At 46.2% G+C, this 72,089-nt stretch overlaps 1 protein-coding gene and 1 pseudogene across 1 annotated transcript; one reads left to right on the top strand and one right to left on the bottom strand.

Moving 5' to 3' along the window:
• Positions 1–32,286: 32,286 nt before the first annotated feature.
• Positions 32,287–52,449, top strand: LOC125523995 (stromal cell-derived factor 2-like protein). The gene is made up of 6 exons (XM_087535865.1): positions 32,287–32,733; positions 32,883–33,023; positions 50,940–51,080; positions 51,807–51,856; positions 51,942–52,071; positions 52,180–52,449. Exons 1-6 carry the CDS (start codon positions 32,626–32,628, stop codon positions 52,261–52,263), a joined length of 654 nt encoding a protein of 217 aa, XP_087391991.1. The 5' UTR covers positions 32,287–32,625; the 3' UTR covers positions 52,264–52,449.
• On the bottom strand, positions 37,779–41,847 carry LOC147960104 (uncharacterized; annotated as a pseudogene).
• Positions 52,450–72,089: the final 19,640 nt, after the last annotated feature.

Genomic DNA, 72,089 nt, shown 5'->3' with positions numbered 1-72,089 from the left:
TTGCTAAGATTAGTAACTCGAAACAGGAGTTGCAGAATAAACAAAGACTAGTTAAGGGTGAAGTGACGATGTGTGTTCGAAGTGGTTCCAAGATTGATATGATCATCATCGCACACTCCCTATACTTTTGGGATTAGTGTTGAACCTAAATAAGTGTTATTTGGTGTTTGCGTTGAGCATGAATATGATTTGATCATGTTTATTGTAATACGGTTATTCATTTAAGTAAGAGAATAAATTGTTGTTCTGTTTACATGAATAAAACCTTATATGGTTACACACCCAATGAAAATAGTTCATTGGATCTCGATCGTAGTAATACACATAATCATAATATTGAAACCAAAAGATGCAAAGTTAATAATGATAGTGCAACTTATTTGTGGCACTGCTGTTTAGGTCATATTGGTGTAAAGCGCATGAAGAAACTCCATGCTAATGGGCTTTTGTAATCACTTGATTATGAATCAGTTGATGCTTGCGAACCATGCCTCATGGGCAAGATGACTAAAACGCCGTTCTCCGGAACTATGGAGCAAGCAACTGACTTATTGGAAATAATACATACTGATGTATGAGATCCGATGAGTGTTAAGGCTCGTGGCGGGTATCATTATTTTCTGACCTTCACAGATGATTTGAGCAGATATGGGTATATCTACTTAATGAAACACAAGTCTGAAATATTTGAAAAGTTCAAAGAATTTCAGAGTGAAGTGGAGAATCATCGTAACAAGAAAATAAAAGTTTCTATGATATGATCGCACAGGTAAAATATTTGAGTTACGAGTCTGGCCTTCAGTTAAAACAATGTGAAATAGTTTCACTACTCACGCCACCTGGAACACCACAGCATAATGGTGTGTCCGAACATCATAACCGTACTTTATTAGATATGGTGCGATCTATGATGTCTCTTACCGATCTACCACTATCATTTTGGGGTTATGCATTAAAGACAGTTGCATTCACGTTTAAAAGGGCACCATCTAAGTCCGTTGAGATGACACAATCTGAACTGTGGTTTGGCAAGAAACCAAAGTTGTCGTTTCTTAAAGTTTGGGATTGTGATGCTTATATGAAAAAGTTTCATCCTGATAAGCTCAAACCCAAATCGAAGAAATATGTCTTCATAGGATACCCAAAGGAGACTATTGGGTACACCTTCTATCATAGATCCGAAGGCAAGACATTCATTGCTAAGAATGGATCCTTTCTAGAGAAGGAGTTTCTCTTGAAAGAAGTGAGTGGGAGGAAAGTAGAACTTGATAAGGTAATTGTACCTTCTCCCTTATTGAAAAGTAGTTCATCACAAGAAATATGTTCCTGTGACTACTACACCAATTAGTGAGGAAGACTAATGATGATGATCATGTAACTTCAGATCAAGTTAATACCGAATCTCGTAGGTAAACCAGAGTGAGATCCGCACCAAAGTGGTACGGTAATCCTGTTCTGGAAGTCATGTTACTAGACCATGACGAACTTGCGAACTATGAGGAAGCGATGATGAGCCTAGATTCCGTGAAATGGCTTGAGGCCATGAAATCTGAGATGAGATCCATGTATGAGAACAAAGTATGGACTTTGATTGACTTGCCCAATGATCGGCGAGCCATTGAGATTAAATGGATCTTCAAGAGGAAGACGGACGCTGATAGTAGTGTTACTATCTACAAAGCTAGAATTGTTGCAAAAAGGTTTTTGACAAGTTCAAGGTGTTGACTATGATGAGAGTTTCTCACTCGTATCTATGCTTAAGTCTGTACGAATCATGTTAGCAATTGCCGCATTTTATGAAATCCAGCAAATGGATGTCAAAACTGCATTCCTGAATGGATTTCTGGAAGAAGAGTTGTATATGATGCAGCTGGAAGGTTTTGTCGATCCAAAAGGAGCTAACAAAGTGTGCAAGCTCCAGCGATCCATTTATGGACTGGTGCAAGCCTCTCGGAGTTGGAATAAACGCTTTGATAGTATGATCAAAGCATATAGTTTTATACAGACTTGTGGTGAAGCCTGTATTTACAAGAAAGTGAGTGGGAACACTACAGCATTTCTGATAAGTATATGTGAATGACATATTGTTGATCGGAAATAATGTAGAATTATTCTGCAAAGCATAAAGGAGTGTTTTTAAAGAAGTTTTTCAAAGAAAGACCTCGGTGAAGCTGCTTACATATTAAGCATCAAAATCTATAGAGATAGATCAAGACGCTTGATAAGTTTTTTCAATGAGTACATACCTTGACAATATTTTGAAGTAGTTCAAAAATGGAACAGTCAAAGAAAGAGTTCTTGGCTGTGTTACAAGGTATGAAATTGAGTAAGACTCAAAGCCCGACCACGGCAGAAGATAGAAAGAGAATGAAAGTCATTCCCTATGCCTCAGCCATAGGTTCTATAAAGTATGCCATGATGTGTACCAGATCTATTGTATACCCTACACTGTGTTAAGCAAGGGAGTACAATAGTGATCTAAGAGTAGATCACTGGACATTGGTCAAAATTATCCTTAGTGGAATAAGGAAATATTTCTCGATTATGGAGGTGACAAAAGGTTCATCGTAAAAAGTTACGTCGATGCAAGTTTTGACACAGATCTGGATGACTCTAAATCTCGATCTAGATACATATTGAAAGTGGGAGCAATTAGCTAGAGTAGCTCCGTGCAGAGCATTGTAGACATAGAATTCACAAAATACTTACGGATCTGTATGTGACAGACCCGTTGACTAAAATTATCTCACAAGCAAAACATGATCACACCTTAGTACTCTTTGGGTGTTAATCACATAAATGATGTGAACTAGATTATTGACTCTAGTAAACCCTTTGGGTATAGGTCACATGACGATGTGAACTATGGGTGTTAATCACATGGTGATGTGAACTCTTAGTGTTGAATCACATGGCAATGTGAACTAGATTATTGACTCTAGTGCAAGTGGGAGACTGAAGGAAATATGCCCTAGAGGCAATAATAAAGTTATTATTTATTTCCTTATATCATGATAAATGTTTATTATTCATGCTAGAATTGTATTAACCGGAAACATAATACATGTGTGAATACATAGACAAACGGAGTGTCACTAGTATGCCTCTACTTGACTAGCTCGTTAATCAAAGATGGTTATGTTTCCTAACCATGAACAAAGAGTTGTTATTTGATTAACGGGATCACATCATTAGGTGAATGATCTGATTGACATGACCCATTCCATTAGCTTAGCACCCGATCGTTTAGTATGTTGCTATTGCTTTCTTCATAACTTATACATGTTCCTATGACTATGAGATTATGCAACTCCCGTTTGCCGGAGGAACACTTCATGTGCTACCAAACGTCACAACGTAAATGGGTGATTATAAAGGTACTCTACAGGTGTCTCCAAAGGTACATGTTGGGTTGGCGTATTTCGAGATTAGGATTTGTCACTTCGATTGTCGGAGAGGTATCTCTGGGCCCTCTCGGTAATGCACATCACATAAGCCTTGCAAGCATTGCAACTAATGAGTTAGTTGCGAGATGATGTATTACGGAACGAGTAAAGAGACTTGCCGGTAACGAGATTGAACTAGGTATTGAGATACCGACGATCGAATCTCGGGCAAGTAACATACCGATGACAAAGGGAACAACGTATGTTGTTATGCGGTCTGATCGATAAAGATCTTCGTAGAATATGTAGGAGCCAATATGAGCATCCAGGTTCCGCTATTGGTTATTGACCGGAGACGTGTCTCGGTCATGTCTACATTGTTCTCGAACCCGTAGGGTCCGCACGCTTAAGGTTTCGATGACAGTTATATTATGAGTTTATGAGTTTTGATGTACCGAAGTTAGTTCGGAGTCCCGTATGTGATCACGGACATGATGAGGAGTCTCGAAATGGTCGAGACATAAAGATTGATATATTGGACGGCTATATTCGGACACCGGAAGTGTTCCGGGTGATTTCGGAGAAAATCGGAGAGCCGGAGGGTTACCGGAACCCCCCCGGGAGAAGTAATGGGCCATATGGGCCTTAGTGGAGAGAGAGAGGGGCAGCCAAAGGTAGGCCGCGCGCCTCCTCCCCCTGGTCCGAATTGGACTAGGAGAGGGGGGGGCGGCGCCCCCCTTTCCTTCTCCCTCCCCACTTCTTTCCCCCTCCTAGTAGGAGTCCTACTCCTACTAGGAGGAGGACTCCTCCTTGGCGCGCCATAGGGGCCGGCCGGCCTCCTTCCCTTGATCCTTTATATACGGGGGCAGGGGGCACCCCTAGACACACAAGTTGATCCACGTGATCATATTCTTAGCCGTGTGCGGTGCCCCCTTCCACCATAATCCTCGATAATATTGTAGCGATGCTTAGGCGAAGCCCTGCGACGATTGTACATCAAGATCGTCACCACGCCGTCGTGCTGACGGAACTCTTCCCCGACACTTTGCTGGATCGGAGTCCGGGGATCATCATTGAGCTGAACGTGTGCTAAAACTCGGAGGTGCCGTAGTTTCGGAGCTTGATCGGTCGAGCCGTGAAGACGTATGACTACATCAACCGCGTGGTGCTAACGCTTCCGCTGTCGGTCTACAAGGGTACGTAGATCACACTCTCCCCTCTCGTTGCTATGCATCACCATGATCTTGCGTGTGCGTAGGAATTTTTTTGAAATTACTACGTTCCCCAACAATTGGTGCACAAGTTCGGCGAAGAGATGGCGATACAAGTGCAATATGGATGGTAGATATAGGTTTTTGTAATCTGAAAATACAAAAACAGCAAGGTAACTAATGATAAAAGTGAGCAAAAACGGTATTGCAATGCTTCGAAACAAGGCCTGGGGTTTATACTTTCACTAGTTCAAGTTCTCTCAACAATAATAACATAATTGGATCATATAACTATCCCTCAAGATGCAACAAAGAGTCACTCCAAAGTCACTAATAGCGGAGAACAAACGAAGAGATTATTTTAGGGTATGAAACCACCTCAAAGTTATTCTTTCCGATCAATCCATTGGGCTATTCCTATAAGTGTCACAAACAGCCCTAGAGTTCATAGTAAAATAACACCTTAAGACACAAATCAACCAAAACCCTAATGTCACATAGATACTCCAATGTCACCTCAAGTATCCGCGGGTATGATTATACGATATGCATCACACAATCTCAGATTCATCTATTCAACCAACACAAAGAACATCAAAGAGTGCCCCAAAGTTTCTACCGAGACTCAAGATGAAAACGTGTGCCAACCCCTATGCATAAGTTCGCAAGGTCACAGAACTCGCAAGTTGATCACCAAAACATACATCAAGTGGATCACGTGAATATCCCATTGTCACCTCAGATAAGCACATGCAAGACATACATCAAGTGTTCTCAAATCCTTAAGGACTCAATCCGATAAGATAACTTCAAAGGGAAAACTCAATTCATCACAAGGAGATAGTGGGGGAGAAACATCATAAGATCCAACTATAATAGCAAAGCTCACGGTACATCAAGATCGTGCCATATCAAGAACACGAGAGAGAGGGAGAGAGGGAGAGAGAGAGATCAAAAACATATCTACTAGTACATACCCTCAGCCCCGAGGGTGAACTACTCCCTCCTGGTCATGGAGAGCACCGAGATGATGAAGATGGCCAGCGGTGATGGATCCCCCCTCCGACAGGGTGCCGGAACAGGGTCCCGATTGGTTTTTGGTGGCTATAGAGGCTTGCGGCGGCGGAACTCCCGATCTAGGTTATTTCCTGGAGGTTTATATATTTATAGGAATTTTTGGCGTCCGTCTCACGTCAGGGGTGGTCTCCGAGTCGTCCACGAGACAGGGGGACGTGCCCAGGGGGGCAGGGCACGCCCTCCACCCTCACGGATGGCTCGGGACTCTTCTGGCCCAACTCTTTTACTCCGGGGGCTTCTTTTGGTCCATAAAAAATCATCAAAAATTGGCACGTAAATTGGACTCTGTTTGGTATTCCTTTTCTGTAAAACTCAAAAACAAGGAAAAAACAGAAACTGGCACCGGGCTCTAGGTTAATAGGTTAGTCCCAAAAATCATATAAAATAGCATATAAATGCATATAAAACATCCTAGATGGATAATATAATAGCATGGAACAATCAAAAATTATAGATACGTTGGAGACGTATCAAGCATCCCCAAGCTTAATTCCTGCTCGTCCTCGAGTAGGTAAATGATAAAAACAGAATTTTTGATGTGGAATGCTACCTAACATAATTATCAATGTAATTTTCTTTATTGTGGCATGAATATTCAGATCCAAAAGATTTAAGACAAAAGTTTAATATTGACATAAAAATAATAATACTTCAAGCATACCAACAAAGTAATTATGTCTTCTCAAAATAACATGTCCAAAGAAATTTCATACCTACAAAATCATATAGTTTGGTTATGCTCCATCTTCGTCACACAAAGTATTCAAATCATGCACAAAGTATTCTCAAACTTTTTCAACTTTCACGCAATACATGAGCGTGAGCCATGGACATAGCACTATAGGTGGAATAGAGTGGTCGTTGTGGAGAAGACAAAAAGGAGGAAGATGGTCTCACATCAACTAGGCATACTAGAAGAACGCTCGTGCGTTGCAACGGGGCCACATTAACTTTAAGAGTTCAGTATTAACTTTAAGAGATGTAGAGGTTAATTGTTTCCTTTGTTTGGAGATTGATTACCATCCGTGAGTTAAGCTGGGTACTAAAGAAGAATCTGATTGTGATACGTGAATTGGTTGTAGCCTTGTACATTTGGTTTTGGTATTTGAAGATTGATTACCATCCGTTAGTTGGGTTACCAAAGAAGAAATCAATCACTATATGTGAATTCATTGTGTTACCAAATAAATGTTGGGTTTGTCCGGCCAGTGGGAGGGGGGCAAATAAAAAGCCGACAAAAAACCGACGAAACTGGGAGGTGGGATCGTTACTGCGGGGGAATTGGGAGGTCGGAGGGAGGATGAAAAAAAACAGGGGAGGTGGGACGAAAATTAACCACGAAGACTACCAACTGAGACATTAGGAGTAGAGATCAATGGGCTATGGAGATGCCCATCAATAGATATCAATGTGAGTGAGTAGGGATTGCCATGCAATGGATGCACTAGAGCTATAAATGTATGAAAGCTCAACAAAAGAAACTAAGTGGGTGTGCATCCAACTTGCTTGCTCACGAAGACCTAGGGCATTTGAGGAAGCCCATCGTTGGAATATACAAGCCAAGTTCTATAATGAAAATTTCCCAATAGTATATGAAAGTGACAAATAAGAGACTCTCTGTCATGAAGATCATGGTGCTACTTTGAAGCGCAAGTGTGGAAAAAGGATAGTAGCATTGTCCCTTCTCTCTTTTTCTCTCTTTTTTTGTTTGGCTTCTTTGGCCTCTTTTTCTCTTTTTTCTTCCCTTTTTTTGTTTCCTCACATGGGACAATGCTCTAATAATGATGATCATCACACTTCTATTTATTTACAACTCAAAGATTACAACTCGATACTTAGAACAAAAATATGACTCTATATGGCGCCTCCGGCGGTGTACCAGGATGTGCAATGAATCAAGAGTGAACTATATGAAAAATTATGAATGGTGGCTTTGCCACAAATACGATGTCAACCACATGATCATGCAAGGCAATATGACAATGATGGAGCGTGTCATAATAAACGGAACGGTGGAAGGTTGCATGGCAATATATCTCGGAATGGCTATGGAAATGCCATAATAGGTAGGTATGGTGGTTGTTTTGAGGAAGGTAAATGGTGGGTTTATGGTACCGGCGAAAGTTGCGCGGTACTAGAGAGGCTAGCAATGGTGGAAGGGTGAGAGTGCGTATAATCCGTGAACTCAATATGTCATAAAGAACTCACATACTTATTGCAAAAATCTACAAGTCATCAAAACCAAGCACTACGCGCATGCTCCTAGGGGGATAGATTGGTAGCAAAAGACCATCGCTCGTCCCCGACCGCCACTCATAAGGAAGACAATCAAAGAAACACCTCATGCTTCAAATTTGTTACACAATGGTTACCATACATGCATGCTACGGGACTCACAAACCTTAATACAAGTATTTCTCAAATTCACAACTACTCACTAGCATGACACTAATATCACCATCTTCATATCTCAAAACAACCATAAGGAATCAGACTTCTCATAGTATTCAATGCACTTTATATGAAAGTTTTTATTATACCCATCTTGGATGCCCATCATATTAGGACTAAATTTATAACCAAAGCAAATTACCATGTTGTTCTAAAGACTCTCAGAATAATATAAGTGAATCACTAGAGCAAACAGCAGACTACTCCAAAAGATATAAGTGAAGATCAATGAGTAGTTGAATAATTATGTAACTATGTGAAGACTCCTTCTCATAAATAAAATTTCAGATCTGAAGTACTTTATTCAAACAGCAAGCAAATCCTAATAAAATAAATTGATGCTCCAAGCAAAACACATATCATGTGGTGAATAAAAATATAGCTCCAAGTAAAGTTACCGATGAATGAAGACGAAAGAGGGGATGTCATTCGGGGCATCCTCAAGATTAGGCTATTGGTTGTCCTTGAATATTACCTTGGGGTGCCTTGGGCATCCCCAAGTTTAGGCTCTTGTCACTCCTTATTCCATAGTCCATCGAATCTTTACCCAAAACTTGAAAACTTCACAACACAAAACTTAACAGAAAACTCGTAAGCTCCGTTAGTATAAGAAAATAAATCACCACTTAGGTACTGTTGTGAACTCATTCTAAATTCATATTGGTGTAATATCTACTGTATTCCAACTTCTCTATGGTTCATACCCTCCGATACTACTAATAGATTCATCAAAATAAGCAAACAGCACAATGAAAACAGAATCTGTCAAAAACAGAACAGTCTATAGTAATCTGGAGGTTTTGAATACTTATGTAACTCCAAAAATTCTTAAAAATTAGGACGACCAGGATAAAAATTATATTGATCTATTGCAGTTGGAATTGGTATTTTATCGCTCTGGTAAAAAATGATAATTATTTTCGTAAGCGCATACTTTCTGTTTTTATCAGCAAGATCAAACAACAATCATCCAAGAAGATCCTAAAGGCTCTACTTGGCACAAACACTAATTAAAGCATAAAACCACAACTAACCAGAGGCTAGGTAGATTATTTATTACTAAACAGGAGCAAAAGGCAAAGAACAAAAATAAAATTGGGTTGCCTCCCAACAAGCGCTATCGTTTAACGCCCCTAGCTAGGCATGATGATTTCAATGATGCTCACATAAAACATATGAATTGAAACATAAAGAGAGCATCATGAAGAATATGAATAACACATTTAAGTCTAACCCACTTCCTATGCATAGGGATTTTGTGAGCAAACAACTTATGAGAACAAGAATCAACTTGCATAGAAAGGTAAAACAAGCATAGCTTCTAGATTTTCAACACATAGAGAGGAAACTTGATATTATTGCAACTCCTACAAGCATATATTCCTCCCTCATAATAATTTTCAGTAGCATCATGAACGAATTCAACAATATAATCATCACATAAATCATTCTTTTCATGATCTACCAGCATATAAATTTTATTACTCTCCACATAAGCAAATCTATTTATTCATGAATACTAGTGGGAGAAAACTCAACAAAATAACTATCATGTGAGGCATAATCCAATTGAAAGTTAAAATCATGATGACAAGTTTCATCGATATCATTATTCTTTATAGCATACGTGTCATCACAATAATCATCATATATAGGAGGGATGCTTTCATCATAATAAATTTGCTCATCAAAACTTGGGGGACAAAAAATACCATCTTCATCAAACATAGCATCCCCAAACTTGTGGCTTTGCATATAATTAGCATCATGGGTATTCAAAGAATTCATACTAACAACATTGCAATCATGCTCATCATCCAAAGATTTAGTGCCAAACATTTTAATACATTCTTCTTCTAACACTTTGGCACAATTAACAGAATCCTTATTTTCATGAAAGACATTAAAAAGATGAAGCATATGAGGCAACCTTAATTCCATTTTTTGTAGTTTTCTTTTATAGACTAAACCAGTGATAAAATAAGAAACAAAAAGATTTGATTGCAAGATCTAAAGATATACCTTCAAGCACTCGCCTCCCCGGCAACGGCGCCAGAAAAGAGCTTGATGTCTACTACACAACCTTCTTCTTGTAGACATTGTTGGGCCTCCAAGTGCAGAGGTTTGTAGGACAATAGCAAATTTCCCTCAAGTGGATGACCTAAGGTTTATCAATCCGTGGGAGGTGTAGGATGAAGATGGTCTCTCTCAAACAACCCTGCAACCAAATAACAAAGAGTCTCTTGTGTCCCCAACACACCCAATACAATGGTAAATTGTATAGGTGCACTAGTTCGGCGAAGAGATGGCGATACAAGTGCAATATGGATGGTAGATATAGGTTTTTGTAATCTGAAAATATAAAAACAGCAAGGCAACTAATGATAAAAGTGAGCGAAATTGGTATTGCAATGCTTCGAAACAAGGCCTATGGTTCATACTTTCACTAGTGCAAGTTCTCTCAACAATAATAACATAACTGGATCATATAACTATCTCTCAACATGCAACAAAGAGTCACTCCAAAGTCACTAATAGCGGAGAACAAACGACGAGATTATTGTAGGGTACGAAACCACCTCAAAGTTATTCTTTCCGATCAATCCATTGGGCTATTCCTATAAGTGTCACAAACAACCATAGAGTTTGTAGTAAAATAACACCTTAAGACACAAATCAACCAAAACCCTAATGTCACCTAGATACTCCAATGTCACCTTAAGTATCCGCAGGTATGATTATACGATATGCATCACACAATCTCAGATTCATCTATTCAACCAACACAAAGAACTTCAAAGAGTGCCCCAAAGTTTCTACCGGAGACTCAAGACGAAAACGTGTGCCAATCCCTATGCATGAGTTCACAAGGTCACAGAACTCGCAAGTTGATCACCAAAACATACATCAAGTGGATCACGTGAATATCCCATTGTCACCTCAGATAAGCACATGCAAGACATACATCAAGTGTTCTCAAATCCTTAAAGACTCAATCCGATAAGATAACTTCAAAGGGAAAACTAAATTCATCACAAGGAGATAGAGGGGGAGAAACATCATAAGATCCAACTATAATAGCAAAGCTCGCGGTATATCAAGATCGTGCCATATCAAGAACATGAGAGAAAGAGAGAACAAACACATATCTACTAGTACATACCCTCAGCCCCGAGGGTGAACTACTCCCTCCTAGTCATGGAGAGCGTCGGGATGATGAAGATGGCCACCGGTGATGGATCCCCCCTCCGGCAGGGTGTCGGAACAGGGTCCCGATTGGTTTTTGGTGGCTACAGAGGCTTGCGGAGGCGGAACTCCCGATCTAGGTTATTTTCTTGAGGTTTCTATAATTATAGGAATTTTTGGCGTCGGTCTCACGTCGGGGGGGGTCTCCGAGTCATCCACGAGACAGGGGGATGCGCCCAGGGGGGTAGGGCGCGCCCGCCACCCTCGTGGATGGCTCTGGACTCTTTTGGGCCAACTCTTTTACTTCGGGGGATTCTTCTGGTCCATAAAAAATTATCAAAAATTGGCACGTCAATTGGACTCCGTTTGGTATTCCTTTTCTGTAAAACTCAAAAACAAGGAAAAATAATAGAAACTAGCACTGGGCTGTAGGTTAATAGGCTAGTCCCAAAAATCATATAAAATAGCATATAAATGCATATAAAACATCCTAGATGGATAATATAATAGCATGGAACAATCAAAAATTATAGATACGTTGGAGACGTATCACGCGGCAGGTGTCCGGTGCAAGTTTGGCGCGGCCGGCCTCTGGTGCAAGTACGGCGCAGAGGGCCTCTGCCCACTCCTGGCGAGGAATAGGGGTACTGACGGGATGTGTACCTAGCTGCGACGCCCTGTCAATAGTAGACAAGCGCCGATGGATCTGCTCTTGCTGTGCGGCACTCTGCGCCTCTCGCTCTGCGGCGCTCCAATGGTCTCGCCATGCGGCGAGCCGCAGACGCGCCTAGCTTGCTCTACGGCGCGCCATCGATCATGTTGTGCAGCGAGCTGCATCCTGTCGCCGCTGACATGCCTATCTTGATCCGTGACGCTGAAGCGCCATGCGCCAAGGGTCTGCTCAACCCTAGCGATGATGCACACCACGACGTCGTCCATCGTGTTGCCGGGGAGCGCCTCGGCCTCGACGGGCCATGGCGCCTGCTCATTTTCCTCGTCGATGAGGTTGATGGCAGAGGCGGTGCTTTGGTGGGTTGGCATGCTTGGAAAAGGTGGATGTGCTACAGGCTACGCTTGTTGCCTCCATGCGTCGCGCGCCACCTAGGTTTATGCGCAATATCGTTGGGTGGCGGGAAACCGGTGAGGAAATGGTGGGAAACGGTGGTGTGTTCATAAAATGCCGTCAATTAATGGGAACTTAGTATAGAAGGAACATCGAGCTAGCACAAGAAGTAGATGATAATCAGATGATCTTTTATCCTAGTTAATTATGCATGTAATAGTTTATTTTGGTGTGTGGAAATGTCATGTGTGTATTAGCCACCTGTGTAATTGGATGTTTGTCGCATATTACACACATCTTGTTTATGTGAAACGTTTCTGTTCTCTTGACTCAACACAAACAGTTTATCAGAATGAACTGTATGCATTGCACACACACCTTGATCTGGTTGAACCATTTTTGTTGCGTTGCCTAATCGAAAACAGTTCATCCGAGTGAACTGTATGCCGTATATCGCACACACCTTGATCTGGCTGACCATTTCTTTTGTGTTTCCCAATCACAAATAGTTCATCCGAGTGAACTGTATGTTGTATATCCCACACACCTTCATCTGGCTGCCCATTTCTTTTGTTCCTCCTCATCGCAAATAGTTCATTGAACTGAACCGTATGCCCTGCATCGCACACGCAACTAAAATCTGAACCGTGTTTGATGCATCCCTAATCGCAAACGTTTTGCACCTTTTTGACGGGTTTTTTTACACCATCGTTCGCGATTATTGCATCGCACACAGTTTCGTCGAAGGGTCTCTGATCGTAGTGTCGCGTTAGCAGCATCCTGCAGTAGTGTGTCTCCATCGTATCTATAATTTTTTATTGTTCCATGCCAATATTCTACAACTTTTACATACTTTTGTCAACAATTTATATGATTTTCTTGGACTAACATATTGATCCAGTGCCCAGTGCCAGTTCCTGTTTGTTGCATGCTTTTTGTTTCGCAAAAAATCCATATAAAATGGAGTCCAAATGCGATAAAAATTTACGGAGATTTTTTTGGAATCTATGTGATTTTTGGGAAGTAGAATCAACGCAAGGCAGTGCCCGAGAGCCCACAAGCTCTAGGGGGCCCCCCTACCCAGGGCGCGACCAGGGGGCTTGTGGCCACCCTGAAGGTTGGTTGGAGGTGTCCTTCGGAGGCAAGGAAGCTAATATCCGAATAAAACCGTGTTAAATTTTCAGCCCAATCGGAGTTACGGATCTCCGGAAATTTAAAAAATGGTGAAAGGCCAGAAAATAGGAATGCAGAAACAGAAGGATACAAAGAGAGGGATCCAATCTCGAAGGGGCTCCCGCCCCTCTGCTGCCATGGAGGCCATGGACCAGAGGGGAAACTCTTCTCCCATCTATGAGGGAGGTCAAGGAAGAAGAAGAAGGAGGGGGGCTCTCTCCCCCTCACAACCAGTGGCGCCGTAACGCCGCCGGGGCCATCATCGTGACGACGATCTACACCAACAACTTCGCCACCGTCATCACCAATTCTCTCCCCCTTTATTCAGCGGTGTAACACCTCTTCTCCCGCTGTAATCTCTACTTAAACATGGTGCTCAACGCTATATATTATTTCCCAATGATGTATGGCTATCATATGATGTTTGAGTAGATCTGTTTTGTCCTATGGGTTGATTGATGATCATGATTGGTTTGAGTTGTACGTTTTATTATTGGTGTTGTCCTATGGTGCTCTCCGTGTCACGCAAGCGTGAGGGATCCCCGTTGTAGGGTTTGTAATATGTTCATGAATTTTTTATGATGGGTGGCGTGAGTGATAGAAACACAGACCCAAGTAAGTAGGTTGTTTGCGTATGGGAGTAAAGAGGGCTTGATACTTTAATGATGTGGTTGGGTTTTACCTTAATGAACTTTACTAGTTGTGTATGCCTGCTAGAGTTCCAATCATAAGTGCATATGATCCAAGTAGAGAAAGTATGTTAGCTTATGCCTCTCCCTCGTATAAAATTGCAATAATGATTACCGGTCTAGTTATCGATTGCCTAGGGACAAATAAATTTCTTCTGACAAAAAGCTCTCTACTAAAACTAACATAATTATTTCTTTATCTAAATAACCCTTTGCTTTTATTTGCGTGTTCTTTATTAGCTTGCAAACCTATCCCTTTATACACCTATAAAGTACTTCTAGTTTCATATTTGTTCTAACTAAAGCGAACGTTAAGTGTGCCTAGAGTTGTATCGGTGGTCGATAGAATTTGAGGGAATATTTGTTCTACCTTTAAATCCTCGTTGGGTTTGACACTCTTACTTATCGAAAGAGGCTACAACTAATCCCCTACACTTGTGGGTTATCAGGCGACGCGCGAACTGCTCCTCCACGTCCCTCTCCCGTGCATGCTGCCTCTCGCGGCGCGGGCACTAGCACCCACCACTGGCCGCGTGGATGAGCGGCCGACGGGGGAAGGAGACGATGCGAGGCGGTGTAGACGGCGTTGTCTTGGCATCACTGTGCGCGGGCTGGGAGGGTCCAACTCCGGCTTCCGCGCTGTGCTAGCACGGGAGCTGTAGTGATGCTCCAGATCTGGAGCTACCGCCGGTGTCCACTTTGGACCGCTCCAACGCAATGCGAAGGGCCATATCCTCCTCGTAGTCGAGCTCGGAGCCGAAGTCGCTGCCGGAGCTGGACATCCGAGTGGATGGGATCGAAATCGGAGAGGGGGAAGAAAGGACGCAGAGAGAAAGAATAAGCTAGGGTTCGAAGCGAGGCGCCTGGATTGGAATTTTTATGGGACATGTGCGGGGACGATGGTGGGCCGGGCCTACCAGGGGGACGCGCCCGGGCGTGCCCATGCCGCCCCATATCCATTCTATATTTGGACTAGATATGAGGGGTGCCGGTCAGCCCGGACGTTTGTCCGCGGTTTGAGAGGTCCAGTTGGATCGGATTTTTTATCAGACAATGACCGGACGGCCTGTCCCAGTGTTTGAGATGGGTATAAGAGGTCTGACTGTAGATGATCTGACTCTTCCCAACCAAACGATAAGAAAATCAACGTAGTAAAAATAGTTAAAAGAATGTAAATAGTTTTATATATGTTCACATTTTAAAAACTAGTCAAAAAATTTAAAAACTTTTTATTAGAAAATATTTATTTACAAATGTTCGTAAAACTTAAAACATTCACAATATTACCAAAGTTCAAATATTTTTCTCCTTAAAAAAATTCCAATTTTCATGAAAGGTAAAACGATTCACAAACTATTCCATAAACACTACTCTTCCATCAGATAGAGAATGCTAAGATGACTTTTTAACATTCACACTTCAAAATCCGAAAAAACAATCATCTATGTAACCTTATTACATACTTTTATCAAGATTAACTATAAACTATGGTCCGTAATAGCACAGGGATCAGGTTTTGTGAGTTTCAACGGCCGTTGCAACGCTCAAACATTTACTCTAGTGAACCAATTTGTCGTTGGATAGTTAGGTGGATAGTAATATTTCCAGTGCATCAGAATTCAAATTCTGATGCTCGCATTTATTCTGGATTTATTTCAGGAATTCCGGCGATCAGCGTTCAGTGAGAGGAAATATTCCCGTTGACTACGAGGCATCTACCGTGACTTTGTAAAATCTCAAAATGATATGTCGGTTCAGTCTTTTGAAGGTGTTCAGGATAGGGGATGCGTGTGTGCGTGTGCGTTCATGGGTAAATGTATGTGTGTGTGTACACAACGGGGTGACCCAATGGGGCTTTTATATATATATATCAAAAAAGCTTACTCTAAGAGCAACTCCAACGGGGTGACCTAAATGGACGTGAATTTTGTCTGTTTTTTGTCCGTTTGGATCGGCCAAGCGAGCATGCATGTTCGCTTTTTCATTTGGGTCAGCCGGTGCGTCCAACGGAAAGCAAACCCATTTTATACATGTCCGTTTCAGCATTTCATCGAACACGTAGCAGGCGGGCAACTCGCATCGAGGCAGGGCGAGCGCGGCACGGTACGACGAGCATGGCGAACTGCAGTAGCACTGGCCGGGCGCGGGCGAGAGGCGAGGCCAGTGGACTGCAGCAGCACCGGCCGGGCGCAGGCGAGAGGCGAGGCCAGTGGACTGCAGCAGCACCGGCCGTGCGCGGGCGAGAGGCAAGGCCAGCGGCTGCAGCAGCACTAGTCGGGCGCGCGGTGGAGCACGCCGACACCGCGGAAGGCCGAGCGCCGTGCAGCAGCGAGGCGAGGCCGGACGCGGGCGCTAGCAAGGCCACCGGCTGCAGCACCGTCGGCCGAGGAAGCAGTGGAACACGCCGACACCACGGAAGGACGAGCGTCGTGCAGCATCCCTAGGCACGGGCGCGTAGCCGGACGAGTGCTGGCGCGAGCACGAGGGCGAGGCCGGGCATAGGCGCGAGGGCGAGCGTCGTGTAGCAACCCCAGGCAAGGTCGCGAGCGGGAGGCCGGGTTGCAGTATCTTGATGGCATCGGTCAACACCTATCCATCAGCCAACGAACAAGTAGCTAGCTGACTCGCCGGTGTACCATGGCTTCTTGGACTCGACGGCATCGATGCTGGATGCGGAGCTCCTTGCTGCCTGCTCATGGAAGGCAGGCACGGCCAACTACTGCTGCTCCTTCCCTGGCGGCGTCGCCGCGGCATCGGATCCCATCGGAGGGAGAGATGCTGCACCGGTGATGTGCCCATATAACATCCCGAATGTAACTTATCATATTTGTATTCCAACTCTTGCCATTATCGGCTCTAAGCTATATTTTTTCCTTCGTGGTTGGGTTTGTCTTTGTTTTGAATTTTGTCCATGTCATGCATTGCATATCATGTCATCATGTGCATCTCATTTGCATACGTGTTCGTCTCATGCATCCGAGCATTTTCCTTGTTGTCTGTTTTGCGATCCGACACTCCTACGTCCTCCGGCGCCCCCTTTTGCCTCTTTTCCTGAGAGGGTGTTAAACATTCTCGGAATGGACCGAGATTTGCAAAGCGGCCTTGGTACAGCACCGGTAGACCGCCTGTCAAGTTTCGTGCCATTTGGAGTTCGTTTGATACTCCAACGGTTAACCGGGGAACCATAAAGGCCTCGTGTGTGTTGCAGTCCAACACCCCTCCAAGTCAGCCCACAAACCCATCCAAACTCACTCTATCCTTTCGGCCGTTCGATCACGATCATGTGGCCGAAAACCGCACCTCATTTGGACACTCCCACCTCCTTCTATGTATAAATTAGTCTTCCCCGTTCAAATATGAGGCAAACTCCACCCTAACCCTAAAATTCCCCTTCTGCGCCGTCGAACATGTCCGGGCGACGCCGGACGAACCGCGCCGCCGCCCGCGGCCTACCACAGTGGACCATGTGTCCCCGTCCGCTCCGCGCCGCTGCCGGCCCGCTCGGCCCGTGCGGGGCCCCCGTGGCCCGCCCGCGCCGCCGCACGAGCGTCGCATCTCTCCGCCGCCCGCGCCTCCGAGCGAGGAGCCGCGCCGCCCCGCGCCTCCTCCGCCGGCCGCCGCTGCCCCTCGCCGCCGTTCTTCTTTGCCGCCACGCCGGACCCCGCTCCAGCGCCGCCCAACTCCACCCGGCGCGTCGCCCCGCGCCTCTCCGCCCGGCGCCGCCCCGCTACACCTCCTCAAGTCCCCACTCCGGCGCCTCCCCTCCTCTGCTCCGGCCACCGCGAGAGATTCCGGCAAGAACCACAACTCTGGAGAACCTCGGCTTCCGTGCGCCAGATCTGGATCGGGAAAACCCTATAGGGTTGACCTCTCTTTTTCCGCCAAGTCATTTTCTGCAGTATTTTGAGCCCCTGTTCATCGCATCATAACTCTATCATCATAGCTCCGTTTCTTGCGCATAATATATCAAATTGTTCATCTGGATATGCTCTTCATTTTGTTCCATTGTGACATGCTTGTTTGAGTCCATATTGATTTCCAAATTGTTGATGCAAGAGTGCTATAAAATGTTAGTTCATGTTTCTTAGCAGAGTATGAGCATTTGTCATTTTTGCCATGATTATTGTGTGCTTCCTATGGACTTGAGCTCTACATGTATTTTGGGCTATGCCATGCCATCTTTACAGGGGTGTATGCCATGTATTCTTGTGATCAATGTGGTGACTAGCACATGCATGCAAAGTAGCTCTCGTGATATTGCTGATTTCAGAGACTTAGAATTTCACTAAGTCTTTGCTCTGTTGTTATTTTTATGCTATGTATTCATGTTGCTACAGTGAGATCCATACTTCTTTTGAGTATGTTCAGTAAGGATGATTTGGACATATGGTTGTGCTCTATCCATCCATGCCCCTGTTTGCATTTATGGAGTGCCCTAGAATGACTCAATATTGCTCTACTTTTGCTATAAAATGTTCCTGGCAGATTGTTTACGTGTTAATCAATTTTGCCAAGGTTGTTGTAGTTGATCCATGCATGCTATCAGTTTGTTCTTGCTTTGGTTAGCTTCATGAACATGTCTTATTGCTGGTAGTATGCTTAGATTGTCATGCAATGCCTTGTGTTGAGTGAATCAAGCTCGCAAAAAGGCCTTCATAATTCTGTTTTTGCCATGTCTAGTTTTCTGCTAAGTCTGAATCTGTTAACGAAACTATGTTTACATTGGTGCCATCATATTTTTTGTGCCCTTCTGGCTTATGGTCAGTAAGGGACTTTTGTTCTATGCTTTGAGTAGATTCATGCCATGCTTTTGTTTGCTATGATCTGATCCTATAGCAAGTCTGTTATGCTGATATCTTTTGCACTTTTGCCATGCTTGTTTGAACCTGCTATTGTGTGATTTAGCCGTAGCTCAGTGTTCATGTTTTATCAAGAATCTTGAGTAGATAATTGCCATGTGCTTTGTTGCTATGTTAGAGTGCAGTAGCTTAGTTTCTTGTTGCATTTTAGATGGCATCGTGATTTTAAACGCAGAATTGTGCCATTCTTGTTTTGCTTGCCATTTGCAAACCGTGCATCCGATTCCGGTGATCTTTATATCGATTTCGACCGAAATCAACTTCTCTTTCCAGCGGCACTCTTGGTTTGCCAAGTTGAGGTCTGGTTCAATCTTTTCCTTCCGGAGCATGCATATGCATTGCATACCACATCCCGCATATCATGCCATGTTTTGCATCATGTTGCTTACGCATTGCACCGTGGTTGATTGTGGTTTCCTTTGCTTGTGTTCTTGCTTTGGATAGAGCCAGGAGACGAGTTCGTGATCGAGGAACCCATTGAGTACGTCAACTTGGAGAACTTTGCAGGCAAGATGACCATACCCTCGAAATCACTTCTATCTTTGCTTGCTAGTTGCTCGCTCTATTGCTATGCTGTGATACCAACCACTTGCTATATCATGCCTCCCATATTGCCATGTCAAACCTCTAACCCACCTCGTCCTAGCAAACCGTTGTTTGGCTATGTTACCGCTTTGCTCAGCCCCTCTTATAGCGTTGCTAGTCGCAGGTGAAGATGAAGTTTGTTCCTTGTTCGAACATGTTTATTTGTTGGGATATCATTATTATATCTTGTTTACTTTAATGCATCTATATACTTGGTAAAGGGTGGAAGGCTCGGCCTTATGCCTGGTGTTTTGTTCCACTCTTGCCGCCCTAGTTTCCGTCATACCGGTGTTATGTTCCTTGATTTTGCGTTCCTTACGCGGTTGGGTTATAATGGGAACCCCTTGACAGTTCGCCTTGAATAAAACTCCTCCAGCAAGGCCCAACTTTGGTTTTACCATTTGCCACCTAAGACTTTTTCCCTTGGGTTCCGCGGACTCAAGGGTCATCTTTATTTTAAACCCCCGGGCCAGTGCTCCTCTGAGTGTTGGTCCAAACTAGAGTCCTTTGCAGCGCCCCCTCGGGGAAACTCGAGCTTTGGTTTTAGTTGTACGGAGTGCTCATCCGGTGTGCCCTGAGAACGAGATACGTGCGACTCCTATCGGGATTTGTCGGCACATCGGGCGGCTTTGCTGGTCTTGTTTTACCATTGTCGAAATGTCTTGTAACTGGGATTCCGAGTCTGATCGGGTCTTCCTGGGAGAAGGAATATCCTTCGTTGACCGTGAGAGCTCGTGATGGGCTAAGTTGGGACACCCCTGCAAGGTTTTGAACTTTCGAAAGCCGTGCCCGCGGTTATGGGCAGATGGGAATTTGTTAATATCCGGTTGTAGAAAACTTGACACTTAACTTAATTAAAATGAATCAACAACGTGTGTAGCCGTGATGGTCTCTTTTCGGCAGAGTCCGGGAAGAGAACACGGTCTCGTGTTATGCTTGAACATAAGTAGTTACAGGATCACTTCTTGATCATGTTAGTTTATCGACCGTGCTTTGCTTCTCTTCTCGCTCTTATTTGCATAAGTTAGCCACCATATATGCTAGTGCTTGCTGCAGCTCCACCTCACTACCCCCTCTTCCTACCTTAAGCTTAAATAGTCTTGATCGCGAGGGTGTGAGATTGCTGAGTCCCCATGACTCACAAATTACTTCCAGAACCAGATGCAGGTGCCGACAATGCTAGTGCGGGGGACGCGACCGAACTCAAGTGGGAGTTCGACGAGGATTTGGGACGTTACTATGTGTCTTTTCTGGACGATCGGTAGTGGAGCCCAGTTGGGGCGATCGGGGATCTTTTGCATTAGGGGTTGTCTTCCTTTATTTGGTTCCGTAGTCGGACCTTGATTGTATCTGGATGATGTAATGATATATTTATGTATTGTGTGAAGTGGCGATTGTAAGCCAACTCTTTATACCTTTCTTATTCAGTACATGGGATGTGTAAAGATTACCCCTCTTGCGACATGCCTACTATGCGGTTATGCCTCTAAGTCGTGCTCCGACATGTGGGAGATATAGCCGCATCGTGAGTGTTACAAGTTGGTAATCAGAGCCTTCCCCGACTTAGGAGCCCCCTGCTTGATCGAATCGCTGACATTGTTGAGTCTAGAAAAATATTTTGAGTCTTATAGGATTATATATATCGGAGAGTAGGATTCTTTTTACTCCTCAGTCCCTTCGTCGCTCTAGTGAGGCCTCCTGACGTAGAGTTTTGACTCTTCTCTCCTCAATTTCACTAAAAAAATTAGGATCACGCGGGTATCTTGGAATCGTTCTGATGGTTTTGTGACGAGAACATTGTTCTTGGTGCCTCCTGACATTTAGGGGTTGTGGCAGTGTCCCGGGGAGTTGAGCTCCGAGGTGTTGTCGTCACAATTTTATCGTTGCAGTTCTGGAATACCTGAGTTCGCCGACATCGAAAATCTCTTTTATGCAGTTGTTGGTGAGATAACCTCGACGCCACCCAGTACTGGGGCGGGAGTTCGGGAGTATTGCCATAACTCGTATAATGGATGCTTTTCGAAGGTTGAGGTAAACGATTTTCAAAGGTTTCTTGGTTATGTGTTGAAGGATGGATACAGCTGGATGTAGGATTTGCTAGTTTTGGGTGAGATATTATGCTTCCCCTGTATCCCCAACAGCTGATTGCATAACCAAAAAGTTTCGGGAGGTTCATAGGTGGGAATTCTTGTAGCTCTAGTATTTCTTCCTGCAGATATTTGGTTTGTGATTGGGTAATCCTTACCAATTTTTTGTTCATATTCGTACCTTGTTGCTTTATTCATCTATCTTTATCTAAGTGGCTCCTCAATTTATGGAAGTGTGATCATTTACTTTGGAATTCATTCGTTCATTCTTGTTCGAATGTTAAGGCTATATGTTGCAATTTCGATCCATTGATTTAGCTTGAATATGTCTTTCAAGATGCTAACGGATGTCACCTTCTTCAGGATGGCTCCTCCAACGCGTCATAATCCAGAACCTCCGCCACCACCTCCACCTCCAGAGGCATGGAAAGCTGTCATGGCCGCCACCAACGCCAACACGCAGATGCTTTTGCAACTCTTGCAAGAGCGTAACCGAGGAAATCAAGGCCAAGGCAACAATCAAGCTCAGTTTGCTACCCTCAACCAGTTCCTCGCAAACCAGCCGAAGTCCTTCAGTAACTGTGTCGAGGCCACAGACGCTGACGATTGGCTCGTGGATATCTGCAAACATTTTGAGTGTAGCAACATCCGGCCTGAGGACTTTGTCAAGTTTGCTTCGTTCCAACTCAAAGACCAAGCTGCCGAGTGGTATCAATAATACAAAGATTCCAGAGGAGGTCGTGTGATTACCTGGGATGATTTTCGCCGGGACTTCAAAGCTCACCACATTCCACAAAGTGTTGCTGAGAGTAAGCGCGAGGAGTTCCGCAATCTGAAGCAAGGCAGCATGTCTGTTTACCAATACAACATCCTGTTTCAGAGGCTTGCTCGCTTCACTAAACAAGACATCCCTGATGAGAAGAGCATGATTTATCAATTCAGAGGTGGCCTCAGAGAAGATCTGCAACTAGCTCTCATGCTTTTTGAGCCAACCGAGTATGGTGAGTTCTACAACATGGCACTAAAGCAAGAGGCTGCTCAGCTCAAGTGCGATGCTTCTAAGAAGAGAGTCGGGGATGCAACTCAATCGTCTTCTTCAACTCAAGTGGCAGCTAAGCAACAAAAGTTCTGGTTGCCTCCTCCTCCTCTGTTCCGTCAGCCTTATCAGCAGAAGAGTGAAGGTGGAAATGGATCTTCCCACCCACCCAACCCAGGTTATCAAAACAAAGCTCTGTCTCATGCTCCAAGGTCAAGTGCTCATTATCACCAGCCGCTCTCAGAGGTTACTTGCAACAAATGTCAGCAGAAAGGGCACTATGCAAACAAATGCTTCAACCAGAGGCGCCTTCCGCCTCCTCCTCCTGTGAGATCTGCCAGCAATGCAGTGGTCAAGCATAATACCAAGTTTGCAAAGGTCAACATGATGAATGCAGCTCAGGCAGAGGACTCTTCAGAAGTGATCATGGGTAACCTTCCAGTTAACTCTATTCCTACCAAAGTTCTCTTTGATACTGGTGCATCGCATTGTTTCATTTCAAAACCTTTTGCATCAAAGAATGTGTGTGATTATCAACAATTGCCTAAAACTTTATCAATTGTGTCCCCGGGCAAGCAAATGTCAGCTAATATCTGCGTCCCGGATGTTTCTATCGAGATGGGCGACTACAAATTTGTGGCTTCTCTAATTGTTCTTGGTGACTCGGATATTGATCTAATTCTCGGCATGGATTGGCTTTCTAAGCACAAGGCTCAGCTTGATTGTGCTGCCAGGAAGATTCAATTGACACACTCGTCTGAGGATGTGATCATCTTTGCCGCTCGTGACGATACCATTCGACTGTTTTCTCTCAATGAGAAGGGCGAGTTGAATGCCATCTCTCAGATTCCAGTCGTTTGTGAATATCAAGACGTCTTTCCAGAAGAGCTTCTAGGAATGCCTCCTCACCGGCCAGTTGAATTCGTCATCGATCTTGAGCCTGGCACGGAACCTGTTTGCAAACGTCCTTACAAGCTTGGACCAGAAGAGTTGAAGGAGCTGAAGAAAAAACTCGATGTACAAGAGCGTATGGGTCTGATCCAACCAAGTTCTTCTCCATGGAGTTGTGGTGTTCTTTTTGTCAAGAAGAAGGATGGCACGGACCGACTTTGTGTCGACTACCGCCCATTGAACAAGAAGACCATAAAGAACAAGTACCCACTTCCCAACATGAATGAGCTTTTCGAACAACTCAAAGGTGCCCAAGTATTCTGCAAGCTTGACCTCCATCTGGATTATCATCAGATTCGCATTCGTGAACAAGATATCCCCAAGACAGCATTCAGAACAAGCTATGGTTCTTATGAATACACTGTCATGTCTTTCGGCCTTGTTAATGCTCCTCCAACGTTCTCTCGCATGATGAACTTCATCTTCAACCCTTACACTAACGATTTCGTCTTGGTGTATCTCGATGATATTTTGGTCTTTTCCAAGAACAAGGAGGATCATGCCAAGCATTTGAGATTGGTACTCGACAAACTCAGAGAACATCAGTTCTATGTGAAGTTTTCAAAGTGTGAGTTTTGGCTCGATGAGGTTCTCTACCTTGGGCATATCATCTCCGCCAAGGGCATAGCTGTTAATCCTGAGAAGGTGTCTGCAATTGTGAATTGGGAACCGCCTCAGAATGTGAAGCAGCTCCGCAGTTTCCTTGGGCTTGCAAGCTATTGTTGAAGATTCGTTGAGAATTTCTCTAAGATTGCAAAGCCTCTTTCCAACCTCCTCCAGAAGCATGTGAAGTATGTCTGGACGCCTGAATGCGACATCGATTTCAACACCCTGAAAGAGAAGTTAGTCACAACTCCGGTTCTGACTCCTCCTGATGAATCCAAGCCATTCGAAGTTTTCTGTGATGCCTCCCTACAAGGTCTCGGTGCTGTGCTAATGCAAGAGAAGAAAGTTGTGGCATATATCTCTCGCCAGTTGAAGCCCAACGAAAAGAACTACCCCACTCATGACCTCGAGTTGGCGGCAGTTGTCCATGCTCTTTTAACATGGAGACATCTCTTGTTGGGAAGGAAAGTGGACATCTTCACTGATCATAAGAGTCTCAAGTACATCTTCACTCAGCCCAACCTCAACCTCAGGCAGACTCGTTGGGGCGAAATGATTCAAGAGTATAATCCGAGTATTGAATATACTCCAGGCAAGGCCAATGTCATTGCAGACGTGTTGAGCAGGAAGGCTTACTGCAATAGTTTGATTCTCAAGCCCTTCCAACCAGATCTTTGTGAAGCTTTCCGCAAACTTAATCTCCAAGTTGTTCCTCAAGGATTTCTTGCCAAACTCCAAGTCTCTCCTACTTTGGAAGATCAAATTCGCGAGGCACAACTTCTTGATGCAATGGTGAAGAAGGTGAAGATTGGGATTGCCAAGAGCCAACCCAAGTACAAGTGCTATCGCCTTGATGACAAAGATACTCTATTTTTCGAGGATCGAATTGTTGTTCCTAAGGGTGACCTTCGTAAAGCCATTATGAACGAGACTCACAATTCACTCCTATCTATTCATCCTTGAAGTACAAAGATGTACCATGACCTCAAGCAGTCGTATTGGTGGACTCGAATGAAGCGAGAAATTGCTCAGTTCGTGAATGAATGTGATGTCTGCAGAAGAGTGAAAGCAGAACACCAACGACTAGCTGGTCTCCTCCAACCTCTTGCCATTCCAGAATGGAAGTTTGATCATATTGAGATGGACTTCGTGACTGGATTTCCCAAGTACAAATGTGGAAATGATGCTATCTTTGTTGTCATCGACAAGCTTACAAAAGTGGCTCATTTTCTTCCTATCAAAGAATCTATCACAGCAGCTCAGTTGGCAGAGCTATATTCCTCCAGGATTGTCTCTTTGCACGACATTCCGCAGTTGATATCTTCAGATCGTGGAAGCATCTTTACCTCTAAGTTCTGGGATTCCTTCCAGAAGGCCATGGGCACCAACATTCGCTTCAGCACAGCCTTCCATCCTCAAACTAGTGGACAAGTCGAGCGAGTAAATCAAATTCTTGAAGATATGCTCAGGGCTTGTGTCATTTCTTTCGGTATGAAGTGGGAAGATTGTCTTCCATATGCCGAGTTCTTCTACAACAACAGCTTCCAAGCGAGTTCGGGCAAGGCCCCATTCGAGATTCTCTATGGCAGAAAGTGTCCTACTCCTCTTAATTGGTCAGAGACTGGCGAACGCCGACTTCTTGGCAATGACTTAATCACAGAAGCTGAAGAAATGTGCAAAGTCATCCGCAAAAATCTCAAAGCCGCGCAATCGCGCCAGAAGAGTTACTATGATAGCAATCATCATGACTTGGCTTTCGAGATCGGAGACCATGTCTACCTCCGCGTTGAATAAAACTCCTCCAGCAAGGCCCAACTTTGGTTTTACCATTTGCCACCTAAGCCTTTTTCCCTTGGGTTCTGCGGACTCAAGGGTCATCTTTATTTTAAACCCCCGGGCCAGTGCTCCTCTGAGTGTTGGTCCAAACTAGAGTCCTTTGTAGCGCCCCCTCGGGGAAACTCGAGGTTTGGTTTTAGTTGTACGGAGCGCTCATCCAGTGTGCCCTGAGAATGAGATACATGCGACTCCTATCGGGATTTGTCGGCACATCGGGCGGCTTTGCTGGTCTTGTTTTACCATTGTCGAAATGTCTTGTAACTGGGATTCCGAGTCTGATCGGGTCTTCATGGGAGAAGGAATATCCTTCGTTGACCGTGAGAGCTTGTGATGGGCTAAGTTGGGACACCCCTGTAGGGTTTTGAACTTTCGAAAGTCGTGCCCACAGTTATGGGCAGATGGGAATTTGTTAATATCCGGTTGTAGAAAACCTGACACTTAACTTAATTAAAATGAATCAACGGCGTGTGTAGCCGTGATGGACTCTTTTCGGCGGAGTCTGGGAAGAGAACACGGTCTCGTGTTATGCTTGAACGCAAGTAGTTACAGGATCACTTCTTGATCATGTTAGTTTATCGATCGTGCTTTGCTTCTCTTCTCGCTCTCATTTGCGTAAGTTAGCCACCATATATGCTAGTGCTTGCTGCAGCTCCACCTTACTACCCCCTTTTCCTGCCTTAAGCTTAAATAGTCTTGATCGCGAGGGTGTGAGATTGCTGAGTCCCCATGACTCACAAATTACTTCCAAAACCAGATGCATGTGCCGACGATGCCAGTGCAGGGGACGCGATCGAACTCAAGTGGGAGTTCGATGAGGATTTGGGACGTTACTATGTGCCTTTTCCGAACGATCAGTAGTGGAGCCCAGTTGGGGCGATCGGGGGTCTTTTGCATTAGGGGTTGTCTTTCTTTATTTGGTTCCGTAGTCGGACCTTGATTGTATCTGGATGATGTAATGCTATATTTATGTATTGTGTGAAGTGGCGATTGTAAGCCAACTCTTTATCCCTTTTTTATTCAGTACATGAGATGTGTAAATATTACCCCTCTTGCGACATGCCTACTGTAACACCCCCAGTGTCAGGCTACAGTAACCCTCTATGATTAAACTAATCATTTTCCAAACAGTTCTTAATCACCTTTGTTCAATACCCATTTGGAAATTCCAGTCAATTCAAATTCAAGTGAAGTTTGAAGTTGCTCAAAAGTTGCTGGAAAAATTGTTCATCATTTGTCAAAAATTCCATAACAATTATTTGTTAAGGAACACAACATCATCATCAACTCTAAATGGTCCTAATGCACTTTAACAGAGCAAAAATAGCCTTTAAAATGCCCTTTTCTTTATTGTGTAAATTCAATTGAACTCCCAAAATGCCCAAACTTTTTGTGGCAGTGCTGGATATTGCAAACTAATTATGTGACCAAGTTTCACATTTTTGCAAAATCTTATGGAAGCTCAAAATATTACTAAACCCCTTTCTGTAAAAAGAAAAAAAGCAAAAGTAAAAAAGAGAAAGAGCACAGGCCACTGTGCACTGGGCCAAGTGCACAGTGCCTGGCCCGAGCCTCGGCCCACTCCAGCTAGTCCGGCCCAGCCCCTCCTCGGGTCGCCTTCTCCCCCTGTTCCCCCGACCGGGGTCGCAACAGGGGCGAGCCCCGCCGGACCGCCTCGCCGTCGACGACGAGGGAGGGGATAAGAGCGCCCCCTCGACGCCTCGAGTCCTCCCCCTCACCTGCCGCCACTCCCACTTTCCCTCGCCCACTCCGCCCGCTCTTCCTCTCCTCTCTCCCTTCAGATCCACCGCTTCCGAGCGCGTCCATGGCCGCGACGCCGTGCTGACCGCGGCCACCGCTGTCCCTGTCCCTCTCCGACGAGTCCCCGAGTGCTGCCGTGCCCAGCTACATCTTCTCCGACCATGGACTCGAGCTCGTCGCCCCTAGAGCGCCGTCACGCCGTCGTCTTCAACCTCCATTCGCCCGGGATCACCGCCGCCGTACGTCGCCGTCGAGCTCCCTCTGGCTCCCTTGTCCGCTTCCCTACACCCGCAGTGAGCAGCCACTTCGATCTCCCCTCTCCTCGGCCTCTCCTAGTAGCCATAGCCGCCGTTCCCGTCGCCGCCCGAACGCAGCTCCGCCGCGAGGCTCGCCGCCGACGTTGTGGTCGTTGACCTGCCCGTCCGAGCACTCGAACGTGCTCAGGTCCCCTCACCGCGGCCGCTCGTGCCGCTAGATCCCCTCCCCGTGCCCTCTGTCGCCGTTGGCGGAGATGGCCGAACTCCGGCGTCCGCCTCGCCGCGTGCCGTCGTCGTTTTAGGTCTTCCCGAGGCCAACCGTTAGCGCCACGCGACGCGCCTCGCTCCCCTCTTTCGAACGCCACCTCGCGCGCGCAAAACGGTGGCCAGAGCGCGTTTTCCGACGAGTCCCGAGGCCTCCGCCGCATTCTGGCGTCGCTGCCGACGAGTCGCCGGTCCCGCTGAGCTGGCGCCGCGTGGGACCCATCCACGATCGCTGACGAGTGGGCACTTGCGCCCTTTTGACCGCGTTGACCAAAGTCAATGCGAGGCACTGTTCATCCCTCGCGCTGACATGTGGCCCCCCCCCTCTGTTATATTAGTCTAATAGCATTTTATAAATAAAAAGGATTAGTTAACCTAAAACACTCACTGACGCCCGGGGCCCACTCCTCTAATTATCTCTGCTAGTTTAGTTTTAATCCACTGTTAAAATAACAGAGGCTGACATGTAGGTCCCACTGGACCCACAGGTCAGGTTTGACCTGGTCAGCCGTCTGTTGACCTGTTGATGTCATTGTGACATCATGTTGACGTCATATATCTTTTTCTGTAATTAAAATAATTCCAAGTTATTGTTTAAATCTTTAGAAATTCGTAGAAATTAAACCGTAGCTCGGATGAAAATGTTTTCTACATGAAAGTTGCTCAGAAAAATCCAACGAATCCAAATACGCGGTCCGTTCATCTGTCACATGCCCCTAGCATGCTGAACATGGAACCGTTCCCTCTCTTTCATTTGTCCGGAATCCGCCTAACGCCGGGAATTCATCCTCGGATGTTTATCCCCTCCGTCTGCAACGTGTAGTACTACGTTAGGGCAGCCCTAGCTCTGCCCGTCATCATGTTGTGCCTTGTGATGCATTGTTTGCTCTGTATTTACTGTTTCTTCCCCCTCTTCTCTCCGGTAGACCCCGAGACTGATGATGCCGCTGTGATCGACTACGTCACCGACGACCCCTCCTTGTCTGAGCAACCAGGCAAGCAAGCCCCCTTGAGCATTCCGATATCACCCATTTCTTTTCCTCTCATGCTTGCATTAGAACTGCTACTGCTTTCTGTATGATCCTACTCTGATGCATAGCCTGTTGTTGTTACCTGCTTTCATACCTTACCTGCTTATCCTAAACTGCTTAGTATAGGATGGTTAGTGATCCATCAGTGACCCCACCTTGTCCCAGTTGCCCCGCTTTATGTTCGATGACTCGATCAACGTGATCGACATCCAGGCCCCGGCACCACACATCACCCCCCTAGTTGTACGACTCTGCAGAGTTACCATCGAGTGCCGAGGGTGGAACCTCTTACATCACTCCTGATGAGATCTCCGTAGTGTAGCTTTACGGTCGAGGTCATCGAGGGTGATTTCCTCCTTAACCACTTCCGTTACGGCTCTGTCGTCCCATCAAACGAGAACCTCGAGGGTGGATCCTCTTACGTTCACCTTGATGACAACATCGAGTGGAATTCACCGGGGGTGATTCCTCGGGTTTTCCCCTTGGTGTTAGACACATAGTTACTATGGTTACTATGACTTTACACTGCGCCATGTTACTAAAGACGGGTCGACCCTGAGGGGTACCCGCGCGAGCTTAATAGCGAGTGATGTGGAGTCGGGTTGACCTGGAAGGTGCCCGCGAGATACTTACGTGGCGTGGCCGGGCATTCTTAGCCCTTGCCGCAAGTACTCGAGACGGGGCAACGGGGTCACATCTTTCGTGAGTCTCTGCTTGTTACCGCGCGTTCCTAATCCACTATGATTTGGATATTTGATCTGAGGGGCCTCTGGCCTGATAGCACTAACCATCACGTGGGCATAGTATGGGCGTTCTGCATCGTATGCATCAGCCGAAGCTTAATAGACGTCAACGACTGAGCGGCGTGCGCCGGATTGGACTGCGTAAGCACCTGCCGTGTTGAAGGAGGTAGCTAGGTCTGCTCACCGGCCGCCCACGCAACGTGCAGGAGTTCCCGGGGCGATGGCCCATGACCCCTGGGGGCATAGGTTTAGTCCGGCGTGCTGGCCTCTCTATTAAGCCTAGGTCGGGTTGTGGCGTATTGTTTGGCCGAGGCCGGGCATGACCCAGGAAAGTGTGTCCGGCCGGAGTTAATCGAGCGTAGTGGGTAAGTTGGTGCACCCCTGCAGGGAAGAAAACATCTATCAACAGCCTGTCCTACGGTAACGGACACTTGGAGTTGTATCCCGATCGATACAACTAGAACTGGATACTTGAGATGAGAAATGGATATGAGACTTGGATATGAAATGATAACTGGATAGTATGGCTCTGGGATTGCTTTCTCGCAGGGAGTCGAGAAAGGATCTCTGGCCGAGGTTGATAACATTACTACTACTTTACATTATGCTACTCTACTCCCTCTTGTTGCTGCAAGATGGTGGTTTCCAGAAGATGCTAGTCTTCGATAGGCTAGGCTTTCCCCTTCCCTTCTGGCATTCTGCAGTTTAGTCCACAGATACGACCCATTCCTTTGACACAGATGCATACTTAGTTTAGATCTGATATAAGTCTTGCGAGTACTTTGGATGAGTACTCACGGTTGCTTTGCTACTCCTTTTTCCCCATACCCGATTGTTGCGACCAGATGACGGATCCCAGGAGCTAGACGACGCCAGTGGTGACTACTACTACCCGGAGGATGCTTACTACTACGTAAAGACCGCAGACGACTAGGAGTAGTTAGGAGGCTCCCAGGAGGAGGCCTTGCCTTTTCGTTCGTTGTTGCTTTTGTGCTAGCCTTCTTAAGGCAATCTTGTCTAACTTATGTATGTACTCAAATATTGTTGCTTCCGCTGACTCTTGTGTATTCGAGCTTATGTATTCGAGCCCTCGAGGCCCCTGGCTTGTAATATAAAGCTTGTATTATTTTGATTTGTGTCTAGAATTGTGTTGTGATATCTCCCCGTGAGTCCTTGATCTTGATCGTACACATTTGTGTGTATGATTGAATCGAGGGCGTCACACCTAATATGCGGTTATGCCTCTAAGTCGTGCTCCGACACGTGGGAGATATAGCCGCATCGTGGGTGTTACAACCCAACTGCATCGAAACTGCGACGTGCTCTGTGCCCGCGCCGTCGTGGGCGGCGACAAAGAGGAAAGGATGAGAGAGAAAGGGATGAGATGGATGAGTGGACTCTTTTGTTGGATGACAGATGGGCCAGCATGCATGTGCAGCGGACGCAGCCGGACGAAGAAGCCACCAAAAGCGCCCGCTTTGTGTCCGCTTCGGACCCATTTCAGTCTCAAATTTGGGATGAAAATGGATCCGCATAGACACAAAGCGGACGCAAAAAAAATGGGTCTTTGCGTTGGGCCGTCATTTTTGTCCGCGCGGATCCAAACGAACATGTGCGGACGAAATGGGTCGCCCCATTGAAGTTGCTTTGGAGAGAAAAAATTAATATAGATGACTCAAATTACTTTTTGTCATGAGACATATGTATTCATATGTTTTCATTGTACATGCTCTAATATAAACATGAAAAAAAGGCGAAATAAAGAAGAGCGAAACGGGACGATAGCCCTCCGATCCACCAAAAGCAGACCGTATGTTGACCGGCAGAGCAGACCAGCAGAGTCGACTCAAACCCCTGCCTCCTCCACAAAAGCCGTTGCCACGAGGAGCAGATTATTGAACCAATGGCGTTTCGCCATATCACCATAACTGCCACGCTGACGCCTCCCATTCGCCGGGTACCCCCTGCCATGACGTGGCGGCGAGAAACCGGACTACCGGAGCTCCCTCTCTGGTCCTCCAAGCAGAAAAGTAAACGAAAAACAAGCACTCATCACAAATACAAACGGCGCGCAATTCGCCTGCTCCTTGCGACCTGAGTTCACCGCGGCGAAGCAGTGGCGTACGCGCGAACCTTCTAGAAGCTTCCCTTCGCTGCCCCGTCGACACCGCCGCGGTGGCGCCGTCCACACCCCAGGCGCCGGTCCTCTCCCGCCGCAAGCCCGCCTCCGCCGAGGCGAAGCCGTCGGAGGCAGCGACCACCAGCCTCGCCGGCGCCCTCGCGCGCGAGCGGATAAGGCGCCGCGGCGAGCGGGAGGAGGAGGAGGAGGCGGTGCCGTTCTGGCAGAGAACCTGGTTCCTGGCTCTGCTGCTCGCGATGGCCGCCGCGTCGTTCGCGCTCGCGCTTGTGCTCTACCTCGGCCTCGACCTCCCCGAGGCGTCGCCGTCGCAGTCCTATGCCGCCGACCCGGACACCGCTGTCGAGGTGGGTAATTCATTTCCGCCTCCCTCCTGGTAAGGTTGCGATTTGGGATGGCCGGGTTAGGGCGTTAAGCTGATTAGCGTTCTGTGTTTGGAACTGGGACCACTATGGATCGGATCAGTGACGCGATTGTTTCTCCAATTCCTTGTTAGATTTCCTACGGATCAGTGATCAAGTTGATGCATGAGAGGACCAAGTTTCGGCTGCATTCCCACGACGTGCCGTATGGATCTGGTAGCGGCCAGCAATCGGTCACCAGCTTCCCCAATGTGGATGACGCTAACAGCTACTGGGTATGTATCTCTCTAGCGCTGCACCAAACAAAACTGAATTGAACTAAGGCGCGAGGCCGTAGAAAATTATGTGTTTATTAATCGATTTACATTTTTTCCCGACTTCCAACACGATGCTGTTAACCTGGAATGGAAAGATCATTCTAGGCTATTTAGCATGCGAGTGTTTCAATCTGGTTTGCTCAGTTACTTGTCCTTTCTGTCAGGGGTGGAGCTGGAAAATTCACCCTGATGCACCGCTTTAACATGGTTTTAATTTTTTACGCAAAAGTGTGCTAGATAAATGTGTTTTATAATTCCTAGCATGGATTATCTGACATAATAGCAGAGGATGTATACATACAAAAAAAATACAAATCAAAATGCTTTATTAATTTACTTGGAAATGATGTTATGCGTTTCCAAATTAATACTTGGAAAATCACTCAGCTGAACGAAGTAATACCCTAATTAGGAGTAAAACCCATAGCCAATGCCCCACATTTTGCCAAAACTCCTATTATCTGAATTAGGTTTAATCTATTGGCAATACCTTAGACAAATAATGGCAAGAACTGAGAATGAACAATTATTACCAAATACTAACAATGGAAAATAAAAGGTACCGCGCTAGAGCTGCTTGGTCGCGGTGTTGATAGATCAGCGCAGTGTCGGCCGTCTTCTCCCTGTCTTGTGGGGCTGGCATAGGCTCTGCCGTGTGCCAGGCCTATGCACATTTGACATAGATTAATAAACTGAAATCTTTGAGAATTAAAAATAAAGAACTGAGATAGTCAGGAAGGACGATTTGCACTTCATAACCCGAGAATTGAGATTTAGGACATCTACATATGATACCTTGAGCTGGGCAGCTGGAGGAAGGGGCACAACATCGGCCGTCCGTTGTGGTCCATTGACCAGTCGCCTGTTTGTGTGACGGCATGCTTGATCGATCAAGGGGACGAAAGATCGATTTGTTGCTCTCCAGCTCCTGCACTTCCATCTCTTGGTTGACGGTTTGATGCCCAGCCACAGCAAACCCTACCAAAAGGCTGCAGCCCATAATGCCATGCCCAAAACAAGGCTTCTGCGTGTTCGTCTCTCCGACCTGATGCACCGTTGTCAGTTTAACCTGGTGCTCAGGCAAACAACAACACCTATAGTCCCAAACAAGTTGGGGTAGGCTAGAGGCGAAATCCATAAGATCTCGCGACCAACTCATGGCTCTGGCACATGGATAGCAGGCTTTCACGCACCCCTGTCAATAGCTAGTTCTTTGGTGATACTCTAATCCTTCAGGTCTCTCTTAACGGACTCCTCCCATGTCAAATTCGGTCTACCCCGACCTCCCTTGACATTCTCTGCATGCTTTAGCCGTCCGCTATGCACTGGAGCTTCCGAGGGCCTGCATTGAATATGCCCAAACCATCTCAGACGATGTTGGACAAGCTTCTCTTCAATTGGTGCTACCCCAACTCCATCTCGTATATCATCATTCCGAACTTGATCCTTCCTCGTGTGGCCACACATCCATCTCAACATACACATCTTCGCCACACCTAACTGTTGAACATGTCGCCTTTTAGTCGGCCAACACTCAGCGCCATACAACATTGCGGGTCGAACAGTCGTACTGTAGAACTTGCCTTTTAGCTTTTGTGGCACTCTCTTGTCACAGAGAATGCAAGAAGCTTGGCGCCACTTCATCCATCCGGCTTTGATTCGATGGTTCACATCTTCATCAATACCCCCATCCTCCTGCAGCATTGACCCCAAATATCGAAAGGTGTCCTTCTGAGGTACCACCTGACCATCAAGGCTAACCTCCTCCTCACACCTAGTAATACTGAAACCGCACATCATGTACTCGGTTTTAGTTCTACTAAGCCTAAACCCTTTCAATTCCAAGATTTCTCTCCATAACTTCCTATTTGCCCCCGTCCGACTATCGTCAACTAGCGCCACATCATCTGCAAAGAGCATACACCATGGAATATCTCCTTGTATATCCCTTGTGACCTCATCCATCACCAAGGCAAAAATATAAGGGCTCAAAGCTGACCCCTGATGCAGTCCTATCTTAATCGGGAAGTCATCAGTGTCGACATCACTTGTTCGAACACTTGTCACAACATTATCGTACATGTCCTTGATGAGGGTAATGTACTTTGCTGGGACTTTGTGTTTCTCCAAGTCCCACCACATGACATTCCGTGGTATCTTATCATAGGCCTTCTCCAAGTCAATGAACACCATATGCAAGTCCTTCTTTTGCTCCCTGTATCTCTCCATAAGTTGTCGTACCAAGAAAATGGCTTCCATGGTCGACCTCCCAGGCATGAAACCAAACTGATTTTTGGTCACGCTTGTCATTCTTCTTAAGCGGTGCTCAAGGACTCTCTCCCATAGCTTCATTGTATGGCTCATCAGCTTAATTCCACGGTAATTAGTACAACTCTGAACACCCCCCTTGTTCTTGAAGGTTGGTACTAATACACTCCGTCTCCATTCTTCTGGCATCTTGTTTGCCCGAAAAATGAGGCTGAAAAGCTTGGTTAGCCATACTATCACTATGTCCCCGAGGCCTTTCCACATCTCAATGGGGATACAATCAGGGCCCATCGCCTTGCCTCGTTTCATCCGTTCTAAACCCTCCTTGACCTCAGACTCCTGGATTCGCCGCACAAAACACATGCTGGTCTCATCAAAGGAGTCATCCGGTTCAATGGTAGAACTCTCATTCTCCCCATTGAACAGCTTGTCGAAGTACTCCCGCCATCTATGCTTAATCTCCTCGTCCTTCACCAAGAGTTGGCCTGCTCTGTCCTTGATGCATTTGACTTGGCCAATATCCCTCGTCTTCCTCTCTCGGATCTTGGCCATCTTATAGATGTCCCTTTCGCCTTCCTTCGTGCCTAACCGTTGGAACAGCACCTAATCACTACTAAAATAAAATTTGACCCTAGCTCCAAGTAGCTCCACCCCTGCTTTCTGTCCTTTTTTGCACATTCATTCATTTTGTAACTCCATTCTTTCTGCGACTGTTAGTTATTGCTGATTTACATGTATCGCTCATAGAATCTGTCCAGCACTTACTTGCATGCATGTGAACAGTCTATCTTTGACATGGTTTCTCGCGTAGAGCTAAGCTTATTAATTGCCTGTTTAAAACTCACACTGCCTCATCAAATCCTCAGTTCTTGCTTCACATCATTGATGCCAGCTTCTTTGGTGACCGGCATCACCTGTTTGGTGGCAGATATGCGAAATTTTCCCGACTCTAAAGAACATGCCATTTTTCCACTTACCGGTGGCAGTGGGTTGTAATTTAGGCCAACTCCGTGTTTTTTAGGATCCCGCTGCAACTTCCAGGCTTCCCCAACTTCTCCGATTTGCACTGCGGCCCAACATAGTTTCGTGGAGCTGCTTTTGCAGCTGCAGCGTTCGACTCTGCTCCGTGCACGGAATTGGCGGAGCGGAGCTGGAGGAGTTCCAAACGGGCCCTAAGTAAATAATTTTAAAATTCCTTTTGAAGTTGACAGTTTGATTACGGATTATGTAATAAAGTGTAGATATAACCCATGAACATTTATAAAATGAACTAAAATAAAGCATGTTCGTACTCCATACCTCAAATGCGGTACGTGACCAACTGACATGGACCTTCTCTTTTGTCTAGCTGAGAGCATATCTGCACAAAGTACACTATTGTTTAAATATTTTTGTGAAGAAGGCTCTGAGATTGTTTACAAACGGACAATCTAAGTATTCAATAATATATTGCATTCACTTGTTCAAAAGTGCCAAAAGTTCCCTTAAGCTTCCGTAGTTAGAAGTGAATGGAGGCAGTATATGCTTTGGGCTAAGAGTGCGTAGCTGTGTAGGCTAAACAAACCAGCTTAGGGTACTCGTCGTAACTAGTAAGAAAGATTAACATTAACGAAATGGAAGAAAAATGATCAGCGCAGCCCTACCCCAAACATAATGCGAACATTTTGAAACACAACATTACTTTTAAGTTGTTTCAGTTTCATTTTCCAGCCAGTCACTGCATAAATCTATATTAAGGCTATGGCAGGTTGGTCATGTTCAAGAATTGCATCCTTGCATGAGCAAACTTGTGTTGGAGGTAAAGCTAAGAGATAAGTTGTTGTGGACTCCTTTTGGGGCCCACACATACCAGAGGTGCCGCAAGAAAATTGATGGCAGCAGCAGTTCTATTCCAGATGTAGCAGGTAGTGCATTAGGATCAGCAGCAGTAAACCAGAAGCCTAGGCAGTAAATAGCGTCCAGGTGAGAGTTGGTCTAGAGTCCTTACCGAAGGTTAGGAAACAATAGTTTAAAATAAGTATGCAATACCCCTGTAGGATACAAACTATCTTAGTCAACTATTGTTTCCTAGGTTAGTTCGGCTCTAGCCTAATATAAGAGGCAGCCCATGTGTACAAATGCCTTCCCCAAAGCAGACTCAGCTTCTGCCTCTCCTAACGCACGAAGGTGAGCACAAGTTATCACGTTACCCCATCAGGTCGAGACCTGTGATGTACAACCTTCTTTGCTCTCCACATGAACTCCATCGAAAACTAGCCCATAACGTATTGATCCATGAGCTAACCACCACTCTACCATGGCACACGGCGACGACAAGCAGACGACCATCATTCAGCAGCTCAAGCTGATTACCGAGCAACTCTAAGCCCTGCTCGCATCCTGGAACACTGGTAGAAACTAGGGTTCTACCCGGTCTAGGGCGTAGCCTGTAAGGGAAGGAGGGAGGAGGAGATTGCGCGGCGGCTGGGCGCCGTCCTTGCGGTTGGTGTAACGGCGGCGGACGCAAGAGGCAGCTAGGGTTTAGGTCTCCTGACTCCCTAAGGGAAGCCGAGCAAATATTGATTGCTTCTTGCTTGATTAGATTGATACATCTCCTCTCCTTATATAGAGAGGTTTACTTGACTCCTAAGCAAACGATCCTAATACGATAAGATAATTGGGCTAAGCCCCTAATATGCTGGTCATAACACTTCTCCCCGCCTCCACAAACAGCTCGTCCTCGAGCTGTAAGGTGGGAAAGCGCTTGTTGAACTCCTCGAGGTGATCAACCAGCGTCAAACACCTTCGCGACAGCTGGGGCGGCAAGGTCGGCGGCGACGGCGTCCTCCGGAATGTAGTCTGCAACCTCCAGGTAGAAGAGTCGCGGGCAGGCGTGGTTGAGCGTGTAGGGCTCGTCATAGTTGAAGCACAGCCCTTGGCGGCGACGCTCGAGTAGCTCGACCGAGGTGAGCTGGCGGAACGGGCGCGCCGCGGTCGCGATGAGGGGTGCGGTGGAAGCCTGAGCAGGCCGACCCTGAGCAGGATCTGGCCAGGGTAGCGACCCAGCGGTCCGGGACGGTGATTCCTGCTGGATGGCCACCGCGCGACGTTCGAACGCGCGGGCGTAGTACATGGCCGACTAGAGATCCTGGGGTCCCCGAAGCTCCACGTCCACGCGGATGTGATCCGGAAGTCCACCGACAAAGAGGTCGGCCCGCTGGTGCGGCGTCACGCCCGACGCATGGCATGCCAGGGCCTGGAAACGGTCGGCGAAGTCCTGCACTTTGGAGGTAAAGGGAAGGCGGCTGAGCTCTGCCAGGCGGCTCCCGCGAATTGGAGGCCCAAAGCGAAGGAGGTAGAGCTCGCGAAAGCGCTCCCAAGGGGGCATGCTGCCCTCGTCCTGCTCGAGGGCATAGTACCAGGTCTGGGCTGCACCGCGGAGGTGGTAGGATGCCAGCCAAGTGCGCTCCGACGCGAGCGTGCGCTGGCCACGGAAAAACTGCTCACACTGGTTGAGCCAGTCAAGCGGGTCCTCCGTGCCGTCATAAGTGGCGAAATCGATCTTGGCGAACCATGGCGGCGTCTGGGCCGGCGCGCCATGGCCGACCCGCTCGGCGGTGCGGAGCAGTGATGTTGACGACGCCCGGTCAACGGTGGGGAGGCCGTCGTAGGCCCTCGCGGAGCCGGACGAGGCCCCAGACTGCAGCGTGGGTACCGGTGGGTCCCCGGCCTCTGTGTAAACTGGCGGTGGCGACGTCCCGGTTAGCCGGGCCGGGATCGGGGACGGTGACGGCGGAAATCGGATCTCCTGGATCGGAAGTCCTCCTGGTGTGGACTGGCCCAGTCCGGAGCTGGGCGGCGGCGGTGGGAGTTGGACCGGCGCGGGCGGCGCGGTTGGCGCGGCTGGGGCCGACGCTGGCTAGTGCGGCCACTGCGGCGCTGGGGCGGGCACGGGAGGCGTGGGTGGCGCCGCGAGAACCGGCGCGGGCCACTGCGGCCAGGACGGCGCTGGGGCGGGCGGCGGGCGGGCGGTGGCTGGAGCGATGGATGGGCCCTGGCGATCGGCGCGGGTACCGAGTACCAGGGCAGGTGCAGCAGCGGCGGGGGCCCGCCGGTGTAGCCTGCCTAGAACGGCAGCAGGGGCGTCGCTGGGTGGCTGTAGGCGGGGGCCGCAGCCGGCGGGGTGGTGTGCGGCCCGGCCAAGTACAGGGAGATGCCCTGGACGGTCGTCACGAGGTCCCGCAGGGTGTTGGTCATCTCCTCCGGCGTGAAGACGGAGGTTGTCGGCGGTGCAGACGTGATGGGTGCCGGCGGCGGTGAGGAGCCCGCGGTGGTGACTGGGCCCGATAGCGTGGAGGCCTCGGCGGTGGTCATCGGGGCGGACGTCATCGGCGCGGTGGTCATCGCTGCGAAGGCGGAGACGGGCAGCGGCGGCGATGGTGTTGACGAAGACATGATCGGACCCAAGTCTCTGGATACCAAATTGGTAGAAACTAGGGTTCTAGCCGGTCTAGGGCATAGCCTGTAAGGGAAGGAGGTCGGAGGTCGGAGGAGATTCTGCGGCGGCCGGCGGCTGGGCGCCGTCCTTGCGGCTGGTGCAATGGCGGCGGACACAAGAGGTAGCTAGGGTTTAGGTCTCCCGGCTCCTTAAGGGAAGCCGAGCAAATATTGATTGCTTCTTGCTTGATTAGATTGATACATCTCCTCTCCTTGTATAGAGAGGTTTACTTGACTCCTAAGCAAACGATCCTAATACGATAAGATAATTGGGCTAAGCCCCTAATAATGATTAAGATACTTGGGCCATAACCCACTGGGCTAAGCCCCTAATATGCTGGTCATAACACTTCTCCCCGCCTCCACAAACAGCTCGTCCTCGAGCTGTAAGGTGGGGAAGCGCTTGCTGAATTCCTTGAGGTGATCAACCAGCGCCAAACACCTTCGCGACAGCTGGGGCGGCAAGGTCGGCGGCGACGGCGTCCTCCGGAATGTAGTCTGCAACCTCCAGGTAGAAGAGTCGCGGGCAGGCGTGGCCGGGCGTGTAGGGCTCGTCACAGTTGAAGCACAACCCTTGGCGGCGACGCTCGAGTAGCTCGACCGAGGTGAGCCGGCGGAACGGGCGCGCCGCGGTCGCGACGAGGGGTGCCGCGGAAGCCTGAGCAGGTCGACCCTGAGCGGGATCTGGCCAGGGTAGCGACCCAGCGGTCCGGGACGGTGATTCCTGTTGGATGGCCACCGCGAAGATCCTGGGGTCCCCGAAGCTCCACGTCCACGCGGATGTGATCCGGAAGTCCACCGACAAAGAGGTCGGCCCGCTGGTGCGGCGTCATGCCCGACGCATGGCATGCCAGGGCCTGGAAACGGTCGGCGAAGTCCTGCACTTTGGAGGTGGAGGGAAGGCGGCCGAGCTCTGCCAGGCGGCTCCCGCGAACCGGAGGCCCAAAGCGAAGGAGGCAGAGCTCGCGGAAGCGCTCCCAAGGGGGCATGCTGCCCTCGTCCTGCTCAAGGGCATAGTACCAGGTCTGGGCTGCACCGCGGAGGTGGTAGGATGCCAGCCAAGTGCGCTCCGACGCGAGCGTGCGCTGGCCACAGAAAAACTGCTCACACTGGTTAAGCCAGTTAAGCGGGTCCTCCGTGCCGTCATAAGTGGCGAAATCGATCTTGGCGAACCGTGGCGGCGTCTGGGCCGGCGTGCCATGGCCGACCCGCTCGGCGGTGCGGAGCAGTGATGTTGACGGCGCCCGGTCAACGGTGGGGAGGCCGTCGTAGGCCCTCGCGAAGCCGGACGAGGCCCCAGACTGCAGCGTGGGTACCGGTGGGTCCCCGGCCTCTGTGTAAACTGGCGGTGGCGACGTCCCGGTTAGCCAGGCCGGGATCGGGGACGGTGATGGCGGAAACCGGATCTGCTGGATCGGAAGTCCTCCCGGTGTGGACTGGCCCAGTCCGGAGCTGGGCGGCGGCGGTGGGAGCTGGACCGGCGCGGGCGGCGCGGCTGGGGCCGACGCGGGCCAGTGCGGCGCTGGGGCGGGCGCGGGAGGCGTGGGTGGCGCCGCGAGAACCGGCGCGGGCCACTGCGGTCAGGATGGCGCTGGGGCGGGCGGCGGGCGGGCGGCGGCTGGAGCGACGGATGGGCCCCGGCGATCGGTGCGGGTACCGAGTACCAGGGCAGGTGCAGCAGCGGCGGGGGCCCGCCGGTGTAGCCCGCCTGGACCGGCAGCAGGGGCGTCGCTGGGTGGCTGTAGGCGGGGGCCGCAGCCGGCGGGGTGGTGTGCGGCCCGACCAAGTACAGGGAGATGCCCTGGACGGCCGTCACGAGGTCCCGCAGGGTGCTAGTCATCTCCTCCGGCGTGAAGACGGAGGTTGTCAGCGGCGCGGACATGATGGGTGCCGGGGGCGGTGAGGAGCCCGCGGTGGTGACCGGGCCCGATAGTGTGGAGGCCCCGGCGGTGGTCATCGGGGCGGACGTCATTGGCGCGGTGGTCATCGCCGCGAAGGCGGAGACGGGCAGCGGCGGCGATGGTGTTGACGAAGACATGATCGGACCACAGTCTCAGGATACCAAATTGGTAGAAACTAGGGTTCTAGCCGGTCTAGGGCGTAGCCTGTAAGGGAAGGGGGGAGGAGGTCGGAGGAGATTATGCGGCGGCCGGCGGTTGGGTGCCGTCCTTGCGGCTGGTGCAATGGCGGCGGACGCAAGAGGCAGCTAGGGTTTAGGTCTCCCGGCTCCCTAAGGGAAGCCGAGCAAATATTGATTGCTTCTTGCTTGATTAGATTGATACATCTCTTCTTCTTATACAGAGAGGTTTACTTGACTCCTAAGCAAACGATCCTAATACGATAGATAATTGGGCTAAGCCCCTAATAATGATTAAGATACTTGGGCCATAACCCACTGGGCTAAGCCCCTAATATGCTGGTCATAACAAACACCCTTCTGCCAATCTGCAAAATTAGAGTAAGAATTTTAACAAATCAGTAAACAAAGGAATACGAGAACTTCAGATAAAGGGGGAAATTGATCCAAAAATATAAATCTGATAATATAGAAGGGAATATTAGTACAATGGAACTAGTTTTTTTTTGTTTACGTATGTAACTAGCCTTATATGACTATATTTTTATATATTTTAGTGATCTTGTAGATTTTCCATATTATGATTTCCCCACCTTTTCTGAACTTTTCCTTTTTCCTTTATTTTTTTATCTGTTCCTCATTCCTATTATTTTTCACACAATGTTTTCATTTTGTACAAAATCATTCCCTTGTTTTTTTAATATTTTATGGAATTTGTTGGATTTCAACTTTTCAAAATTGGATGATGCTGACTCGGGATTTTACTCTGGACATAGTTCCATGGGTGAGGGTGTGGGTGGGGTGGTTAATGTACACTTACCTCTGAAGCTAACTTGTGAATTTTTTTATCTTGTAGCACATTTCACCTTACTTCTTTCATTTGTATGGCCACATACTTCTACACTAGAACTGGTACTGCCTAGGAGATTATTGGCCATTTTCAAGGCATATGAAGCTTGTTCAGTGCACATTTTAGTAATGTATTGGAATTTGGCATATGAAGTTTGAGCATAATATTTGCTAAGAGTAAATTGATGCATGTTGTTGGAACATACTCTAATTACCATTGGCCTGCTAGAAAGTAATACTTGAGAATTCTGATAGGGTTGTTGATCGAGGGTGAAGCCCTTTATGTAGTAGGGATAACTTAGCTGTCAAGCCAACTGAAGCATGTACAAAGTGGACTCTGCAACATCCAAATCTGGAATCAACCTAATATGATTACTCGGGATACAAGATAGGGACTCTAGCCACTTTTGGATCCGGCCAGGGCCGGATCAGAGGGTGGTGCGGCCAGGGCCAGTGTTTTTGTTGCCAGGTATAGTGGTGTTGACTGATTAATGTAAAAACTAGGCCACCACAATATAACAAACCTTAGAAGAAAAGCAGAAGAGCAGATTAAAAAATGTTAACAAAAAATAAATCTATAATAAAAAGATAAGAGAAATATCGCTTGCCCAGCCACCCTATTGGACCTGGCCCATGACTCCAGGCCCTGATCGAAACCTTGACACTTTGACGCAACATCTATCATTAGAATGGCTCGGAGTGTTATAGAAGTGGCTGGTTGGATAGAGAAAACCAAGCTTATGTACCAAGAATACCTTACGTATGCCTAAATTGTTTCTCACGGTAATTTAATCATATTCACATTAGTTACTTCTCAAAGCAATATGAATCATGACTAAATATAGCAGTGCACAACACTATATCTTTGTTTGAGCTATAAGTTCTAGAAAATTATTTTGTCAATTCAGATTATAGTGTATTAACTAATTAAATCTAAATGGCTACCACAATAAAATATACCAGTTTCTGAAAATATATTGTTACATTTTTTGGAAGCGATAAAAAAGTGGTTCATTTGGAAGAATAACAGATAATCATTCCAGATATAATTTGGAGCAGTAGATGCTGGTTGGACGAAAAATAAGGACGCTTGCTTCATAGGAATTGTACAGGATAATATTTTTCTACAACTTCTCAAAGAAACAAAAGAAACCATGAGCTCTCATCTAATGGGAAAACCTTCTAAAATTCCAAGCATCCCCTTTTATTCTCTATGCATTATCTCTCTAATTAAACATCCCCTAATCTCAAAATTTCCACATTCTTGCGTGTGCTGCATCATGTTACAAATTCATCTTTTGTGTGGCATCAAAATGCATCTACTTATAAATTGTGTGTTTTAACAGTGTTCATATAAATTTAAATACATGTGTTCCCCAGAGTTCCATGTGAAGTGTAAAAAGTCGATTCAGATAGGCAATATTTTTTCCTTTTATAAACATAACGAACAAACTATGTCGAGAGTGAGTGATAGACAATTTTTACAGACCTTAAGTTTGTATATGCCAATAATTTTTTTTCTTTGAGAAAACGCAAAGGACTCTTTGCGTTTCATTTCATTGAAAAGATGAGAAGATACAATCCTCCTAGGAGGTGGTGGTTACATGGATTGGCAACCTATCAGTGGACATCCCAGTTAGTGGGGAGGACTACCCTGAGACCCAAAGCGCCAGCTTGTGCCCAACATTTGGCTTCGGCCTTAACCCTATCTACGAGTGCGGTAACCGAGGGGCGCGCATTCTCGAAGACGCACTCGTTGCGTTGTTTCCAAATCATCCAAGGGACGAGCATGACGATAGATTGCAGGCCTTTCCGTAGCGCATGTGGGGTCTGCCCTTTCATTCGTTGCCACCAGTCCGTGAGGGTGGGCTCATTGCTTGGCGGTTGAGAAGGTATCCTCGCCCAAGCCAGCAAGTCGTGCCAGACCTGCCGCGTAAACGGGCATTCTAGGAGCAGGTGCCACATTGACTCTGGGGCCTGATCACAAAGGAGGCATCGTGGATGGTACTGTAGGCCGCGACGGGCGAGTCTATCCGTCGTCCAACACCGGTCCTGGCTAGCCAACCAGTGAAAGAAATGGACACGGCGCGGTGCCTAGCTCTTCCAGGTAAGCTTCCAGGAGGGGCATTTCATGGATCCATGGAAGGTTGCGGCGTAGCATGACCGTGCCGTATAGGTGCCGCTAGCCGTCCATCTCCAGAGCATTCAGTCAGGCCGGTTTGATAGGCTGATGTGCTGCACGGCCTGCCACAATCTGAGATATTGGCCAATCTCATGGATCCCTATCACTCCTTGAATGTCACGAGCCCAAGCATTGCCCGCTAGGCCTGCGGCCATCGTTCTTGACTTGCGTCGCCGTTTGGGAATGCATTGGTAGAGTGCGGGTGCGAGTTCACGCACGGACTGATCGTTGAGCCATCGGTCATCCCAAAACAGTGCCGTCTGTCCATCGCCAAGCTCCATGGTCGTTGATGCGAAGAAATGTGCGCTCCTCGCGAGAAAACTGGAGGTCGAGGCCTCGCCATGCGCGGTCGTCGTCCGTGTGGGAGAACCACATCCAGCACAGGCGCAACGCTAGGCCAGCACGCTCCAGGTCCTGGACCCCGAGTCCGCCGTACTCGAGCGGGCGGCACACACGTCGCCAGTTGACGTGGCAGTGTCCGCCATTAGCAGCAGCGCGCCCAACCCATAAAAAGCCGCGCTGGATCTTTTCGAGCTGTCTCAAGGTCTTCTTGGGCGGCGCGAACGCGAGCAGTTGATGTATCGGGATCGCGGCGAGCACCGATTTGACCAAAGCCAGCCGCCCGGTTTTGTTCATGAGCCATGCTTTCCATGTGGGGAGCCGAGCAGCCACCGAGTCGATGAGGGGTCGTAGTTGGGCAGCTGAGGGGCGGCGTAGCGTGAGAGGGATGCCAAGATAAGTAATGGGCAGCTCCGCTTTCGCGCATCCCACTTGATCAATTGTTGCATCTGCCTCGGGGTCGCCATTGAAGGTAGTGGCGGAGCTTTTGGCATAGTTCACTCGGAGGCCGCTAGCTTCACTGAATATGGCCAGGATCGCGCGGACGGCCTCCACGTCGCCTTGCATGGCGTGGCAGAATAGCATCACGTCGTCGGCGTACAGGGATATGGCCGGAATGTCTCGTCGGGGGTGCAGCCGCTGCAATATGCCGGCGTCGTGGGCGCGGCTGATTAGGCGCCCAAGGATGTCCACGGCGAGCACGAAGAGCTGCGGAGATACGGGGTCTCCCTGGCGCAGCCCGCAGCGATGCCAAACTGGCGGTCCTGGCTCACCATTGATCATGATCCGAGTGCTCGAAGATGATAGCAAGATCGCGAGCCACTCCCTGAAGCGAGGTCCTAATCCGTAGTGGCCAAGAGCCTCGAAGACGAAGGGCCATGATAGGGAGTCGAAGGCGCGCGTTAGGTCTAGCTTGAGCATCACTTTCGGAACCCCAAGTTGGTGCAGCAGCTTCATCGACTGCTTGACGAGGACAAAGTTGTCGTGCAGGCTCCGTCCCAGAATGAAAGCGTTCTGGTTGCGGCTGACCATGTTTCCCAATCTGGGCGCTAGGCGGAGCGATAGCACCTTCGCGAAGATCTTCGCCACAAGGTGAATGAGGCATATTGGCCGGTAGTCGCGTAGTTGGCACGCGTCTGCCCGCTTTGGGAGTAGTGTCAAGAGGGCCTGGTTGAGCTTGCTGAATCCACGACCGCGCAGCTCAAAGAGCTGCTGGAAGACGTCGAAGAAGTCTTGCTTGATGATGCTCCAGCAGGCCCGCAAGAATTCTGCGGTAAATCCGTTCGGCCCCGGCGCTTCGCGAGCCGGGAGGCGCTTGACGGCGTCCCAAATCTCCTCCGGGATGAATGGTGCCTCGAGGTTAGTCAGGTCGTGGGGCTCGATGATCTGCGATAGATCCAGCGTGTGGTTGCGGGCGGCGAAGGAGCCAAGGAGCTCGTCAAAGTACGTGAAGGCCGCTTGGGCCATTCCCTCCTGATCAGTGATCACTTGTCCATCGACCACAAGGCGGAATATGTGATTCTTCTGTCGGCGGAATGAACATTGCCGGTGGAAGAAGGCTGTGTTAGCATCGCCGTCCTTGAGCGTGGTGATCCACGCCCGTTGCCTCGCGATCGTGCGCTCGAGAGAAGCCAGCCCCAAGTATGAGATCTTGAGCTGTTTCCGCAGCCAATCTTCCGGGGGAGAGAGCGTGCGGTCTTCCTGGGCTTTGTCAAAGCGCGATATGAGCTCGCGGGAGATGGCCATCTTGTCACGAATGCAACCCTTGGACTTGGCGCTCCAACTCGTCAGTGTGCGGGGCGTGCTCTGAAGGCGCAGCATGAGACGCCGGAAAGGGTCCGGGTCATGCACCGATCCCCAAGCCGCGGCAACCGTGTCGTGGAATCTGTCAAGCCGCAGCCAGAAATCCTCAAAGTGGAACCTCTGATGCGCTACATGCGTGGGTGCGCAGTCAAGGAGGAGCGGGCAATGGTCGGACACGACGGAGGCGAGGCATCTCAAGTGGCAGTCACCATGCGCGTCCTCCTAGTCCACGGTGCAAAACACGCGGTCCAGGTGCACCAGGGTGGGCGGAGCTTGCTCGTTGGACCACGTGAATCTTCTTCCATTGAGGTATACCTCCTTGAGCGTGAGGTCGTTGACGAGGCGGCGGAATCTTCCCATCATGCGGCGATTCAGGTTGCCGTTATTCTTGTCTTCATCGCGTAGGATCAAGTTGAAGTCACCGGAAAGCATCCATGGCCCAGGGCAGTCCGCGCGTATATCGCGTATCTCCTGCAGAAAGGCGATCTTTTCCGCGTCCTCTTGGGGGCCGTAAACGACGGTCATCCACCATGGCGTGCCATTGGCCGCGACCACTCTTGCCGTGACGGCGTTTGTGGTGAACAGGGGGTCAGTGATCGACACGACCCTGCTCTTCCACGCGAGCAGGATGCCTCCCCTTGTGTCGTTCGCCGGGAGGTACGTGTAGTCGTCAAACTCTGAACCGAGGGCATTGAGGACAACGGACGAGCACATCAAGGCCATTTTAGTTTCTTGTAGGCATACAATAGAGGCTCCGGTGGTGTTAAGCAGCGATCTAACGGCATAGCACCGGGCACGCGCGTTAAGGCCACGCACATTCCATGTAGCTATCTTGATGTCGTGATCCATGGGTGCACATGATCGACGAGGACGGACATCGCAATAGCCCTATGGCGAGCCAGCCATCCGAGCGGTGGCCGTCGCAGCAGCCGCGGTAGAGAAGTCAGCGGGTAGCTCTCGGTCTACTAGGGCAGCGATGGCCGTGAGCACCGAGAGCGGGATGGGCGCCGCAAACATGTCGTCGTACGCCTTCATCTCGGCAGCGGTGATCCTCTGGTTGGTCCTGACAATCCCGAGCGTGCGGAGGACCTGAACTTGCGCGCGGCGGGCAGCAGTGGGTAGCGTGGCCGACGAGACGGCGGTGGTGGCCGATCGACCACGTCTGGGCGTGAAGTTCAGCGGGCGGCGCGGTTTTTTCCCTGGGGTTGGCAAAGCCGCGGTAATGTGCTTCGTTGAGGCTGCGAGAAACTCGCCTAGAGTCCAAGTCTCGGCGTGCAGGGGCGTGCGCGAGATCGGCGCAGCGTGATTGGCGGCGACGCAAACCTCCCCGGTGTCGGACGTGGGGAGCCATGCTGGGCTCCCGTCAGCATGGGTGCAACGAGGCCCACGGCGGCCTCCTGCATGGTGGGTTGGGCTTGGGGCGTGGCCGGCCGTGGCTCGGGCGTCGGGGGCGCGGGATTGGGCGGTTGCGAGTCTGTCAGGGACAGCGCGCTCGTCTCCGCGTGGGGTCCGATGTGTAGGCGGTCACCGTCACCAGGGCACATCTCCCCAGTCGCTGGCGGGGTGGGGGGGGGTTGTAGCTTTGGCCCGACCGAGCCGCAGAATGGCCCACCGACGCTGGCGGCGTATCAGGAACCACGCTGACGGCGTCCAGATCCTGACAATGCATGGGATCGGGCGAGCCAGACGTGGCCCCCATGCGATCGTCCTCGGGCGCGCCGTTCCTAGCCGGGTTCGAATCCCGCGCTGGTTCTGGTGAGTTCGCAGCCAACGGGAGGTCGCCAACTGGGGCCTGGCCCGCCACCATGCCCATAATCGGGGCCGTAGCAGCCGAAGTGGCGCTACCAACTGGCGCAGTCGTCGTGGTCGCAGGGACAATTGCGTCCCCGACAGTCTTATCCACAGGGCCCGCCTGCAAAGCGCCCCTTTGTGATCCTCTGCCTCTTCCTTTTTTGGCACATCGACGAGGGGGTGGGTCCCTTGCTGGCCAGGCCACGATGCCATGCAAAGATCCTGGCCCAGTACGGACGGCGGCGCGCCCTCGCCGGCGGGAGCAGGCCAAGCATGCGACACGGCGAGTCCGTCCACACGTCCGGGCCGGTCTTGTGCCCGCCATAGCGCGTCGTCCATCGCCATGCCATCAGCGCGGCCGGGCGGCGGAGCATCCGTATGCCGACGCTTGCGGCCCTGGCGGCGCGCTCTACCTTGGCCGGGTCCTGGTGCGCGGTTGTGGTTGTCGTGGGCACCGTCGTGCGCACCATCCCCACCCTATCCCGTTCCATGCTGGCCGCGGAGAACTGGAGCACTAGCTGGCTCGACGCGGGCCACAGCAATGGCAATGGGGTAAGTGAGGGTCTTGATGGTGGGCTTGTCGGAACTCAGGCGTGCAGGGATCTGCTCGACGATCTCCAGAACGGCGACGCGGCGGATGCTGTCGGGGTGGTGTGTGCGCGCGGCCAGCTTGAACATCGCAAGATTGGCCCTGGAGCGCATCTTGGGGTGAAGGCGCTCTATCCAGCAGCTCGTGCCCAGGACGTGCTCGGCGGTGGATAGGTGCCAAGCCTGCGCCGGAATGCCGCGGAGCTCCAGCTCGACGCAGTACTCAAAGTCGCCGGAGCCGGCGTGGGCTAGTTTGCTCCATGGCCTGAGGGAGAGCGAGAATCGCGGCGAGTTGATGAAGTGCTCTCCGTCGAGGCGGCGCTTGGTGGTGTGGGAGCTGAAGAGGATTAAGAAGTCCTCGGGGTGGTGCTCATGCACGGTGAAGTCGCCGTCGACCAGCTCAAACGTGTTGATGAGCACAGCGGAGACCTCAGCGCCAGACACACGTGGTCGGTTGCCGGTGATGGAGGCGACCATGGCGCGGCTGAGGACGTCCTCCGCCTCCTCCATCTCGACGGAGTGGGACATGATTACCCGCATGGGCTCGGGCTCCGGCGCACGAGGGGGAGGCGCCCTGACCAGGGCGGCCACCACCGGCTGGGGCGGCGGCGGAGGCGCGACCCGGCGCGGCGGGGGGGGGGGGGGGGGGGTGGTCTGGCGCGTGGCAGCATCCACGTTAGAGGGGCCGACGTGGTCGTTGGTGGTGCGGGCACGTCCGGCGGCGTCGCGGCGCCTGTTCTCGCAGGAGCGAGAGTCGTGGCCAGACTCGAGGCATCGACGACAGCGGATGTCATTGGTGCAGTCTCGGACCCGGTGGCGATGGTCGAGGCAGCGGAAGCAGAGCCCCGCGACCTCCTCCAGCGACGGGCTGCGACGGTGCAGCGGCGGGGGGCTTGGCCCGGACGGGGACGCGAGTACCAATAATTACCGCTTTATCTGACCAAACTATAGTGGAAACTAAAACGTGAGTACGGATGAAAATATATTTAGGTGAGACATTGCACAAATAATAAAATACAACTACATACGAACATTATGTAGGTAGAATCCAAACATTCATTTTTGATTTACTTTATAATAGAAATGTAGGCGTAGCAATCTGAATAACATATAACAAATATAGTGTTCGCATGGTAAAATTAGGATACAATCTTTCTCCGAAGCTTTAAATGGTTGAGAAATGGACTACTAACACAATAACATAAACATCTAGCCGCGCATAAACATCTAGCCGCGCAAATGCGCGGGTCACCCTGCTAGTTTTATTAAAACAGCAAGCAAAATGAAAATAAAATGACATTCTAAGAATAGCACAACTTATGTACCCCACCCACCATATGCGCCCCCACATAAGAGTTCTTGTTTCTTTCTTGTACTATTTCATGGTGGAACATATTTTAGTAGTTTGTTACCATTTTAATTGATAACTCGTGGTACATGTTCTGAGTCGAACTCAAGCCTTTTCTTGATAACTTATTTTATATTATATTTGAGAATGCAGATTGTGAGACCTCAACCGGATACTTCAGCAAAACAAGGTCATGCTATAACACCTGGAACAATCGTCAGGCTTCAACATATGAGGACTAGAAAGTGGTTGCACAGCCATCTGCATGCTTCTCCCATTACGGGGAATCTGGAGGTCAGTAACTCTTGTGACTTTCTTCTAATTTCAGGTCATGCATGATATGGTCCTTGTACCATTAGAAAACTTTTATTACTTTTAATTGTAGAAACAGTTTTAGCTGCAATTTTAGTTCTTACGTGTCCAGTTTGGTGGAGTAATTCTCATTGAAGTGACAAAATGGATGTATCTGCTGATTCAGTGGCCTATTATGTTAGTTGGTGGGGTCAACGGCCACATATGGTGTATGTCATCATTTAACGGAGTGGATTAAATTAACCAGTCTTTGTATAATTAGGCAGATACTTCTTTTGGTTTTGAATTGTCAAAAAAAGTATATAATATAAGTGAAGTAAACTACTTAATTTCAAGAGTAAATTACTCTGGGTGACTATTTATTTGAGTGTGTTGAATAGGTTACCATCCTTCTTATTTGCACTTGGATCACCAATGTGCGCGGTAGTGCTGTACCCACTCATTTCGGTCAGTGCCTATATGTGCAAGTTAATAGAGTGGTAACCTATTTTACACACTCAAAAGTTTTGTGGCCTATTCGATACATATAATCATAAGGTATAAATTATTAAAAAAAAAATCAATTTTGTGGCATTTTTTGCTTGCACCCTTCACCAAATGAACAGTGTTTTATACAGAGAACTTATGGTGTTGCCTTCAATTATATTAGTTCACTTTCTTAGAACGTCATGATGTTCAATATGTATTCATGAATTCGTCTAATCTCAGGTTAGTTGCTTTGGTGGTGAGGGTGAGTCAGATACAGGAGACTATTGGATGTAAGTGTTGCACAATGCACATTATATTTCTGTGAACAGCTGTCAGGCCCAGTCCTTGATCTAGCTGATCTCTTTCCAATGCCAGGCTCGAGATTGAGGGCGGTGGGAAAACATGGCGTCAAAACCAACGAATTCGGTTGCGCCATGTTGACACTGGTGGCTATCTGCACAGCCATGACAGAAAGTATACCCGCATTGCAGGCGGACAGCAAGAGGTGAGTCCATCTGTCCATGAGAATATTCTCGGATGTTAGGTTGAATTCTCAGATTCTCTAGGTATTCTCCTCCAACAGTTCAAGAGCTTCTTGTCTCTGCCTTCGCAGGTATGCGGTGTTGGCGACAAGCGACCCGACAATGTCTGGCTTGCAGCTGAAGGTGTCTACTTCCCCGTGAGCCAGGCCAAATAGCTGCCTTGCTGGATGAGAAGTGTCATCACTGAAATAGCAATTGTGTATGATTCGGAATACTGGAGTTGTAATCATTAGAAATGTTTGGTTACGTCCGAGTTCAGTTAATTTGAGCTATTAGTGTAATGTAAGCTTGTTGTATATGAACTGAAGAGCGCATGATGCTGCTGAGTACCACTTCGTTCATGCTCCGTTTCTTCCAATGCAAATAAATTGCATTAGCAGGTGTGCGTTGCAACATTACTCGCCACCGAATGATCCGGGGCAGATTGTAGGGGTGGTCTGATCTTCACGAATTGAAGGGGGAACAAGGAAGAGCACGAAGAACACCAAGAAGAAACACAAAGATAACTAGTGTAGCCCATTTAGTGAAGCACATATTGGCAGCGAACATCTTGATTGTCAACAACACTCTTTCAATTTTTAATAATTCAAAGGTTGACAGTTGATCCCAAATCCAAAGGAAAAATAGAAGGGGCGAAGCAGAACGTGGTGTTTTGGCTCCTGAGCTTGGATGCTCCCGCTGATGAACGACAGTAAAGAAATAAAAAAATCTGAATATTTTTTGCGTGCAAGATGCTCATGTGTGTGATGTCTGCAAAATTTGGTGAAGTCTGGACATTCAAGGAGCTTGTGGCACAAAAGACAAATTTTGGGTGTTTGAGAAACATTAAAAAAACATTTGAAAAAAACACTGTTTGGAGTTGATTTTGTCTTTTTTACCATGAACTCCTCGAATATCCAAACACACTGAAATTTTGCACGGAGATCACACACTTGAGCATCTTCGATGACAAAAAAAAAGAATTTTCTACAATTTTTTGATTTATTGTCCATCGGATGCAGATGAGCCCGGGGCACCATTTTAAATTATCGAGGCAAAGTAGTTCTTCCCATAGTCCACAGAGATATTGTATCTCCCTGAAGCTTTTTCTAGAAGGTAGAATTCGTGTGATCCATTGGAATCTTCTCCTAGAAGGGAGATCTTGACCCACGAAGGAAGGGTGCAGTCTAAATCGTGAAAACGGGGTTGTGGGAGAGCAGTGTTGTACTGCTAGACGAAGAGGTTGAGTGCCGCACTCTAGATGACTAAGGTCCAGTAACCGACAAACATAAGTTATCTCTAGAATGACAATTTTTTATGTAGCTTCACGTCCCTGATACTACCACTTGGATCTAGAACATACGTGTTGATGCTCATGATTTCCCCGATCCGAGTTCCCACGTCCGCTTTTATTCGCCTGTAGAACAGGAAAACTCAGTTAGTCACTAATGTTTGGACCATTCCAAGTCTCTATTGAAATTCGTTAAATAAATGTTAATGCTCCTTCTTTCATTTTTTTCACTTTCCTTAAAAGAATTAGAACTTTCCTGGATAAAGTTTATTGAGGGAGTTAACCACTTGCAAATGGAATCCTGGGCTAGAGTCTTTGGCTCAACATCCACAAATGACCGATTCCCCACGCTAGCAAGTATTTGACTGGAGTGGGGGTTCTCTAGCCGAATGCGGAACATTCCATTGGACCAGGCTTAGATGAGCAAACTCCATCCAAATTAATATGCTTTGCAAACCCTAGATCTCTAGACACGGTTATGACTTATATTTTATTTTTTGAAAACACGGTATGACTTGTATAGTTTGGGGTGTTAATATACATGGGTTGGTGGTATCAACCCAAACAGTCCAACCACCCGACCGAAGCTGCCCTTTGCGTGCTTCTCCTTCCTTGATCATGACTTGGCTTTCTCCTTGTATTTCTCTATGATCCATGCCTTTATGTCTTAGTATACAAATGGTTCTTACTCGAGGTAGTATCCATGTCTCATGTAAATTCAAATGTTGTTCATTAAAAAGTGGAGTCACCTCTATAGTACATAATAACGACTATAAAAATATGATCAATATATTTAACTAGGCCAAAATTGGATCATATATTCAAGACACCAACTAGTAAAAAAGGGTAAGAGCATCTACAAGTAAACCCCTCACTTCGTTCCTACATGTCCGGACGGGCAACCTGGATAGTGCCTGGACAGGGGAGAGAGAGTAAGAAAGCCTACCCCCCCTTCAGGTTGTACCTAAATACGAAAACCCGACCCATATATGGGGAGGATATAAAGGTGTACGGGAAATCGGCCACGTTAGAACCACCTCCACAATTCATATGCATGTGTGCGGACAATTTGGAAGACATGGTTGTATGCACTAACAAATAGGGTCTCAAAGTGGGCATGCCTGGACACCATATGAATGCATCCGCAAATGTATAGGGAGGGGGGCAAGTTAGTCAATCGTGGTTGTAGACGCTCTAAACACCCCGGTAAGCCCATCTCCAACGTCGTGCATCAAATCAGACACACCAAACATCTGCGGATACATTCGGACATTAGGAGCTGGGAGTTGGCGGAGTTCCTCACTCCCGAATTGTGGATTGTGTCTCGCAAGGAGGAGAAGGAAAATTGCCTCATCATGCAGTAGTGCACCTCCCATGAGAATGATGAGGCAGCTATGGCGAGGTTCGCTGCGGGAAATCCACACCTTGTGCAGGCGAAGTACGAAATCTTTGCCAATAAGTACGCGCAAGGCAAGAAGGCGATCAAGAAGGAGGACGAGTCTAGCCCCCTCAAGGGCGATCAAGAAGGAGGACGAGGTAGGCCCCTTGGTGATCAAGGTTGTGTCTGACGACGAAGAAGAATAGTTGGATAGTGAGACATAGCCATTCCTAGAGCTTTGGAACCGTGTCGACGACGAGATGATGATGATGAGTAGTGTGCTTAGTACTGAGTCTATCGTAGTACTTTGGTAGTGAGTCTAACATGTTTAAGTTTGGACATTTGGTATTTCGAAATATCGGAATATGCAATGATCATGTGCCCTATTTACACCACATCTACTATGACACAAAAATGTTCTAATGCCTTATTTACACCATTTTTTAGGTGATACAACACAAAGGTATCTACTTTTTCCAACAATTTTGCTATTGTTTTGGCCTCTCATTTGCATGTTTGAATGAAACTAACATGGACTGGCGTTGTTTTCAGCAGAATGGACTTGGTGTTATTTTTGTGCAGAAACAAAAGTGTTCCAAACTAAACGGAAATTTTTGAGGATTTTTTCCAGAAAAAAAGAGGACTAGTGGATCGAAGATTGATCAAAGGAGGTCAACCAGGGCGCCACATGTCTTGGTGGTGCCTGTCAGCCCTAGGCGCGCCAGTTGTCTGTGTGGGCCCCTCAAAACCGCCTTACAGTGATTCCACCACCTATAAATCACATATATTCTAGAAAAAATCACAAAACTGTTGGAAATATGCTCTAAAGGCAATAATGTTTATATTATTATATTTTTATATTCACAATTAAAGAGTTTATATTCTATGCTATAACTGTTATGATCCTGGAATACACGGTTCAATGGAAAACTCATATGCACGTGTGAAATGATAAACAGTTAAATAAAAGATTCCTAGTCTTGCCTCTAGGACTAGCTCAAGTGTTGTTGTTGATCACATTTTTCGGATCTTAGGATATCTTTTAAACTGTTAAACGAGAATCCTAAAACAACATTGAGATTACGATGTTAGAAGAACGATCATATTGAATCGAATCAAATTTGTCTGTTATGAATTGAGTAATATATATTGTTTATAATCAATTGTAATATCACAAAGTGTTAACGTATGATTTTGCTCCTTAGACCATGAGAGCATCGTAGTCACTTCTTACCGTACAATGAGCTTTGGGGTTGCTCAAACGTCACCTGTAACACGGTGATCATAACGACAACTTACGGGTTCATCAGAAAGTTTGACAAGGGACTAGATAGCTCAAGAGCGGGATTTGCTCCTCCGACGATTGAGAGATATTCTTAGGCACTCTTAGTGTGACGGCGTCCACCATCGTCTGGCTAGACACAGGTGAGTACGTCACGGGGATGCCGGAACACAACAACGAGAAAAATGAATAAAACCGGTAACGAGGATTTCAGTATAGTGAGCATAGTGATGACTCGGGAGGATACCGATGCATCCCGGGTTTTGTGAAATACCATGAAGCAAATGAAACATCACATGATAACCAAAGGTTCACTCGAATATCATTTGTGTGCTCATACGGACCGATATGGACGTCCACGGTCCCGCTATCGACCATTGAATGAAGGGGTTTCACTCATGTCTATGAGTTATCGAACCTACGCGGTCATAAACTTAAGGTAATCATGATCTACTGAGTGTTAGTAGTACGGGAGTGATGATAATATATTTGTAGAATTGTTTCATTAATATTCGAAACATTTCCGAGAGGATCCAGAAGCGTTAGGGGTCACCAGAAGGGTTTCTGTGAATATCGGGTGATACCGGGTTTTACCGATAAATATATATCAGTGAAAAATATTTCCGGGGATGTTAAATTATATATAAAATGGTATGAAAGTATTTAGAACTATTTAATATTTAATTAAATATCAACGAGCCTTATAAAAGACCAAGAGGTGGAAGGCAACTTGGGCCACAAAGGCCCAAGTGGGGAGGCGTCTCCCTTCCCTAAGGAGGGAGGCTGAATTGGAGCAGGGGAGGAGTCCAACTCTTTCTCCCTTGGTGGGCCAAAGGGGAGGGACTTTCCCTCCCCTTATGAGGCCCCTCCTCTCCCCTCCAACCTATATATACATGATGATTTGTGCTCTTTTGACATACAAGTTTTGGAGACTTTTCTAGTTTTTCTAGTTCTAGTTCTACTTGGTCCTAATTTACTAATTAGAGCTAGACTAATCCTCTAATCCTCATAATTAGGAGCCCATTGTGGTTCTAATATCCTTCCTCTAATTCTCCCGCGACGATTAGCTCTAGACGATGAAGCACTGCCGGATCATGAAGGTTGTACGCTTGCAACCAAGTAGAGAGGTCGTGCTTCCAGTCTTCCGTTTGAGGGACTGTTCGTCGGCGGTTCGCGGGATCGTTCATCGGTGATTCAAGGGACTCCAAGTACAATCTACACCGACACGTTCTTCTCTCGCTACAAATCGGTGATGATAATGATCATGATCCCAACCCATTATGCATCTTCATATTAATCTTGGGTGTGTGCGTTGCTACCTCTTGAGCATGCGTTGGTTTTCCCTTGAAGAGGAAAGGGTGATGCAGCAAAGTAGCGTAAATATTTCCCTCAGTTTTTGAGAACCAAGGTATCAGTCCAGTAGGAGACTACACGCAAGCCCCTCGTACCTGCACAAACAATCGAGAACCTTGCAACCAACGCGATAAAGGGGTTGTCAATCCCTTCACGGCCACTTGCAAAAGTGAGATCTGATAAAGATAATAAGATAAATATTTTTGGTATTTTTGTTGTATAGATTGAAAAGTAAAGAATGCAAAATAAACGACGCCAGAAATAGCTAGTTGATGAGAGATTAATATGATGGAAAATAGACCCGGGGGCTATAGGTTTCACTAGCGGCTTCTCTCAAGATAGCATAATCTACGATGGGTGAACAAATTGCTGTCGAGCAAGTGATAGACAAGCGCATAGTTATGAGAATATCTAGGCATGATCATGTATACAGGCATCACGTCCGTGACAAGTAGATCGAAACGATTCTGCATCTACTACTATTACTCCACACATCACCTGCTATCCAACATGCATCTAGAGTATTAAGTTCATAAGAATAGAGTAATGCATTAGGCAAGATGACATGATGTAGAGGGATAAACTCAAGCAATATGATATAAACCCCATCTTTTTATCCTCGATGGCAACAATACAATACGTGCCTTGCTGCCCCTGCTGTCACTAGGAAAGGACACCGCAAGATTGAACCCAAAGCTAAGCACTTCTCCCATTGCAAGAAAGATCAATCTAGTAGGCCAAACCAAACTGATAATTTGAAGAGACTTGCGAAGATATTTAAATCATGCATAAAAGAATTCAGAGAAGAATAAAATATTGTTCATAGATAATCTTGATCATAAACCCACAATTCATCGGATCTCGACAAACACACCGCAAAAAGAATTACATCGAATAGATCTCCAAGAAAATCGAGGAGAACTTTGTATTAAGATCCAAAGAGAGAGAGAGGAAGCTGATATGTCCATTTTGCATCATGCTTTTATATCAATATTTATTGCATTATGGGCTGTTATTACACATTATGTCACAATACTTATGCCTATTCTCTCTTATTTTACAAGGTTTACATAAAGAGGGAGAATGCCAGCAGCTGGGATTCTACCTGGAAAAGGAGCAAATATTAGAGACCTATTCTGCACAGCTCCAAAAGTCCTGAAACTTCACGGATGATGTTTTCCAAATATATAAAAAACATTGAGCGCAAGAACTTCACCAGGGGGGCCACACCCTGCCCATGAGGGTGGGGGGCACGCCCCCTACCTCGTGGGCCCCCTGGTGGCCCTCTGGTGACCATCTTCTGCTATATGGACTCTTTCGATGGGAAAATAATCATAAGCCATCTTCTCAGACGAAACTCCGCCGCCACGAGGCAGAACCTTGGCAGAGCCAATCTAGGGTTATAGCGGGACTGTTCTGCCGGGGAAACTTCCCTCCCGGAGGGGGAAATCATCGCCATCGTCATCACCAACGCTCCTCTCATCGGGAGAGGGCAATCTCCATCAACATATTCATCAGCACCATCTCATCTCAAAAACCTAGTTCATCTCTTGTATCCAATTCTTGTCTCCAAGTCCGGGATTGGTGCTAGTAGGTTGCTAGTAGTGTTAATTACTCCTTGTAGTTGATGCTAGTTGGTTTAATTGGTGGAAGATCATATGTTCAGATCCTATATGCACATTAATACCCCTCTGATTATGAACATGTTTATGCTTTGTGAGTAGTTACTTTTGTTCCCGAGGACATGGGAGAAGCCTTGCTATTAGTAGTCATGTGAATTTGGTATTCGTTCGATATTTTGATGAGATGTATGTTGTCTCACCTCTAGTGTTGTTATGTGAACGTCGACTACATGACACTTCACCATTGTTTGGGCCTAGAGGAAGGCATTGGGAAGTAATAAGTAGATGATGGGTTGCTAGAGTGACAGAAGCTTAAACCCTAGTTTATGCGTTGCTTCGTAAGGGGCTGATTTGGATCCATATGTTTCATGCTATGGTTAGGTTTACCTTAATACTTTTGTTGTATTTGTGTATGCTTGCAATAGAGGTTAATCATAAGTGGGATGCTTGTCCAAGTAAGGGCAGCACCCAAGCACCGGTCCACCCACATACCAAATTATCAAAGTACCGAACGCGAATCATATGAACGTGATGAAAACTAGCTTGACGATATTCCCATGTGTCCCCGGGAGCGCTTTACATCATATAAGAGTTTGTCCAGGCTTGTCCTTTGCTGCAAAAGGATTGGGCCACCTTGCTGCACTTTATTTACTTTTGTTACTCGTTGCTTGTTACAAATTATCTTATCACAAAACTATCTGTCGCCACTTATTTCAGTACTTGCAGAGAATACCTTGTTGGAAACCGCTTATCATTTCCTTCTTCTCCTCGTTGGGTTCGACACTCTTACTTATCTAAAGGACTACGATAGATCCCCTATACTTGTGGGTCATCAAGACTCTTTTCTGGCCCCGTTGCCGGGGAGTGAAGCGCCTTTGGTAGGTGGAATTTGGTAAGGAAAAATTTATATAGTGTGCTGAAATTTACTATCACTTGTTATTATGGAAAGTAATCCTCTGAGGGGCTTGTTCGGGGTATCTTCACCCCGACCAGTAGAGCAAAGAGTTGCTCCTCAACCTACTGAACCTACTGAAAATGAAAATGCTTGCTTTGAAATTCCTTTGGGTATGGTAGAAAAACTGCTAGCTAATCCTTTTTAGGAGATGGAACAAAACATCCTGATGAGCATCTAATATATGTGGATGAAGTTTGTGAATTATTTAAGCTTGCTGGTGTACCCGGAGATGTTGTTAAGAAGAAGGTCTTCCCTTTATCTTTGAGGGGAGATGCATCGACATGGTATAGGCTATGTGATGATATGGAGTCTTGGAACTACAAACGATTGAAATTGGAATTTCATCAAAAGTTTTATCCTATGCATCTTGTTCATCGTGATCACAATTATATATATAATTTTTGGCCTCGTGAAGGAGAAAGCATCGCTCAAGCTTGGGGGAGGCTTAAATCAATGTTATATTCATGCCCCAATCATGAGCTCTCAAGAGAAATGATTATTCAAAATTCTTATGCTCGGCTTTCTGGTAACAATCGCACCATGCTTGATACTTCTTGTGCTGGCTCTTTTATGATGAAGACTATTGAATTCAAATGGGATTTATTGGAAAGAATTAAATGCAACTCCGAAGATTGGGACCTCGACAATAGTAAGGAGTCAGGTATGACACCTAGTTTTGATTGTGTTAAATCTTTTATGGATACCAATATTTTTCATAATTTAGCACTAAATATGGACTTGACTCTGAGATAGTAGCTTCTTTCTGTGAATCTTTTGCTGCCTATGTTGATCTCCCCAAGGAGAAGTGGTTTAAATATCATCCTCCCATAGAAGTAAAAGTAGCTGCACCTATTAAAGTTGAAGAAAAGACTATTACTTATAATGATCCTATTGTTCCTACTTCTTATGTTGAGAAACCGCCTTTCCCCGTTAGGATAAAGGATCATGCTAAAGCTTCAACTGTGGTTCATAAAAGCAATATTAAAACATATACACCTCCTGAGCAAGTTAAAGTTGAACCTAATATTGCTATTGTTAAAGATCTCTTGTCTGATAATATAGATGGGCATGTTATTTATTTCTGTAATGAAACTGCTAGAATTGCTAAACCCCGTGATACAGATAAACCTAGACCTGTGGTAGGCATGCCTGTTATTTGTGTTAAAATAGGAGATCATTGTTATCATGGCTTGTGTGATATGGGTGCTAGTGCTAGTTCAATACCTATTGACTTATACAAAGAAATTATGCATGACATTGCACCCGCTGAGTTAGAAGATATTGATGTCACAATTAAACTTGCTAATAGAGATACTATTTCACCAATGGGAATTGTTAGAGATGTTGAAGTCTTGTGTGGGAAAACTAAATATCCTGCTGATTTTCTTGTTCTTGGTTCCCCACAAGATAGTTTTTGTCCCATTATATTTGGTAGACCCTTCTTAAATACTGTTAATGCTACCATAGATTGCAAAAGGGATGTTGTTACTGTCAGTTTAGATGATATGACTCATCAATTTAATTTTTCTAAATTTAGTAGACAACACCGTGAAGAAGAATTATCTAGTAAGGATGAAATTATTGGTCTTGCTTCTATTGCCGTACCTCCTAGTGATCCTTTAGAATAATATTTGCTAGACCATGAAAATGATATGTTTATGAATGAAAGAAGGGAATTAGATGAAGTATTCTTTAAACAGGAACCTATTCTGAAAAAAAATTACCTGTTGAAATCCCAGGGGATCCTCCTCCACCCAAGGGTGATCCCGTGTTTGAGCTTAAACCGTTACCTGATACTCTTAAATATGCTTATCTTGATGAGAAAAAGATATACCCTGTTATTATTAGTGCTACCTTTCAGAACATGAAGAAGAGGGATTATTAAAAACTGTGAAGAAGCACCGTGCTGATATTGGGTATACTCTTGATGATCTTAAGGGCATTAGTCCCACTCTATGTTAACATAAAATTAATTTGGAAGAAGATGCTAAACCAGTTCGTGATCATCAACGCCGTCTGAATCCTAAAATGAAAGAAGTGGTAAGAAAGGAGATACTAAAGCTCCTTGAGGCAAGTATAATTTATCCCGTTGATGATAGTAAGTGGGTAAGTCATGTCCATTATGTCCCTAAGAAGGGAGGTATTACTGTTGTTCCTAATGATAAAGATGAATTGATCCCTCAAAGATTACTAGTTATAGGATGGTAATTGATTTCCGCAAATTAAATAAGGCTACTAAAAAGGATCATTACCCCTTACCTTTTATCAATCAAATGCTAGAAATATTATCCAAACATACACATTTTTGCTTTCTAGATGGTTATTCTGGTTTCTCTCAAATACCTGTGTCAGCCAAAGATCAATCAAAGACTAATTTTACATGCCCTTTTGGTACTTTTGCTTATAGACGTATGCCTTTTGGTTTATGTAATGCACCTGCTACCTTTCAAAGATGCATGATGGCTATATTCTCTGACTTTTGTGAAAAGATTTGTGAGGTTTTCATGGACGACTTTTCCGTCTATGGATCTTCTTTTGATGATTGCTTGGGCAACCTTGATCGAGTTTTGCAGAGATGTGAAGAAAATAATCTTGTCTTGAATTGGGAAAAGTGCCACCTTATGGTTAATGAAGGTATTGTCTTGGGGCATAAAGTTTCTAAAAGAGGTATTGGAGTTGATAAAGCCAAGGTTGATGCTATTGAAAAGATGCCATGTCCCAAGGACATCAAAGGTGTAAGAAGTTTCCTTGGTCATGCCGGTTTTTATAGGAGGTTCGTCAAGGACTTCTCAAAAATCTCTCGGCCTCTGACTAATTTATTACAAAAAGATATACCATTTGTCTTTGATGATGATTGTGTAGAAGCATTTGAAATACTTAAGAAAGCATTGATCTCTGCACCTATTGTTCAGCCACCTGATTGGAATTTACCCTTTGAAATTATGTGTGATGCTAGTGATTATGCTATAGGTGCTGTTCTAGGACAAAGAGTTGATAAGAAACTAAATGTTATTCAATATGCTAGTAAAACTCTAGACAATGCTCAAAGAAATTATGCTACTACTGAAAAAGAATTCTTAGCAGTTGTATTTGCTTGTGATAAGTTTAGACCTTATATTGTTGATTCTAAAGTAACTATTCACACTAATCATGCTGCTATTAAATATCTTATGGAAAAGAAAGATGCTAAACCTAGACTTATTAGATGGGTTCTCTTGCTACAAGAATTTGATTTACATATTGTTGATAGAAAAGGAGCTGAGAACCCCGTTGCAGAAAACTTGTCTAGGCTAGAAAATGTGCTTGATGACCCACTACCTATTGATGATAGCTTTCCTGATGAGCAATTAAATGTCATAAATACTTCTCATACTGCTCCATGGTATGCTGACTATGCTAATTATATTGTTGCTAAGTTTATACCACCTAGTTTCACATACCAGCAAAAGAAAAAGTTCTTCTATGATTTGAGGCATTACTTTTGGGATGACCCACATATTTATAAAGAAGGAGTAGATGGTGTTATTAGACGTTGTGTACCTGAGCATGAATAGGAACAAATCCTACGCAAGTGTCACTCCGAAGCTTATGGAGGACACCATGCTGGAGATAGGACTGCACATAAGGTATTGCAATCTGTTTTTTATTGGCCTACTCTCTTCAAGGATGCCCGTAAGTTTGTCTTATCTTGTGATGAATGTCAAAGAATTGGTAATATTAGTAGACGTCAAGAAATGCCTATGAATTATTCACTTGTTATTGAACCATTTGATGTTTGGGGCTTTGACTATATGGGACCTTTTCCTTCCTCTAATGGTTATACACATATTTTAGTTGCTGCTGATTACGTTACTAAGTGGGTAGAAGCTATTCCAACTAGTAGTGCTGATCATAACACTTCTATTAAAATGCTTAAAGAAGTTATTTTTCCAAGGTTTGGAGTCCCTAGATATTTAATGACTGATGGTGGTTCACATTTTATTCATGGTGCTTTCCGTAAAATGCTTGCTAAATATGATGTTAATCATAGAATTGCATCTCCTTATCACCCTCAGTCTAGTGGTCAAGTAGAATTGAGCAATAGAGAACTCAAATTAATTTTGCAAAAGACTGTTAATAGGTCCAGAAAGAATTGGTCCAAGAAACTTAATGATGCATTATGGGCCTATAGAACTGCATATTAAAATCCTATGGGTATGTCTCAGTACAAAATGGTCTATGGAAAAGCATGTCACTTACCTCTCGAACTAGAACACAAGGCTTATTGGGCTATTAAAGAACTTAATTATGATTTTAAACTTGCCGGTGAGAAGAGGTTATTTGATATTAGCTCACTTGATGAATGGAGAACTCAAGCCTATGAAAATGCCAAGTTGTTTAAAGAAAAAGTTAAAAGATGGCATGACAAAAGGATACAAAAGCGTGAGTTTAATGTAGGTGATTATGTATTGCTATACAACTCTCGTTTAAGATTTTTTCCAGGAAAACTTCTCTCTAAATGGGAAGGTCCTTACGTTATCGAGGAGGTCTACCATTCCGGTGCCATAAAAATCAACAACTTCGAAGGCACAAATCCGAAGGTGGTGAACGGTCAAAGAATCAAACACTATATCTCAGGTAATCCCATAAATGTTGAAACCAATGTTATTGAAACCGTAACCCCATAGGAATACATAAAGGACACTTTCCAGAACGTTTCAGACTCCGAAAAGGAATAGGTATGTGGTACGGTAAGTAAACCGACTCCAAAACAGTTTTTAAGGCAATATTTCTCCGTTTTGGAATATTTAGAAAAATAGAAAAATAAGCAGCAGTCCAGAAAGGACACGAGCGCCCCCTACCTCGTGGGCACCTCGTGTTCTCTCCGGACTCCGTTTTCTTACCGGACACGTATTTTGGTCGGTAAAAATTCATTATATAACCTCCTGGGGGTTTTGACTCCCGTATCACGCAAAAATCTCCTGTCTTTGTTTCGAGCTGTTTTTCTGACAGATCTAGATTATCATGACGTCTCCAAGTGCTCCCAAGGACAGGTTCTTCGAGAAGGTCATCAAACCTTACCTCGCGGAGGTGTAGCGACACCCTCAAACCATTGAGATGCGTGATGGGTTGCTGCACATCCATGATGCTGAGGGACCGAAGGGGAATGGAAGCGTGGAGACGAGGCTCGAAGCAATGGAGCAACAAGTTTTCAAGTGTCAGGGGATGGTGGAGCGTGGACTCAACTCCAACTACATGATGATCGCAGAGTTCACCAACAAACACAAGCTAGATGCCGACAACATCGGGGAGACCATCTTCAAGCTTCACAAGAAAATTGAGCACCTTCAAGCTCGGATCTATGACCTGCAAAACCAAAACTGTGAGTATGAATATATATTCAAAAGGATGAGTTTGGCTACAGATTTGTGGATCCCGGAGACTCGGTCATCCTTCTATGATGGTGAGCCTATGCCTTGGAAGAAGGACGACAAGCCTACGCCATCAACAAAATCACCACCGTCTCCTCCAACAAAGAAGAATTGAGTATCTGGTATGGGCACTCCACTTGGCAACTGCCAAGCTTGGGGGAGTGCCCCGGTATCGTATCACCATCACTTTTATCTTTACCATTTTTCTTAGTTTGACCCTTTTGGTAATATCCTTGATCTAGTAGAATAAAAGTTCTTAGTATGATCTAGTTGTGAGTTTTGCTTTATTATCCTTCTATGTAATCGAGTCTGTGAGTTATATAATAAAGATTAGTGTTGAGTCAAGGGCTTGATTATTTTTACCATGATCCCAAGTGAATAAAAGAAATAAAAAGAAACAAAGAGATCATATGACTCTTATGGAGAGTAATGAGCTCACATAGAAAGAGTATGATGAATAAAAGTTATTGAGGGTTGACAAACATAGTTTTGGTCATCGTTGCAATTAATAGGAAGTAATAAAGGAAGAGAGGTCTTCACATATAAATATACTATCTTGGACATCTTTTATGATTGTGAGCACTCATTAAAATATGACATGCTAAAGAGTTGACATTGGACAAGGAAGACAACGTGATGGGTTATGTTTTCTTACATCTAAGATAAATTATATTGTCTTGAATCCTCCAACATGTTGAGCTTGCCTTTCTCCCTCATGCTAGCCAAATTCATTGGACCAAGTAGAGATACTACTTGTGCTTCCAAATACCCTTAAACCAGTTTTGCCATGAGAGTCCACCATACCTACCTATGGATTGAGTAAGATCCATCAAGTAAGTTGTCATCGGTGCAAGCAATAAAAAATTGCTCTCTAAATATGTATGATTGATTGGTGTGGAAGAAATAAGCTTTATACGATCATGTGATATGGAAGTAATAAAAGCGACAGACTGCATAATAAAGGTCCATATCACAAGTGGAAATATAAAGTGACATTCTTCCGCATTAGGATTTTGTGCATCCAACCATAAAAGCGCATGACAACCTCTGCTTCCCTCTGCGAAGGGCCTATCTTTTACTTTTATCTCCTATACTGCAAATGAGTCAAGGTGATCTTCACCCTTCCTTTTTACATTTTATCCTTTGGCAAGCACAATATGTTGGAAAGATCCTGGTATATATGGCTAATTGGATGTGGGTTTTCATGAACTATTACTGTTGACATTACCCTTGAGGTAAATGTTGGGAGGCAAAACTATAAGCCCCTATCTTTCTCTGTGTCCGATTAAAACTCCATACCCATAAGTATTGCGTGAGTGTCAGCAATTGTGAAAGACTATATGATAGTTGAGTATGTGGACTTGCTGAAAAGCTCTTATACATTGACTCTTTCCTATGTTATGATAAATTGCAATTGCTTCAATGACTGAGATTATAGTTTGTTAGTTTTCAATGAAGTTTACGATTCATACTTGATATTGTGATTGAATTATTATGCTAGCATAAGATATCATATGACAAGAATTATATAAGTTGTTGCTCTAAGAATGATCATGATACCCTCATGTCCGTATTTTATTTTTATCGACACCTTCATCTCTAAACATGTGGACATATTTTTCGATTTCGGATTTTCGCTTGAGGACAAGCGAGGTCTAAGCTTGGGGGAGTTGATACGTCCATTTTGCATCATGCTTTTATATCAATATTTATTGCATTATGGGCTGTTATTACACATTATGTCACAATACTTATGCCTATTCTCTCTTATTTTACAAGGTTTACATAAAGAGGGAGAATGCCGGCAGCTGGGATTCTGGCTGGAAAAGGAGCAAATATTAGAGACCTATTCTGCACAGCTCCAAAAGTCCTGAAACTTCACAGATGATGTTTTACAAATATATAAAAAACATTGAGCGCAAGAACTTCACCAGGGGGGGCACACCCTGCCGACAAGGGTGGGGGGCGCGCCCCTACCTCGTGGGCCCCCTGGTGGCCCTCCGGTGACCATCTTCTGCTATATGGACTCTTTCGATGGGAAAATAACCATAAGCCATCTTTTCGGACGAAACTCCGCCGCCACGAGGCAGAACCTTGGCGGAGCCAATCTAGGGTTCTGGCGGGGCTGTTGTGCCAGGGAAACTTCCCTCCTGGAGGGGGAAATCATCGCCATCGTCATCACCAGCGCTCCTCTCATCGGGAGAGGGCAATCTCCATCAACATCTTCATCAGCACCATCTCATCTCAAAACCCTAATTCATCTCTTGTATCCAATTCTTGTCTCCAAGTCCGGGATTGGTGCTAGTAGGTTGCTAGTAGTGTTAATTACTCCTTGTAGTTGATGCTAGTTGGTTTAATTGGTGGAAGATCATATGTTCAGATCCTATATGTGATAACCCACAAGTATAGGGGATCAATTGTAGCCTCTTTCTATAAGTAAGAGTGTCGAACCCAACGAGGAGCTAAAGGTAGAACAAATATTCCCTCAAGTTCTATCGACCACCGATACAACTCTACACACGCTTGACGTTCGCTTTACCTAGAACAAGTATGAAACTAGAAGTGCTTTGTAGGTGTTTTTGGGTAAGCATGCAAGAAAGTAAAGAACACGAAAATAAAATCTAGGGGCTGTTTAGATAAAGACACAACTAAATTAGTTTTAGTGGAGAGCTTTTGTCAACAAGAAAGTTATTTGTCCCTAGGCAATCGATAACTAGACCGGTAATCATTATTGCAATTTTATTTGAGGGAGAGGCATAAGCTAACATACTTTCTCTACTTGGATCATATGCACTTATGATTGGAACTCTAGCAAGCATCCACAACTACTAAAGATTCATTAAGGTAAAACCCAACCATAGCATTAAAGCATCAAGTCCCCTTTATCCCATATGCAAACAACCTACTTACTCGGGTCTGTGCTTCTGTCACTCACGCCACCCACCATAAGCAAATCATAAGCATATTGCAAACCCTACAGCGGGAATCCCTCACGCTTGCGTGACACGGAGAGCACCATAGGACAGCACCAATAATAAAACATACAACTCAAACCAATCACGATCATCAAATAGCCATTAGGACAAAACATATCTACTCAAACATCATAGGATAGCCATACATCATTGGGAAATAATATATAGCGTTGAGCACCATGTTTAAGTAGATATTACAGCGGGTAAGAGAGAGGTTACACCGCTGCATAGAGGGGGGAAGAGTTGGTGATGATGGCGGTGAAGTTGTTGGTGAAGATGGCGGTGATGATGATGGCCCCGGCAGCGCTCCGGCGCCACCGGAAGCAAGGGGGAGAGGGCCCCCTTCTTCTTCTTCCTTGACCTCCTCCCTAGATGGGAGAAGGGTTTCCCCTCTGGTCCTTGGCCTCCATGGCATGGGAGGGGCGAGAGCCCCTCCGAGATTGGATCTATCTCTCTGTTTCTCTCTGGTTCTGCGTTCTGTTCTGGCTCTGTTTCACCGTTTCGTATATATATGGAGATCCGTAACTCCGATTGGTCTGAAACCTTCGCCGTGAATTTTTTCCGAATATTAGCTTTCTTGTGGCAAAAGAAGAGCGTTAACCACCTTACGGTGGGTTCACGAGGGTAGGGGGCGCGCCCTAAGGGGGGCGCCCCTGCCTCGTGACCACCACGTGCACTGGTTCACATTGATTTTCCTTCCAAATTTTCCATATTTTCCAAAAATATGCTCCATCCGTTTTTATCCCGTTTGGACTCCGTTTGATATGGATATTCTGCGAAACCAAAAACATCCAACAGACAGGAACTGGAACTGGGCACTGGATCAATATGTTAGTCCCAAAAATAATATAAAAAGTTGCCAAAAAGTATATGAAAGTTGAATAATATTGGCATGGAACAATTAAAAATTATAGATACGACGGAGACGTATCAGCATCCCCAAGCTTAATTCCTGCTCGTCCTCGAGTAGGTAAATGATAAAAAAATAATTTTTTGATGTGGAATGCTACCTAGCATAATCTTGATCATATGTCTAATCATGGCATGAATATTAAGACACGTGTGATTCAAAGCAATAATCTATCCTTTAACATAAAGACAATAATAATTCAAGCATACCAACCAAGCAATTATGTCTTATTGAAATAACATAGCCAAAGAAAGCTCATCCCTACAAAATCATATAGTCTGGCTATGCTCCATCTTCACCACACAAAGCATTCACATCATGCACAACCCCGATAACAAGCCAAGCAATTGTTTTATACTTTGACGTTTCTCAAACCTTTTCAACTTTCACGCAATACATGAGCGTGAGCCATGGACATAGCACTATAGGTGGAATAGAATATGATGATGGGGGTTATGTGGAGAAGACAAAAAAGGAGAAAGTCTCACATCAACTAGGCGTATCAACGGGCTATGGAGATGCCCATTAATAGATATCAATGTGAGGAGTAGGGATTGCCATGCAACGGATGCACTAGAGCTATAAGTATATGAAAGCTCAAATTGAAACTAAGTGGGTGTGCATCCAACTTGCTTGCTCATGAAGATCTAGGGCATTTAAGGAAGCCCATCGTTGGAATATACAAGCCAAGTTCTATAATGAAAATTCCCACTAGTATATGAAAGTGATAACTCAAGAGACTCTCTATATGAAGAACATGGTGCTACTTTGAAGCACAAGTGTGGTAAAAGGATAGTAACATTGCCCCTTCTCTCTTTTTCTCTCATTTTTTTGTTTTTTTTTCTTTTCTCTTTTTTTGGGCCTTCTCTTCTTTTGGCCTTCTTCTTCTTTTTTTCGTCCGGAGTCTCATCCCGACTTATGGGGGAATCATAGTCTCCATCATCCTTTCCTCACTGGGGCAATGCTCTAATAATGATGATCATCACACTTTTATTTACTTACAACTCAATATTACAACTCGATACTAGAACAAAGATATGACTCTATATGAATGCCTCCGGCGGTGTACCGGGATGTGCAATGATCTAGTGTAGCAATGACATCAAAAAACGGACAAGCCATGAAAACATCATGCTAGCTATATTACGATCATGCAAAGCAATATGACAATAAATGCTCAAGTCATGTATATGATGATGATGGAAGTTGCATGGCAATATATCTCGGAATGGCTATGGAAATGCCATGATAGGTAGGTATGGTGGCTGTTTTGAGGAAGGTATATGGTGGGTTTATGGTACCGGTGAAAGTTGCGCGGTACTAGAGAGGCTAGCAATGGTGGAAGGGTGAGAGTGCGTATAATCCATGGAATCAACATTAGTCATAAAGAACTCACATACTTATTGCAAAAATCTATTAGTCATCGAAACAAAGTACTACCCGCATGCTCCTAGGGGGATAGATTGGTAGGAAAAGACCATCGCTCGTCCCCGACCGCCACTCATAAGGAAGACAATCAACAAACACCTCATGCTCCGACTTCGTTACATAACGGTTCACCATACGTGCATGCTACGGGACTTGCAAACCTCAACACAAGTATTTCTCAGTTTCACAATTACTCGACTAGCATGACTCTAATATCACCATCTTTATATCGCAAAACTATTGCAAGGAATCAAGCATATCATATTGAGCGATCTACAAGTTTATGTAGGATTTTATGACTAACCATGTGAATGACCAATTCCTGTCATCTCTCTAAATAGATATAAGTGAAGCAAGAGAGTTTAATTCTTTCTACAAAAGATATGCCCACGCTCTAACAAGTATAAGTGAAGTAAAAGAGCATTCTACAAATGGCGGTTGTCTAAGTGAAGAGAAACAGGCAATCCAAACTTCAAATGATATAAGTGAAGCACATGAAGCATTCTATAAAGCCATACTCAAAAGATATAAGTGAAGTTCAATGAGCATTCTATAAATCAACCAAGGACCATCTCATACCAGCATGGTGCATAAAAGAAAAATGAAAACCTAAATGCAAAAGACGCTCCAAGATTGCACCCAGCATCCCCAAGCTTAGACGCTTGAGTCTCCTTGAATATTTACTTGGGGTGCCTCAGGCATCCCCAAGCTTTAGCTCTTGCCTCTCTTCCTTCTCACATCGAGACCTTCTCAATCATCGAACACTTCATCCACACAAAACTTCAACAGAAAACTCGGTAAGATCCGTTAGTATAATAAAGCAAATCACTACTCTAAGTACCGTTGCAAACCAATTCATATTTTGTTTTTTCATTGTTTCTACTGTAATATAACTCTTTCATGGCTTAATCCACTGATATAAATTGATAGTTTCATCAAAACAAGCAAACTATGCATCAAAAACAGAATTTGTCTAAAACAAAACAGTCTGTAATAATCTGAACATTCACCATACTTCTGATACTTGAAAAATTCTTCCAAAATTAGGAAAAATAAACAATTTTTATAGGAAGACAGTGCAAAAATAATCAGAACCATTTGACGTTCCAGCTAAAAATGTAAAATCGTGCACTACAACCAAAGTTTATGTCCTGCACCATACAAACCATCAAGCAAATGTAAACATCCTAAAGGCAAACCTTGGCACATTATTTTTATAATACAATGGAATTGTACAAGGGGATAATTATTATTATTGAAAAGTTTCTGTAATCAAGATTCACAAAGTTTCTGTGAGCACGAACAAAGTTCAAGGCTAGCTCCCACTTCAACAATGCTCGTCTTTCTCACTTTCGCTTTTCTTTTTGAAAAAGTTTTGGGTTCCCCTCTTAATTTTT

Source organism: Triticum urartu, chromosome 7A (genome assembly GCF_056163025.1).
Source record: "Triticum urartu cultivar PI428250 chromosome 7A, HENAU_Tu73, whole genome shotgun sequence".
In the NCBI taxonomy this organism is placed as follows: Eukaryota; Viridiplantae; Streptophyta; class Magnoliopsida; order Poales; family Poaceae; genus Triticum; species Triticum urartu.
Note: the sequence above shows the minus strand (reverse complement) of the source record. Positions and strands in the feature narration are given on the sequence as shown.

What these genes read in the sequence shown, in the direction of transcription:
- LOC125523995 (XM_087535865.1), top strand. Translation starts at nt 32,626, where the DNA reads ATGGCCGCCGCGTCGTTCGCGCTCGCGCTTGTGCTCTACCTCGGCCTC. An exon ending in ACCCGGACACCGCTGTCGAG is followed by an intron (nt 32,734 to 32,882) that starts GTGGGTAATTCA and finishes ATTCCTTGTTAG; the next exon opens with ATTTCCTACGGATCAGTGAT. An exon ending in ATGACGCTAACAGCTACTGG is followed by an intron (nt 33,024 to 50,939) that starts GTATGTATCTCT and finishes TTGAGAATGCAG; the next exon opens with ATTGTGAGACCTCAACCGGA.